Source organism: Primulina eburnea, chromosome 1, assembly GCF_022965805.1.
Source record: "Primulina eburnea isolate SZY01 chromosome 1, ASM2296580v1, whole genome shotgun sequence".
Classification (NCBI taxonomy): domain Eukaryota; kingdom Viridiplantae; phylum Streptophyta; class Magnoliopsida; order Lamiales; family Gesneriaceae; genus Primulina; species Primulina eburnea.
In genome coordinates this window covers 3,774,754-3,846,612 of record NC_133101.1, presented here as the reverse complement: position 1 = coordinate 3,846,612, position 71,859 = coordinate 3,774,754, and the positions used below count along the sequence as shown (strand labels likewise).

At 34.1% G+C, this 71,859-nt stretch overlaps 8 protein-coding genes and 2 non-coding genes across 12 annotated transcripts; 7 read left to right on the top strand and 3 right to left on the bottom strand.

Moving 5' to 3' along the window:
- The first annotated feature begins 2,283 nt into the window (after positions 1–2,283).
- LOC140822678 (protein LIKE COV 2-like) lies at positions 2,284–8,885 on the top strand. Its single transcript, XM_073183537.1, has 7 exons — positions 2,284–2,608; positions 5,275–5,327; positions 5,423–5,532; positions 5,946–6,113; positions 7,057–7,154; positions 7,524–7,650; positions 8,505–8,885. The coding sequence occupies exons 1-7, from the start codon at positions 2,492–2,494 to the stop codon at positions 8,606–8,608; spliced, it is 777 nt and encodes a 258-aa protein (XP_073039638.1). The 5' UTR covers positions 2,284–2,491; the 3' UTR covers positions 8,609–8,885.
- Positions 8,886–17,939: 9,054 nt separating this feature from the next.
- Positions 17,940–18,344, top strand: LOC140805719 (egg cell-secreted protein 1.1-like). The gene has a single exon (XM_073162345.1). It carries the CDS (start codon positions 17,940–17,942, stop codon positions 18,342–18,344), a length of 405 nt encoding a protein of 134 aa, XP_073018446.1.
- A 385-nt stretch (positions 18,345–18,729) lies between these two features.
- On the bottom strand, positions 18,730–24,066 carry LOC140822611 (uncharacterized). The gene is given in 4 exon segments (XM_073183437.1): positions 18,730–20,267; positions 21,295–21,367; positions 21,370–22,770; positions 23,580–24,066. Coding segments are annotated over 4 exon segments (3,033 nt in total). The 5' UTR covers positions 23,962–24,066; the 3' UTR covers positions 18,730–19,090.
- A 2,659-nt stretch (positions 24,067–26,725) lies between these two features.
- LOC140810409 (uncharacterized) lies at positions 26,726–27,423 on the top strand. Its single transcript, XM_073168274.1, has 2 exons — positions 26,726–26,952; positions 27,082–27,423. Exons 1-2 carry the CDS (start codon positions 26,824–26,826, stop codon positions 27,421–27,423), a joined length of 471 nt encoding a protein of 156 aa, XP_073024375.1. The 5' UTR covers positions 26,726–26,823.
- A 221-nt stretch (positions 27,424–27,644) lies between these two features.
- LOC140805039 (WAT1-related protein At1g25270-like) lies at positions 27,645–29,636 on the bottom strand. Its single transcript, XM_073161576.1, has 7 exons — positions 29,298–29,636; positions 29,081–29,140; positions 28,794–28,910; positions 28,425–28,692; positions 28,199–28,353; positions 27,925–28,095; positions 27,645–27,846 (listed from the first exon to the last, which is right to left on the bottom strand). The coding sequence occupies exons 1-7, from the start codon at positions 29,495–29,497 to the stop codon at positions 27,645–27,647; spliced, it is 1,173 nt and encodes a 390-aa protein (XP_073017677.1). The 5' UTR covers positions 29,498–29,636.
- A 10,615-nt stretch (positions 29,637–40,251) lies between these two features.
- Positions 40,252–40,324, top strand: TRNAE-CUC (transfer RNA glutamic acid (anticodon CUC)). The gene has a single exon. It is a non-coding gene; the product is annotated as a tRNA-Glu (tRNA).
- Positions 40,325–45,062: 4,738 nt separating this feature from the next.
- LOC140822546 (zinc finger CCCH domain-containing protein 44-like) lies at positions 45,063–53,174 on the top strand. The gene is given in 12 exon segments (XM_073183341.1): positions 45,063–45,791; positions 45,983–46,062; positions 46,281–46,468; positions 47,019–48,174; positions 48,295–48,422; positions 49,009–49,068; positions 49,152–49,202; positions 49,380–49,450; positions 50,182–50,336; positions 50,586–50,660; positions 50,751–50,857; positions 50,859–53,174. Coding segments are annotated over 12 exon segments (4,608 nt in total). The 5' UTR covers positions 45,063–45,381; the 3' UTR covers positions 52,986–53,174.
- A 1,147-nt stretch (positions 53,175–54,321) lies between these two features.
- Positions 54,322–54,394, top strand: TRNAK-CUU (transfer RNA lysine (anticodon CUU)). Its single transcript has one exon. It is a non-coding gene; the product is annotated as a tRNA-Lys (tRNA).
- Positions 54,395–54,555: 161 nt separating this feature from the next.
- On the top strand, positions 54,556–58,905 carry LOC140822367 (protein FMP32, mitochondrial-like). 3 transcript variants are annotated; one of them, XM_073183263.1, is made up of 8 exons: positions 54,556–54,714; positions 54,855–54,990; positions 55,114–55,245; positions 55,376–55,435; positions 58,007–58,083; positions 58,155–58,211; positions 58,334–58,400; positions 58,504–58,905. In XM_073183263.1, exons 2-8 carry the CDS (start codon positions 54,931–54,933, stop codon positions 58,621–58,623), a joined length of 573 nt encoding a protein of 190 aa, XP_073039364.1. In that variant the 5' UTR covers positions 54,556–54,714; positions 54,855–54,930; the 3' UTR covers positions 58,624–58,905. The 3 variants fall into 3 exon arrangements, with proteins under 3 accessions (XP_073039364.1, XP_073039322.1, XP_073039252.1); XM_073183221.1 differs by having other exon boundaries at positions 54,812–54,990; XM_073183151.1 differs by having other exon boundaries at positions 54,795–54,990.
- A 997-nt stretch (positions 58,906–59,902) lies between these two features.
- Positions 59,903–63,055, bottom strand: LOC140822299 (cytochrome P450 84A1-like). The gene is made up of 2 exons (XM_073183053.1): positions 61,953–63,055; positions 59,903–60,733 (listed from the first exon to the last, which is right to left on the bottom strand). Exons 1-2 carry the CDS (start codon positions 62,877–62,879, stop codon positions 60,110–60,112), a joined length of 1,551 nt encoding a protein of 516 aa, XP_073039154.1. The 5' UTR covers positions 62,880–63,055; the 3' UTR covers positions 59,903–60,109.
- Between the last annotated feature and the right edge of the window lie 8,804 nt (positions 63,056–71,859).

Below are 71,859 nucleotides of genomic sequence, written 5' to 3'. Positions count from 1 at the left end.
CTGCATGTGATGCAGAGAAAGCATGGCTTTAGTCGAAGGGGCAACCAGTCATAACTAAAATAGAGTATTTTTTTTAGCAATGCGGTGCAATTGTGGGTTCTGTCAAGCTTATGTTTTTCGAAATAGTTTCCCACAACTTTTCTTCTGTCACGTTGCCCGAAGGAAGGAGAAGTCTTTCGACCTAGTATCCAAGAATGCTAAGGACCTAACTCTGTATATTTCAACAAGTCCCCTACAATTTCCTGCGATCTTCTTCCCAACGTCCACCAGTTGGAGAGGGCAAGAATATTTCCCAAAAACCATTTCTCGGACTCCCAACTTTGATCTTCGTTTAGAAACTTCGATTCATTTGGTGAAACGAAGCACAAGTGTGGAAAGAAACATATGCATGTGTTAGCCTCGTAGTTAACAAGATCCAACTTCCACTGCCATCATCAGGAAATGTCATCTTCAAATCGTCCCAAGCTTCGCAACTCCATATATCATCGATCACAATTAAACATCGCCTACCGAAAATATATTGGTAAACTAGTTTTGCCAATTGGGCTTCGCTCTCTTCGTGTGGTTGAAAACATTGTCCATCGAAAACATTCTCCTCTTTCTCCACTAGAAATGAATCTATTCGATCAATTAAACCCGTTACGAAGAACCACTCCAGCTGCAGCAAACACTTGCAAGCTGGGACTTCTAGGCAACTCTGATGACTTAACCAAAGTCTACTGGTCAGATGAAACTGACTATTTACAGTGCATTTAGAGCAATTCTAAGCTCAAAAACTTCTAAAATGACTGAAAAACTAGGACAGATTGATCTTCACAGGATTTGATAAAAACAAAGAGTGTGCGGTATATGATTGAGAATTTGGGCAGGCTTTCTCTCCGAGTTCTAGAAGACAATAAACCTTCGCGTGTCATCTAAAATGTGATGTCAAAAGTTCGATTGGGTTCGATGGACGATCGATTTTAGTTTTTATTCAAATAAATCTTTGACTATTTTTAAGCATAATTCAAAATTTTAATTTTGCTATTATAAATAGATAAATATCAATACACATGCAAATATTAAACAATTTAATATTATAATATATGATAGTAACATAATAAATTTTCTTTCAAAAAATATAAATTTTAAAATGAACTAGTTATCTTTTAAAAAAAATCACTTCATCCATCATCAGGCTTAAAAAATGGTGATATATTTATTTATTTTTTTGTGTATTTTCAACTTCAATTTAAATAACTGAAAAGTTTAAACGGTAAATTGTCTTTAAATCTCGTATTTTATGTTAGAGAGAATATGATAATGTATTCTTTGATCTACAAGAATTTTTTTTTATTATACATGTTTGGGTGTATTAATTTAAGAAATTTAGGTGCATAAATATTAAATCAAAGTATTGATTTATATTTTACCCACAATTGATGGTTTATATTTTTATATTGCACACACATCACATCAATAATTTCATGATGAAACTAAATAAAATTTAAAAAAATAAATAAAAAATAATTAAAAATCCGCATATCATCAGCTGCGTCTAAAAAAATAGAGAAAAAAATAAAATACAAAATCATATTAATTTTTATTAAAACATAAATTATCAGATAAATACATAATCTATAATTTAAAATTTTATAAAATATTTAGTTATTAATAGCTGGACACATGATTTTGAAAACTATTGCTACAAATATCATTTTAGATACCAAATTGTCATCAATATTAGTTTAGGGTATTTTTGTCTCAACAACAAAAAATGTAAAATTTATCATACTCATTAAAATCTTATCAAACAAAACATTCTTCATCACTACAACATTGACAAAAACTTGTGTGAGACGGTCTCACGGGTCGTATTTGTGAGACGGATCTCTTATTTGGGTCACCCATGAAAAAGTATTACTTTTTATGCTAAGAGTATTACTTTTTATTATGAATATGAGGGTTGACCCGTCTCACGATTTCGACCCGTGAGACGATCTCACATGAGACTCACTCCTACACATTATATATCCTTACCTTAAGTTTTGTTATCAATCCAAGTTATCCTATCCTACACACCAAACATAGGCATAAAAAATAATATATTTTCATGAATGACCCAAATAAAATATTCGTATAATAAAATACGACCCATAAAACCATATCATTCAAATTTTTTCTTCAATCCAACCCATGTTATAGTTCATTTTGATTTGATTTTGGTCGCTTGTGATAATATAAATATAAAAATAAACATAAAATAATTAAAATATATAATGGTTGACCAATTTAAAAGCGATTTTCAAATCTGAATATTTTCCGGAGTTTGGACTCTCTTCTCTCTCGGACTTCCTTGTCAAACCCTTTGTACAATGTTCATCTTTGGAAGTTTTCAATGAAGGATCTGTAAAATCTATATAATCTCTAATCATCCCATTTTCTTCTGAATTCCCAAATATTTCTATCGGGAATTTGTTCGAATTGGAGAAAAGCTATTATCAGGAAAAAAATGGCGGATGAGAAGGATACCACATCAGTGCCATTGAGTCAAGGTGACCCCGAAAGAGCAGATCCCGAAGATCCAGTTAAATCTCCGCCCACTTCTCCCGATTCTTCCACTCGTAAGGTCAGCTTTTTTTTCTGAATTTTTGTATAGCTTTTTACGGTAATTTTTTTCCCCATTTGAATTGTAAAATAAGATTCGTTTTTTTAAATTTGCAATTTGAAATGGTGGCTTATTTACTAAATATAACATATGATATAATTAATGGTTCTGCTACTATGTATGAAGTAACAGAATTGAATTGAGCACGTTGGGTAGTGATCAGTGCTGAAGATTTCGTTATTTTTTTTGTTGGTTGGCTGAATTTGGTCCGGGGAAATTAAATGAAAAACATGATGAATTGGATGACCGTTTATTGAATTTTGTAGGAATTTGAATCTAAATTGTGGTTGGAACATGGATCTGTAATAACAATCCAAGTACTATCTCTCTCATTGGATTGCCATCTATTGATAATGTTGGATATCAAATGGTATCTGGTTGTTCCATCTGAAAGAAGAAGTAAACTTGTTCCTACCCATCTTTCTTCTGAAGTATCAATTGAAATGCTAGTTTCCTTCAAAACAGTCATTTTTTCATTATTTTTGGATACCAGCCAATATTTTCATTATTTTGGTCATGGGTACTGATTGGCCTAGGTCGTTGTCATGCATTTTTGTTCTCTTTTGTTTTGAAAATCTGCAATGCATTGGTCGATATAAGATGATTTATAGCAGTATTCTAAACCTTCGGCTAGGCGACCGCCTAGGCACTAGGCGCCGCCCGACCTCACCGAAAAGTTGCCAGGCTTGGCGCCGAGGCGGGCCTAGGGTTCTTAGGCGTTTAGAGGTTGGGCTTTTATTTTTTGAAAGCCCGATTAAAATAAAACATGACATAAGAAATAATTCCAAGTTTATGCTTTTAATTTTTTGGGATTAAAAGTCCAATTAAAACCATATTTTGTTGGTTTGCGCTTGTCACACCATTCTGATCTTCTTTGTCTGCTTACTTCTGCACACATAAGAAAATCGAACCAAGTCCTAAAGGTAGTTTTTTTTCTTTATTTTGATTTCTCTTGTATTGTCTATTATCCTGACCCGCATTAAGCAGAAGAGGCAGGATAAATGAACCAGGTGTCCATCGGATTTTAACAAAGTTTTGGCTGAAATTTATTATAAGAACCATTACAAGTTTCTTGATACCGTAGAATCCGTCTAACAGCTCCTAGTCCCCTGCTTAGGCGGTCTAGGATCTAGGCGCTGGAATTGGCGCCCGACTAGCGCCTAGCGAATTTTAGAACCTTGGTTTATATTGCTAATTTCCTCCACATTGGCTTCAAGTAGAGAGAAGTTCAAGGAGAGAGAACTTCTGGTCTCTACCAATATATTGTAATTTTCCAAGGGCGTTTTTTCATGGCAAGATCAGTAGCGCTGGAGGGAGAGAAGACCTTTGCCAACCTTTAAAAATTACGTACATAATCAATCAAAAGAAACTACTGCCAACCACATCCTACTAAAAAATAATAGAACCTAAAGTTTACTAGATATTGTAAAGAAAGAAAAGATTATGATAATCTTAACACTCTCATCATCAATCGTTTATTGAAATGTGAAAAAGACCTGTATAGTTCTTTCCAACAGCCAAAATTTGAATTTTATCATTCCTGTCTCAAACAATCCATGCACTACTCTTTGATGGATAGATGGTATGTCAATTGTCAACCGGAAATAAAGGGACCAAGTGAACACGTGTACCAAAATTTAATGTTATTTGAGTTGAAGAAAAGGATTTGTCAGCTTTCAGGAACCTTGTCTATTGTTCTACAAAGAATAAACATCTCCTAGGAAAGGATATTTTAGAGATCACCCTCCTTCCAAAAGTAAAAAGATTGTAACTGGATAAATCCATCACAACAATGCCTGAGCTTTTACTTTTATTTGAGCATTTGAAGAGTATGAAATTATGAATCAAAATAAGGAATATATGGCAAGGTATTGAAGTTCCAATAGTCATGTTTTATTGTGAGGGTGCTGACATCTGATTGCCCTTCCCTATCCTTGTCTAGAAATACCAAACATATTGTATGCTCATGCAGGATCTAAAAGTTGGATATCTGTGTTAAGTTTTACTGCTCATGACTGGCCAAGTCCAACTCTTCTGCTTCTGTAGCATTGGCAACACTTCAATAACGAAGAAACAAAGTAAATTGTGCTATCTGTGTTAGCTGAAACATACTGTTTACTATCGGTCCGAGTACGCTAACTATGAAATATTTTTTAAACAAATTGATTCATCATATCTGACCAATTTCACTTCAACTTGGTATTGTCATTTCTTGCTTTTATAATTTGTCATTGACTGAGCATCTACAATGCAGCACAATGTTTAGTGTCATGCTTTGACCTTCAAGTATTTCCGTTGTCATAAATTTCTGTTCGCATACCATTATTGATTGGTTGAATTGTTTGCTGTTTTAGTGAAATTATTGAAATAAAAAATATTTGCACCGACAACATTTTCTTTCATGCATGTTGTAAAACTGTTATTTATACTCATAAATATTCAAGTACAATAGTACATGTTTGGATGCAAATGTTTGTGATTGGACATAGATATTGCACCCCTCCGGGGTCCCTGTTAGATTTAGTCTTGTTTTTGTGTGCTTGACTGTTTAGAAGTTTGTGTTTCTGTGGAAGTTGCATTTTTTTTTTTCCTGTTTTCTAAGGTTCACTGCTTTTTCATTTGTCCAGGCTTGCTGTTTTGTTCTCCAAAGTTGGGTTTCAAAAAAGTTCATGACTGGATGGTACTTATTTGCCTTTTTATCTTGTTAAAGTGCATATTTTTATCTACACTTGTCTGGATTAAGTATAACATTGCATTAAAAAACTGAAATTGCAGTGTAGTTCTATTTCCAGTTGCTGTTACTTTTTTTGTAACTTGGTGGTTCATTCAGTTTGTCGATGGTTTCTTCAGTCCGTTATATGATCAACTGGGCATTGACATATTTGGTAAGTTTTCAGATTCATGCATTGCTCTTCATTGATGTTAGCCGTCTATTTTCTTGAATTTTAGCCGTCACCATGCAATAGGAAAACATAAATCAAATCAGTTAATTTTTTTGGTTATAGTTAAGGTGGTTGTTTTGGATATGTATGCACTGGGTCCTCTTTTCTTAAAGTAATATCATCTTTCTTTTTCCTGTCAATTTTCTCAAGATGGCATTCTTTCTAATAGCTATGACATTATAGCACTTCTTTTTCATGGGACTCATTGAATTTCTGTGGCTTATTCCTCGATTCAGTTTTTAAAAGGTTATCTAATATTTTAGCACCTGTTATTGTTAAAATCCTTGCATTTTTATGCTTGTATTTCTTGTCGAAGTACTTGGATATGCTTTTTGAATCGATTTTTTTGGTTGCAGGACTTGGATTCGTAACATCATTAATTTTCGTATTCCTCGTTGGTGTATTTGTTTCATCATGGTTGGGTTCTACAGTTTTCTGGATTGGTGAATGGTTTATTAAGAGAATGCCGTTTGTGAAACATATTTACTCAGCCTCCAAGCAAGTTAGTGCTGCAATTTCGCCAGGTAAAGAATAGACATGTTTGCTTTGTAGAAATCTAATAGTTTTGTGAAGTTATAATGCAATTCTTTTATATGTGACGGCAAACGTGATTTTTTTTTTGCTTTTTAAAACCCTAGCATGTCTTCCTAAATACCTTTATATTTATTTTGGCATCTTCCACTGCCCCTCCCTCTTTCTGTGGTGGGAAAAAGTTTTGTAATGAAATGATATGTGTGCCATGGATGAGAAATGTTGGCCATCCTTTGTACTATTTGAACTTTCTAGTTCTTTTTTTTACTCACGTAGACTAAGCTAATCATTTTTTATGAATTACCTGTCTATAATGGTTGTGGTCCTTGTGGATAATAAAATCCTTTATATTATATAGTGCTTTGAAGTTTATCAGCGAAATAGACATAGAATTTTGTTCCTAAATGCATCCAATTAGTTTTGGCTTCCTTAAAGTTTTAAATGGCGTGACTGACTAGAACTATCTTTATTTTGGGCATAAAATATTTGCTATCTATTTTAGATTTTTCATGAAAACTACATGTAACCAATAGAAGGTTGCAACTTGCATAGAAGCTTCAAGATGATAACTAGACCACCTTTCTAAGTTCTTGTTTGAGATGCAGATTGTCGTACATTTTCCAAAACTTTTGTCTAAAGCCTGGGTATCCACCTTAAAATTACATTCCATTTGTATAGGATTAGAACTATAAGATATAAAAACCTCTTCCCACCATTCGGTCCTATTCATACGTGCAACATCCACGAAACAACTAATGTTCCTCAACAGCAATGTTGGCAGTTGTAAAAATGGTAATTGAATTTTGGCACATGTAAATGGCTTAACGTAATAAATTTATCCTATTTATCCTCCTCCTGAGATGTTTTTTTCCTTCGATGTGTTTTTTTTTACATCAGGGTCTACTTCTTGATTATTTTGCTTTATTTTCGTCGCAGACCAAAATACTACTGCATTTAAGGAAGTTGCAATTATACGTCACCCACGTGTGGGTGAATATGCATTTGGCTTTATCACTTCGTCGGTTCTCCTTCAGGTGAACATATGGTTAATAATGACCTATGTTTGTATAGAACTTTCTGCTTGTATTTTTTCCTTAATCCAAAAATTACTGTTTTGCTTGTTAATCCTCCACCTCTTAGTTCTTCTGTCCTCGACGCTCTGCATTTGAGTTGTAAGATGCTTGATTCATGATTGAGTTAGATTTAGGTTACATCTTCTAATGTAAGCCCTGCCAATAAACAAAATGAACACAAAGGAATTGTGTTAAAAGAGTCTCTAGCCCATGCGATGGATGTCTGTCTCCACGAATTTGGTGTGATAAATCAAACATTCTTGTCTCACATTCTTGTGCATTATTTTATTATTTTCGTACTTAATTGTCTTCTTTTCCCTTACTTTGCAGAGAGACGAGGGCGATGAACAGCTATATAGTGTTTTTGTACCTACAAACCACTTGTATATTGGTGATATATTCTTGGTTAATTCCAAGGATATAATAAGGCCCAATCTGTCTATCCGTGAAGGGATAGGTATACTATTCTATTTGTGGAACATTCTTTATTTACCCTTGAAATAATATGATTTACCTGTGACGAATTTTTGTCATTGCACATATTAGGACCATGTGTTGAAATCTTGATCCTGCTATAGAATACCAAACTTGCTATTGCCACTACTAAGGTCATGTCAATTGTAAGATCAGATGAATACGAGTACTAGGTGTCGTAGGTGCATGTAATCAACAAGTAATGCTGGCACTGATGCAGGTTTCATTAACTAGGATGAATTTAGATAAATATTTCCTTGTTAGAGTACTATCATTTTAAGCTAGAGATAGTGAGCAGTTATGTTACAAGTGTACTTGATTTCATGAACTTGTGATAAACTGAACATTTGTAAGTTGGAAAATTTACTCCAATGTCGGACTAAGGCCTAATTTCTTCACGGGATACGACCAAGTTCATAGTTTTCATGTAACATGAGAATTTTATATCATCTCGTCAAACCTGGGATATTCCTAAACTTTTATATGTCATCAAGACAAAGAACGAACATTAATTGTAAAGCCCTTTTTACTTTCTCCCTTTCCTATACTTAGTGTTGGAACACTTACAATATCAATAGAAGTTCTTTGAAAGTGGGAAAAGGACACAATGGCGAAGTTGCATTTCTTATTAGCCCCACGCATAACAAGTTCGTTGGCTCCTATTAGAATTTAGTGGCCGAACGGGTTGGATAGAATTCTTTAATACCACCATTTGGATTCATGCCTTTGCTTACATATATACTACCTGACTTTTAGTTATTTATTGCCGTTGACTGTATGCCTGTTGTGAGTATCGAGTTTTATTTCTATTTTAATGAAATTTGAGTGGAAATGCAGAAATAATCGTCTCTGGTGGTATGACAATGCCCCAAACAATATCTCCCATGGAAAGTGTTGCTCGAGTGGGTGGAAGAATCCCGCTCAACAGGCTAGGAATATAGAGGTTCAATCTCAGTGATATTCAGTTTCTTATTTTGCCATGGGTGGCCTCAAAAGATTTTGGAGTTGGACGTATGAAGACAACAATTGCATGCCGGAAAACAACGTGACGGTTTAAAGCATAAAGGGGAGGTAGGAATATAGTTTGCACCAACTCTTCATGTTGGACAAGATTTGCGTTGACGGCATTGTATTTTATTAAGATCGTATTTCATTTCTGGCCTTTTTTTTTGTTTCTAATTCTAATCTTATTATCTTGTGTTTTATGCGTAATTTTCTTTTAAAAAATGTTCAAATAATTAATAGTTTTATGCGTAATTTTTATGACTTGTTTAAATTGACGTGTGCTATAAGGAGGGAATATCGTATTATCGACGCTACAACAGAGTCAATTCCCTTAATCAGATTTGAAATTATTAAATGTATCAGTGTATTTGAAATTGGATATTTACACAAATATAAATATATGGATACGGAGACAATTGTGAGCTCAGATCATATATATTTCCATTTTCCGAGTGATAATTAGATCGACATAAAAAAGACCAAAATTGAAAAAAAAAAAAATTTACAAATTTGGTGACCAACAACAATACCAAAAATAAAAACGAGCAAATTACATAATAAAAAAATAATTTAAAATATTTGTGATTCTTTTTCCATGTTGTTTTTTAAGAAAAATAATGATATATTAAATATATTTAAAACTTGTACAAACAATATGAGAATTTTTTTAGCATGAAAAACAGATAAAATATGATAGTTATGAGGAAATTATATATTTACTAAAATAGGTTTCTATGATTTTTTTATAAAATAAAATAAAATATCATCTAAAAATTTTAAGCTGATAAAGACATTTTTGTGAATTTCAATTTGTCTCATAAGATTGAACCACAGAAAACCTCAAGCTTTTATATATAAGATAAATATATATTTTTAAAAATAAAAATACTGATTAAAATATGTAAATTTATATTGTAGCACGTATCAATAGAGTAATTATTTTGTGAGTCGATCTCACGAATTTTTATCTGTGAGACGAGTCAATCCTACCGATATTCACAAATAAAAAGTAATATTCTTAGCATAAAAAGTACTATACTTTCATTGATGACTCAAATAAAAGATCCGTCTCACAATATACGACTCGTGAGACCGCACAAGTTTTTGCTTTACCAATATTAGGTAGTAACATATAAGTTTCACCATTCTAAACTTTTCTGCCAGACATATCGGTTATGGTCTCTGAGAATACATGCGCCTGAAACATCCGGCCATTACCGTAAAAGAAGGAACTTCAAGTATATATATAGCAAAACATTTGCATCAGTATTCCCTTAAAACATATATATATCCAATTTCCAGCATTGAGTCTCTGATCATGGCAATGATCTGACATATTACAGATAATATATTCCATAGAATTCAGTCTACTGGCTTTGTAACCATGTAGAGACTCTGAATAGTTCTATACCTTCTTTTCTTGATGATCTTGATCTCTCCGAATATATCGACGAAACCATTCCCAAGATCGGCAGCAGCAGATGCTCCTTTTTTATTCCTTTTCATGGAGGTCCGGGAGAACCGATCAGTATTTCTAGTATTGTCATTATCATCTTCATAGTCTCCGAAGATCATTATGAGCTGCCTTGAAACAGTCGGCGACATCTTCGACTCCGGCAATCCATTTCGACTCTCGTCTTTGGGGTAAGCTTCTGTTGAAGATGATGATGGCGAATCATGTTGAGCCATTGAAATTATATGAACAGATTACAGGAAATTTGAGAGAGAGAGAGTTGCACCTCTGAGTGCGTGTTTCTGTGTGCATTTATGTGTTCAGAGCCTCGTCAAATCTTATGATTATTTTTATTTATTTATTTTTTGAACAAAGAGACTAATTAATTTTGGAAATTAAAGGTTTACAAAATGGTGATGTTTGGAGGTTGACGACAGAGTCAACTTATTTGTTTTAAAATTCTAAATATTGGATATAAATAACATGTTACCGGTTAATTGCAAACATGATACATGTGAAATCCGATGTTGTTAGAAACCTCAGATAAAAAAAAAATTAACTCTCATTTTTCAAAATTTTGAACATACCTTTATCTCTACGTGTTTTCAAGGGTGTATGTGCTCAAAATTCGAAAATACTAAAGTTGATAGATCATTTTTTATGAAAGATTTTCAAAAATCTCGAGATTTCACACTAATATTGTATGCAATTTTCGTTATTTAAACATAAAATCAATTTTTAAATATATGGAGTATGTACCAACACCTTTTTTGTCGTCAATGAAATAGATGAATCTTCGTACCTACCATTTCACCAATTTCAATATAATCGTTATAGAATAATAACAATTTGCTATGGTTCCTATTAACTTTTCAAATGTCTTCATAATTTATTATGTCAATAATATAATAATAGTAGAGAGTTTTTATTAAATAAAATAAATAAACATTTGGCTCAGTGTTAATATGTCATTGAACATTATCGATTTTCGACCAAAATTTGATTGAATGTGTAGAATGGTAAAATAGTTATTTTATTCATTAACTTGTTAAATTTCGAGTTTTTGTCTACTAAGTTTTCAAAGCTTAATTTTGTACATTATATTTAATTTTCCATTATTTTGGTCCAATTATTGATGTGATATAGGACAATGTTGACATGACATCGAAAAAATACTAGCTTTGAATTGAAATATTACGCGTTAGATGTCATATCAACAACTGAATTAGAATAGCTGAAAAAAAAAGTTCGTGTATCAAAACAAAACCTTGAAAACCTTATTGGACCAAATTCAAAAAATTAGTGGACCAAAAAAAATTATTTATACTTGTCACAACTCAAAATAAGATCAAAAATTGACGATTAAAGAACAAAAATATTACACAGGCAACTTACATGACATTTTTTTTAAATGTCGTCTATACATACATGTATAGTATACAAGCAACAGAGCAATGCATGCAATTTCCTCCTATACAAAAAATAATTTCGAAATTTTACCTTTTAATATATTAAAGAGGATGTCTCTTGTGATACGATCTTTCAATATATCTATTTCCGTGAGACGGGTCAAACTGATTCATACTAAAGTGAATATTTTTAGCATAAAAATAATATTTTTTAATGAATCGAATCGTGTTGCAGTTCTATCTCACAAAATTGACATGTGTATAAATTAGTTGTGACAATGCTTGACCGTAAATTAAATAATGTTTTTGGAGTCGAAGCTTAGCTGATGTCTTCTTTCTGAAGTCGTTGTTGACTCGGCCAACATTTAGTTTAATATTTTGGGCCTGACATTATATATCTTTCTAAATTTCGATAAGAAATATATATAATTAAGAATAAAAATCTCAGATCCTAGGAAATATAATATTCATAATTTAATGGTCATCTTATTTACACTATATTATTAAAAAAAATATTTAGTCCAATAAATGTTATAAGGGCATCCGCATTGGTGGGTGTTATAACACCCACCACCTCATCAAAAATAGTAGGGTCCACATGTCACACACATTACAATAACACATCTATTCTCCCACATTCATTTTAACATTCACACTCATTATTTGTAGGTTCTGCTGTCCACTCATTTATCTTACTATTAATTTAAATTAAATATATTCACTTTCAAATTTTTTAAGAAATTTGAATTATTATTATTTTATATTAATAATAATATATTTTTAATTTAACAGTATTTTTTAATTTCCGAATTTTTTTTTAAAACATACAAATTTGAAATTTAAACCAATACATTAAATAAGAAAAATTCATCACGTGTATGGGGTCCGCGTGCCGCGACGGATTTAATAAATCCGTCGCTAATTAGCGAATTTTTTTTAAAAAAAAACTGACACAGGGGCGTTCATACATATGAACGCCCCACACTCTCTCTCATGTGAGTGGGCGTTATAACGCCCACTCACATTGGAGAGAGGGTGTTAAAGGGGTGTTATAACACCCCTTTTAACACCAGTGCAGATGCTCTAACCAGCGACAAAAAGTAGCAATATTCGATATTATGTCAGTAATATTCGGAGAATGATAGCAATTTTCGACACTCAAGCAGCACTTCGACAAAAAAAAAAAGACTAAAAGCGAGAGGAGAAAAAAATAGAGGCAACATGTTATATTGCTAATTAGATGAAGCTAAAATTCTATCTAGGTAGGTCAATTTACATGATTATTTTTGGAATTTTCATTTACCCTTTAAATTTAATTTATTGTATACTTACAATCAATCATCAATCATTGAGTTTGTATTTTCAAAACGCGCGATGAAATTGATGAAAAAAATTATTCGTAAGCATATAATAATTAATGATTTTCCAATTGAAAGAGAACAAATAAAATTAAATATAAGTTGGAAATGTTCTTGAAGATTAGTGTCAGTGGGCTTGAATTTCATTGAATTTTGGACATGACGTATATATTAATATGATTATTTCTCAAGCCAGTTTTTGCGAGACCGAGTTTGTAGCCCATTTGGTCTCATCCCTTCCACATTAGTTGGCATCCCTAGTTCGATTTCCCCTCCCCTCGTGTGTAATAAAAAAAAGTCAGTTTTTGTGGATTTTCAATGCAAGATCAAGACTAAGACTAAGTCAAGATAAATATAATATATTTTTCATTCATAAGAATAATATCCAAGAACTTTCTCTTACATAGGATACACCAATTCGAAATTGTGTGGCAGTTTAATACTTCCTATAATTAATTATATAGCCAGTGACGGATTTATTCAAGGGAGCGACGGTTTTTAAGAAACCGTCGCTAATATTTGCGACGGTTTTAATTCAAACCGTCGCTATTAGCGATTGTTTTTGAAAAACCGTTGCTAATAGCGACGGTTGTTTCAAAAACCGTCGTACATCAATGTCTTAGTCCAATCAAGTCCCGTCTATTTACAAGGATGAGACCAAATTCAACCCATATCCTCTGATCCACCCCACCTCAATTCTACAAAATTTCTCTCCCAAGTCCCAAGCCCTTTAGCGACAGAATAGAATTGCGGACTTCCGAAGAAATCGAATTGCTCATTGGCAAGACAACAATCCAGGTAAGAATCGACTATACATTTTTTATTTTGTTTTTTATAGCTTCTCTGTGCGTGATTTGTGGTTTCTTGATTGTTTGTTGTTGAGTTGTTGATTGACTATTACTTGTTTATTTGTTTAATAATTATTTTATTCTTGTTTAAGATTATAACTTGAACTATTTCAAAATGGAACATCAATCTGCTGCAAAGAAAGGAAAAACATTGATATCCTCTTTCTTTAAGAAGAGAGATCGTCAAGCTAGTGAAGATACTTCAATTCCTACGATCCTTACAATGCAACATCAATCAAGTGAAAGTCTTCTATTTCCCAATATCCAAATTTCTTCATGTTCCTCTCCTAGAGACGGTCATCAGTCTTCGTCTACTTTTATTGAACGAGATCCGGGAAAAAGAAAACAGATATGTGAATATCATGTTAATGTACGAGATGAGATAAGACGTTCATATCTAAATATGGGGCCTTATCAACCAGATATGTTGGAGTATCCAGGTACAAAATTTGGAAGCCAGAGAATCGTCGTTTTCAGAAAAAATAGTTTCAGAAATTTTATTGGTTGGAGTATTCGCCTTCAACAAATAAGGCATATTGTTTCTATTGTTTTCTTTTCTTGAATGATGTTAATTCATCTAATGTAATTTTTTTTAATAATATATAACTTATAATATTGAGTTCAAGTCCCCCCAACTTTTATTCCTGGATCCGTCCCTGTATATAGCAATAGAAATAGTAGCAATTGTCTCTACAGTTTTTAAAACCAAAGGGGCGCGACGATACCATTGATATAATAATTTGTAGCCGATCGTGGAGTCGACCAACTAATCAATTCTTTGGGGAGGACTGTCTTTGGGACATGCTCGATAGTTTGATCAAGGCTCCATGTGTGATGTAGGAGGACACTTAAAGACTTTTTCCAACTAAATCTTTTCTAGGATGAAGTTTACCTTCAATATACCTGAGTATTTTGTAGATGATCAAAAGAAATCAATTGTTTTAGTATATAAAATCGATGATAACCTTTAACTATAAATTATTCCTTCCTATATCAGAAAATTTTGGAACTTGGAGAGTAGCTTCTGATTCGATGGAATTAATTAACTTTTGACTATTACAATCCCAGCCCATTGCTCTCTTCATACAAAAAAATATGCAAATTCTTGGTTTTCCGAACATTCATCCCCATTAATTAATATACATTCAAAAGCGAAACTTTCCAAAATAATATAATATGTTTTGCATGGAAATTCAAGAAATTAATGCCTCAATCTTGAGTCATCATGTGTGATGTTCTGTTATTTGTGTCGATTTCCATTGGCATTCCCATTCCCTAGCTAGCTAGCTATTTCTTGTCAACGATCCCACGTTTTGTAGAGGAACGTACCGGGGTGTTCAAACTTTTGTTTAAATTGAAAAAATGGAAATCCAAACAAAAAATAAATAGGAATAGGAACCGAACTAAAAAACGAATTTTTTATTTTGGATAAAAATGATGAAATCGAAGTTTAATTAGATCGATAATTTTATTTAGATTGTGAAATAATTTTTTTAAAAAGAAATTAGTTGATGATTATCTTTTTAATTCATTTAGACTTTATATTTAAAGGTTTTTATAAAAAAAAATTAACTAAAAGTATAAAATGTTATATTTTAATTACTAATTATTAATATTTCTCCAAACTAGATAAACCGAACTGTTTTAGTAGAAAACTGCATCGAACCAATGTAAAACGGTTTGAATATTAGATTTTATATTTTTAAAATCGAAAATAAAAAATCTAAACAAAATTGTATAAAACCAAACCGAATAGAGAACAACTTTTGATAGACGTCTGCCCAATCCTTTATTTCGAGATTGGTGGATTAATAATTAACTCAATTTTTTCATTCAATTTCCCTATATTTATTATAGTGGACATTTACATATTTTATGAATTACAATTACAAAAATTATAATATGCAAGTGATAGGGAGAGTGAATGCAAAAAAACCCATTAGTTAACTTGCGTGTTTATAATATTATATATATATATATATATATATATATATATATATATATATATATATATATATATATATATATATATATATAAGTTATGGAATATGAACCATTTCACTTTTGACATGCATCTTGAATTCTGAAATAATATTCAAATTAAATTCATGCCATTAAATCTCCATTCCCTTGTCCTTTCTTCTACCTCATTGCCCTCTATAAATACACGCTTCCCCTCAACTCATTTTCACATCTCAAAATCATAAATTGATAAATTTCCTATCAATTAATGAAATAATATTGAATACTACGTATAATAAGATCTTCAGCATACACGATATGTCTTCCAAGGGCTTATTTCTCTTCCTTACAATGGCTTGTTTGGTGTACAAGGGCGTATCGGCTAGGAACCATCTGCATCCGATGCCGAGTTTTGGTTTCCCCGAAGGACTTGAAGTTGCAGGCAACACGATGGATTGTTTGAACGCCCTCTACAAAATCAGGTCGTGTTCCGATGATATCTTCGCGTATTTCGCCAACGGATCCATCGATATAAGCAGACCGTGTTGCCAAGCCATAACTTTGATCACACATCAGTGCTGGCCTGCTTTACTGAGCACCCTTGGAATCACACTGGATCAGGCTTACATCCTGCGAGGCTACTGCGATGCATTTGCCTCTGCTTCAACTACTGCAAGCTTCGCACCATTTTCGAGCCCGGTAGGGCAGCCTATGCCGGCGGTGCAAGGTGGAGATGACTATTAGTTGAGAAGATATGAGAGTGCTGTAGTGTAGTACGCACTTGGTTTAATAATATCGTAATTTGCATGAATTTTTTCACGCAAATCTTTCTTGTTTTAGGGTTTTCTAAGGAATTATGTATCACGTCCAAGTACGTAGAAGCAGTATTGGTATTTTATTTTGGCTTAGTTTCAACTTTCTATGGGTTCTAGCATTGTAGTAATGATGATGTTTTAATGCCAACTCTTATAACATTCTATGAAAATATAGTTTTTTTATGTAAGTGTATGATAAATCTTGGACGTATGAAACTGTAATTTTATTTGCCCACGCGATGAAAATAAGTTTAAAACATGTTTATAATGTTATAAACTATTTAGATATAAAAAAAATATCTACATTATTATGCATGAAACTGTATTTTTTGAGGAAAAAGTATGGACCTTTTGGTCCATGAAAACATACCCATTTTTTTTCACAACAGACGATCTCGATAATATCCTTATTTTTATGAGACAAAAAATATAAAGAAATACATTTTATACAAAAATTTGGTATACTCAAAAGTTAAAAATGTTACTCTATAATCTATAACATTTCAACTACCTTTAATTCTTTAGTTTAACTTACCTCAACGTAATATTCTCGAGTAAATCTATTAATCATCATTGATCCATAATTTACTTTTATGTGAGTTAATTAAGCATGAACCTCATATATTTGCACAAGTGACGATGATGCTAAAGTATGATAACCTACACTGTTTGATTTTTTTTAGGCTCGTTTGAGTTTTTTTCGTCTTTAAATGTTAAATGTTAGATTAAAAAAAATAAACTGCATTAATATTTTAATTTTCTAGCAATAATTTCTCAAATTTTCTTTATCCAGAAACGACATGTGAGGAGAATTCAAGTATCAATTACAACAACGTACGAGATTTATAATGTATAATCAATACAGCTTCAATAAAAGAAAATTGTACAAAATTTCTATAATTAAGAGATTTGGAAACAATGTGTCGAATCAGATATTTTTAACTCACTTCTTTATTTTATTTGCATGTTATTTTATGTTATTTTCCCGAGTCCTTTAAACAAAATCAACCGTAATTAGTTGTATATTTTACACAATATATTACTAAAATATTATTTTAAATCCACTTGAAACTTTCCTAGCGGCCGCCTCTTCATTCCTCTTGCATTAACGTTATTTAAAGGAGCGATTATATCTTTTAATCAGCACTAATAAGGGGCAATTAACATAATTATTAATATGTTAATTATGTATTATATATAAACAAGACGAGTATTTAATTTAATAGCAATAACACAAAAGTAACTTATTGATTTTCCACATTCCTTCATCATTACATAATAATTGATAAACCATCTTTTAGCTTTCTCGCCATTAATTATTGTCCCTTCATCTCCCCAAGCGCGCAAAATTATATACTATAAATACAACGAAGATAACACAAACATCCAACTCATATCCCACGCAGAAACACACTAGAAGCCATGGATTCCACCCTCAACGTAGTCTTAACTTCAATGCTACTATGCTTCTTAGCAACAAGCGCAGTTGAGGGCCGTATACTCGTTGCAAAGCCACTCCACGGGTTAGACGAGGCGGGAGAGTCATCGGGTTGTTTCGACTCTTTGTTCCAACTACAATCATGCACTAGCGAGGTCGTGATGTTTTTCCTGAATGGTGAGACCTACCTGGGGCCAGGATGTTGCGCGGCCATAAAGACCATCCAGCACGACTGTTGGCCGAATATGCTCGGTTCCCTTGGCTACACAACTGAAGAAGGTGACATTTTGCGTGGCTACTGTGATGCAAGCGATAACTCAGGATCCACCGGTGATGACTCAGGTTCCGCCGAGACTCTGCCTCGTTCACCACCAAAGGGTCGTCATTGAAGCTATGCAATAACATGAACGGGCGTGTTTTATGATTTCGTTTAATAAATAATAATGAGTTCGATGTATAAGCCATATGTTCATGTTTACTTGGATATATAATATAAGGATCAAAATTTGCAAGGTTTGAGTTGCAATCATTGCTTGTTGGGATTCTGGGAATTAATGAAAATTAAAGGTTAAAACACAGGGCACGCCATCTTAGAATTCGGTTTATTTCTATAGATAATAGCTCGATAAGCTTTATAATTTGATCTCAAACATGCTATGAATGGCATCATTGTCATTCTGTTTCCGCGCGACGAATTCCCCACATCGATCACAAATCCATGTCGATGTAGTCAAGTATGTCCACATCGATGACAAATCCATGTCGATGTAGTCAAATATGTATCATGCATGCAGAAGTGGTCGTGATTGTATAACATCCTGAGTTCGATACAATCATGTTTACATAGGTCACGTATCCCCTTTGAGGTGAACAAGGCCACCTCAACTGAAACCAGACTATTACTTGTGCTCTGGCGTTCCAAAAATTACCAGTTTTTATTAACGTAACATGGAATCACAAAGAACGCTCTGGAAAAACCAAGTAATCAAACATGCACGAAATGAACCGATAAGAAATGACTAAGTCTAGTAAAGACACGTTCCTCGTAACATATATGTGACCATCCAAAATTGTTGGCATGGCTAGCGTACAGTCAAAAAATTCAAGCTCCTATGATGAAATCCGAGTTCCAAGATCAGCAGGGCTCACGAGCAGCCTTCTTCAAACTACCTAACAAATCATCAACTAGTCTGTCCTTGCTATCGACTGGTTGTTCCAAGACGAATGAATAGTTTTTGCTCGGCTTTGGTTTTCTAGATTGTTTTGCTAGTGCAGGATCCGTGCTCCTGCTGAGGCTAACTAGTGTACCCGGATCTAAAATATTTTTCGAACTATCTGATGCATTGCTGATGTTTACAGATTCATTGTTCTCACTATCGCCCTCTTTTTCACTGTTCACCAATTCGTCTTTCCTGCTATCACCTTCTTTGCCACTGTACCATGACTCGAGAATTTGCAATAAAGAGCTCTCCTCCTGACTCACTTTATGCTTGCCTTCACTTTCTGATTTGGTGCGCGTCTCATCATCTGAGTCAGAAAAATCATCATCTTTTAAAGGTTCGTAGTGAGGACGACTCGGCTCCCTTTGTTTCATTGGGTCTTTCCTAGTAAACAGAGAATCCATTGCTTCTTTCTTGGAGCTGGTATGATTGATGGGACCAAGCTCGTCCCAAGAATCACTATCATTGGATTCACCATCTGAATCAGCCACTGGATCAATTTTGCTATCTTGAAAAGGTAGATCTGTAATTCGATGACCATGATTATTATCTGATTTAACAGGAATTATTAAATAAGACTCAATTATCACACCAGGCATAGTCTCAAAAAGATTAGCAATCTTTTTATAGCCAAGCTTCTTTAAGTCAAGACCATAGCCATATTTTTCAAGAAACAGTTTCCTGAAGGATCCCATGTTAAACCCTTCAGGATTTTCCTTCATGAGTTGATCCACAAGCTTTCGACAGTCAACCAATATCTCGTTCCTGGGCTTGCTAGAGAAGCCTTGGTGACCTGAAGTTTGAGTAACTCCAGTATGAGGAGGCTTTTGGTGCTTTCCGTCCCCAAGTTCTCGTAAACTTGGCTGTTTGACGGCGAACATTAGGCTCAACCCATTGGAACTCAAAGGATGATTACCGTGCATATCTTTTCCCACCGGCCGAGTGAGTTTGAATGGAAAAATCGGAGAGTCGCTTTCCTCAACCCATTTCTTATCAGAAATCAGCAAGTGGACAAGGTGAATAAGATTGCCTTCAGTAAGGGATCTCAGAACTGAAGGTCCATGCTCTTGTAAATTTTGTGCCAGATGCTCCCTGATCCGAAACAGAGTTGCATGAAAGCGAGACATGAGTTTACAGGAGAACCATTAAATTGAAAATATGTGTTCTATAAACATTCAACACGTCAATAAAAATAAAAAAATAAAAAACACGTCAATATCAAATTGTCCAATAAACCTTACATAATCAGGTCATTATTTGAAAATAATGAAAGTTAACATACAAAGAAGCTTCAACAGCTCGAGTCATAAATTTAGCAGACAAACAAATAAAAACTTCCTTTAATACAAAGATTAACACGAGGAAGTAACCCGGAACATTATGAATGAACTTCCAGCAATTTAAACACTTTCTTGGAATAAACTTCTTTCTACTTCAGGATGCTTGCATTTGATATTAAGAGACAAATTTCCTGGACTAGCCGGAGGCATATGTATTTTTTAACGATCAGAACATCAGAAGTCCAGGACAAGGCAGAGGCACTATAAATTTTTTTTTCGAACCAGAACAACTTCACTCGTATGGTTGAAAATGCAGATTTTTTAATTTTTATTTTTTTGGATAGGAAACGAAAAATGCAGAATTTTGTTCATTTGTACAAGATAGCAAACACAAAACCTTTTCAAATAGGAGAATTTCTTCTTCAAATAGGAAGTACCAACAGAACCAAATAGTTTCCAGAACAAGCTCTGCGGCTAGATGTTTGTTAGATGTGTGCGTTAGATTGAAACACACTGAATTTGAATTGAAGGATTTGATTTATGGAGAGATTTGTTTTGTGAAAAGATTTGAAGCTTAAATTTAAAATGATACCAATGCTGGTGAATTTAAAATCTAGTACAATTGTTCAGGCAAATATATCCATCATTTGTACATGGGTTTGTGGTATCTGTTAGGCAAACAGTCACACACTGTTATAATAACATAAGGTCCAGATGAAATACCAACCATATTGTATTTCTTTTACAGCTCTATTTGACACATGATACAAGGAAAGCTCTACTGAATAACAAACAGTAAATAACTGGAAATAGGAATGATAAAACGAGAAAACATGCACCTGGTCCTAGACTGAGAGATAAGAGTTGAACCCTCCGATGTATCAACAAATGACTCTATTTCACTCCAAAAGATTCTTTCGCAAAAATATCAGGCTGCACAAAAATAGTTTTTGTTCGATCCACTTTTTCACAATTAAGTTCAGTTACATCACCAGACTTTTGGGAACCCCAAAATTTACACCAGCTCGCAATATGATAAAAAAGGCCGACTTCTTGGCTGGATCGATAAGTGGCAACAGCTGAACTTCTCAGGGCTTTACCATTAATAAGAGCCTCGTGACTTGAAGGAGAAAACAAAGCTGGACTTGCTGTTACAGCGGATTTGCTTGCCACCGGGTCCTTTTCAGTCGGTGTTTCATCCACCTTATTGCAATTCTTCTCATTTTGAATTGTTTCACTATGCACAAACCATCTCTTCCATACCTTTCTGGAGATCCCAGATTCAGCAGAGGAGCTATGCTCACTGATCTCATGCAGCTGATCCTCGTTTCTTCCCCTACAATCTTTTAGAGAAGTTACCTCGATATTTTTTGGTAGCTTCTGCAATTTCACCTTTTTATCTTGCTCTCGTGTCCCTTGAACGTATGTTGGGGGAGTGGACTCCATTGGTTTATCATCTTTTTTGGGAATGTGCAAGTGTGTTGCATGAACTTTAGCTACTTCTTTCTTCTCAGACTTTTGCAAGTTTGTCGGGTCTAACACTCTTGATTCTAAAAGAGATACAGGAGACTTTTCAGCTTTGTGCTCACTAGAGTTTCTCTCAGCATTAAGATTAGGATCACTGTTGATCTCAGACTCTACAACACTAGTTGCTGGTTCAATATCTATGGTTGGAGCTGATTCATCTTCACTTTTATGATTAACAATACGAAAAACAAACAGGCCATCATTTCCAGACTGAAGCTTTAAAACATGTGGCATGGCTAAAAGAAAATGAGAGAACTTTTTATATCCGTAAAGACCCTTGTCTATTATCAAATTACTCTTTACTAATTCCTTGCGAAGTTGAGAGATATGAATTCCTTCAGGATATGAAGTCAAAACATGACGAATATACTTCGTAACTGCTTTTGGGATTGGACGAACCTTCTCCGGACTCGACTCAGGCAATTCAACAGATTTCAAACAAGTATTTTGCTCGGTGACCGCAAATGGATCCTCAAGAGGAGCCTTGTAATGTCCATACCAAGAACCATAAGGGCCATCCGGAGGCTGGTTAAAGTGCTTCCCTGTAAGATTCTCTCCCCTCAACAAATCACTCCACTGCCACATGATGGTTGCTGCACCGCACAGAACACTTGGAGCACTATCTGGACTTGCTAATAAGATATTGTAATTGCTCATTCTCAGTCGATGTAAGATTCCAGCAAAATCTCTGTCACCAGATATTAGAAAGAGGTGTGCTGGTGGTGGATTCTGGGAAACCCAGCACATAAGATCCACAAGAAGAGATCTATCAGCACTATTTTTGCCACCTAGTAGAATGAGGAAAAACTACATAAGAACGAATCTTTAAGAATCATGAACAATCAAATATTCTATAACTATAAATTAAAGCTCCTACAGTCCTACTGTATAAGAGAAAGCTATCTGTTATGTTTTCTCCACCCCTCCACCACCCATAGAAAAAACTCATAAAAAAAATCAATAGTCATCATAGCACAAGAAGGCTCAACAAATTCACTTTTGCAAAATTAATAACTACAAAAACTACAATTTCTGAAAATTCAAGCTTCAATGTTCTATAAACAGCAAAAATCATACCATGTTCTCAAGTGATTCCATCTTGGATTATCACCAAACAACCATTCAAAGCAATAATTTTTACCCGCGAAAGAAATTCATAAACACAAGAGAACAGAGACAAAACTGCAATCAAGAATCCACCAAAAAAAAAAATTGAGATAGTTAGACCTCAGGTGAAAAACTACCGTTACCAGCACCAAAGATTTTGAGGGGAAAAAACAAATGAATGCTGATACTAGCTATAAGCACAAATTCAACATTTCTAAATCTTTCAAGGAAAAAACAAATGAATACCAATACCAACTATAAGAACAAGTTCACCACACCCTATCTCCGAAAATCATTGATAATCCCGCCACAAAGAACAAGATTCAATCCTTCATTTATGCATTACGTATGAAAATCCTAAAACTTTCTCAATTCATCAGTCCATTCGTTTCACCAAGATCACCCCACCACTACTCAAAGCAGCAATCTTTATGCACGAGCAAACATAAGCAAAACACACACAAAATTGAAAATGGAAACTAGTGTTTACCTGAAGGAACGTGAGTAAGATTGATCCCAGTAGACGAGAGGGCTTCTTGATTAGTCCTGGATATCTGCATTACATCTCCAAAGGCCGTAATATGTAGACAACCCTTAATCCCATTAGCCCTGACAGCGTTGGTAATACACTGCGCCACCTTGAAGACATTAGTGTTGCAGGGTAAATTGCAGTTCTCGAAATCCCACCACACAGATATTCGAACATTCCTGCTCTCCTCGTCATGGCGGCGTTGCGGGTAGCTAAAGACGGGATTTTGTGGGGTCAGCGAGGAAAACAAGAATTTCTGAGAAATCCCAAAATTGGCAGCGGTAGATTTCGGTATCCAGAGCAAGCAAAGATTGAGTATGGGTATTGGGGAAATGGGTTTCATTTTGAGAATAAGCCACCGATGGGAAGTGGAAATAGGTCTTCCTCCTTCCGGAGGTGGAAGGTAAGCCGGGGTTTTAGTGGGTTCTCCTTCCGACTGATGTAAAACCCTATACTCCACAATTAATCCCAAATATATTTTAATAATTATTTAAAAAAAGTAATTTCATTTACAAATAATTGAGTTTATTAAAAAAGAAAGTAATTTCATTTACAAATTATTGAGTTTCGCGTTTATTTAGTTGAAAATATATGTTGGTTTTTTATATTCTATAATTTTTAACTACTTTAATATTTACGTATTTTGTACATAGATAATTAAGATATTAACACAATTGTACTATGTTTGTGAATTTCTTACAACATTTTTACTTATTTTATAAGTCATACTACTATACTAGCTAGTTTTTCATAGAGATTATCTAATTTATGCGTGTTAGTTGTTAGATCGATTCTTCTTACTAACACTTTCTCGCGCGAGCTTGTGCTCATTATGATTGGCACGCTATTATATGGATTTATCCAATCAATACCAAAGAGTAGTGATTACATATCCTCACTTATTAAATAATAATCTTTTACTAACTTATTAAGTTTATGCAACGTATACAAATTATTTTTGGTATAATGTGATTTTCCACCAATTTTTTTCTTTTTATACTTCCAACTTCCCCACCACTTCTTACTATTTCCAGCATTTTCAAAACTCTCTCAAAGCAATAAACTAAATGAACATCCAATAAAAAATCAACACACTCAAATGTGAAACGGAAATGAACCAAATAAATCTTAAATATATTTTTTTCTTTCATTTTCTATTTATTTTTTAATTCATATATCAAAATTGCAGTGTAATAACTCAATATTTCTTTTGATTATATTTTGATCTTTATTTGAATATAAATCAAATAAATTATAAAAAATTTTTGTAAAAACACGTCGTGCGTGCATCGGTACACTAATATTAATAATATATACACGTTGGAGCACAGTAGGCTAATAACAATAAATTAAAAATTTAATTTTCGTTTTATTCTTATAATTTCACAAGTAAGATTGTCCATGTGTGTTGTCACACAATTACTTGTTTACCGTTTTGATTTTACCTAATTTTTTAAGAAATTTATATAGGTTATTGATTAAAATGTCAAGTGGAGATATTCCTAAACGGGTAAAATCAAAGTTAATTCTTCATTGGTTTTATATGACAAAACGAATAATGGTCGCATACATGGTTCATCTTAACAATTGTTTAGTCTGAGTCTGACTTTTAAAAAAAAAAAGTGTATAAATCATACGTATATTCATGTTCTTTTATTTCTATAACAACATTTTGAATTAAATCAATATATTAATGGTAATAAAAAAAATCAAACAATATACAATAGTCCAAAGTAATGACAAGAAAACAAACAGTTTTAGAGCAAAATATTGATCCATTCTATATTATCAAATTGTTCAATAATTTCTTATATATATAATCAAACGCGTCTCAATTGCCACCACATTAACTAAACTAATAAATTACGGTTTGAAGTTCATTTATATTAAATAAACCTAATATAAATCCATCTGAAAAAGCAAATAGATTTAAATTGAAATTAACCAAAATTACAAATAAAAAAAAATGAATTATTGAATCAATTCGATTTCATCGATTGTTTTTTACTTTTGATGGTGTTAAAACTTGGAAGTGAAATCTGCAAAAATTATTCTGAATAAATAGAACAAGCAAAGATCAAAATAAATAGGCTATGAACTAAAGAACAAAAAAAAATTACGTGGTTATGTCGAACTTCCGGCTTACATCCAAAGGAAGAAAACAACGTCCTTTATTGATAGAGAATTTTACAATTATAAGTCGATCACAATGAAAGAATTACAGTCGAGTCTATGAGCTCAAGATTCCAACTAACTTCATGCTTATGCTTTCCGATTTCATACAAAAATACAACATTTTAACAAATGAAAAACAAAAACAAAAAGGCTATTTACATCATAACTCGAGCATCCTTGAAATCTTGCCAAAATGCAAGAAACCCAAGTTTTATTCTACCAAAACTATATTAGCCATTAATTTCAGTCTCTCTAAAAAATAATGTCACTGCCATAAATGTGATTGTGCCGTTGCATGTTTTAGTACTATTTTTGATAATTTTTTATTGACTGTGCTATCGCGATAACACACACGCCGTCATCATATATCACCACCACATAGATGAACTTTTTAGAAAAACAAAAATAACGAAATAATGTTAGACTAGATCATAAATAGTCAAATATACCTGACCAAAATTGTAATTTGAGCGGGGACGGGATAAAGATTATGGGTGAACTCACACAAGGTTAAACAATACGGACAGCTCACACATGTTTTGCTGTCTTTCGTGGATCACACAATATATATAGATTGACATATATACATTATTCGGTAATACTAAAACACATCGTGCGAGCACGAAAATGGAGAAACTTGCAGTTTACATTTGTTTCAGAATATTAAACAGTAAGCAACATATTCTATAAACCGACTGGATTTTGGACTGTGATTCTACATAGTTTATGTTCTTATACCGCAACATCTAATACTATAGTTTACTATATTATAAAGATTCCGGGGACTATTTTCTTGTTTAAATTTTATCTAATATGTTGTGACATGCACTTATTTGAATTAATTATGTTACTATTATAAAATTTTGAATAATAAAATGAAATATAATTTCAAAAGTATAATAAATTATGCATTAAATAAATGAATATGGAAATGAAGGGTTGAACGTGCATAGACATTTCCCTCTATAAATTTCACCTATCCGACTTTCCGACTTTCAGGAACATTTTTGCTGTACTATACTCATAGAATATGGGAGCTTGTGCCAGCAGGTTTCAGGTGTTGAAAGATGGCGCTAACCCTCCGACGCAGCAGATGGTCCCGCCTGCCGGGGATGATTCTTCCAATCGCCTTTCCTTTGACCATTTACTCGAGGTGAAGGTAAAAATCTTATACACATGTATGTATGTATGTATGTATGTATGTATGTATGTATGTATGTATGTGTGTATGTATCGCACTGAATCTGATTACATAGCTGCGTTGAAGTGATTTTGAAAACTTGTTTAGAATGAAGGAGATAAAGTCTCGTCCGAAAGAGAAAGCAAAGCATCCAAACTAGTCAAAAGTCAGGATCAAGTAGAGGGAAACTGCCAAGAAAATGGAAGCCCAAAATCTTTTCAACCAGTTGATGATCCAATGTCGAAGAAAGAAGTCGGGAAAACACCGATTACAGAAGGCCTTATGTGCAAGACTTCGGAGGAAGTGAAAACAGATGATGCAAGAGGAGATAACCAAAGTGAAGAATCCAAAGCGGTTCCGATTAATATAGAACAGAAACCGGTTGAGATAACTGGAAAAGATCTAAATCCCTTAAAGACAGAAAATGTATCCGTCCAAGAAAGAATTTAGGCCATATGCTGTTAGTCTTTTGAGGAACAACTGCATCTTGGTGTGTAATGAGTGTCATTTTTACTTATTTTTCCATTTTGTTTGTATTCTGTTTTGATCACAGATGAAAAACAGTGTACTATTATCGTAATGAAATTCATGTTTATTCGGGATCCGAATGAAATCCCATGATTTGGTGAAAAAATACAATATTGCATTTGATTTATATTTGATTATGAAGATCATACTTTTTCAACAGGTGAAGATGATACTTCTTCCCCTGTGTCACCAGAACTGGATATTCGATTTCTATCAGCTGGCGAAGCGAATTCCAGCGTATGTTCCCCTTTCGTTTTCGGGCAAAATGGAGCCTCGTTCATTTCCTTGGCTTTTCCCCATAGAAGTGAGTACAATCCCACAACAATGAGCACCGATCCTATAATACTAAACAAACAGATTAAGTTACAACCAACACGAAAAAGGTAGCAATTTGTGAATAATTTGGTGGGCTAAATGTAAAACCTTCCCAAATGCAGCTTCTCGTTGAGAACCAGAGATCCTGCAAGCACGACAAATACCAGAGCCAGAGGCTGGAATGAAGATACAAATAGAGGGCCGGCGACAGAGGTCGCCCAAGCTGCTGCAGCGATCATCATCCCCGAGCCAATAATACCCTGTAACCGAATTTGGTTCCTTTAAGCACTAAATAAACGCAATCTAACAGTAGAGATGCATTCAGATGGATTTAGGTAATATAATGCGACAAGAAAACCTGTCCTGGTCTTATAATAGTTACCATATAAGCAGCAGCCAGAAGTCTGAAGTTCCAGCCAAGTTTCCAGTTCGTCCAATTTCTTTCGGTGCACAAGGAATAAATCCAGATATGAAAGCTCCAGTGAGACACGTTATAGCAGTACTTGAATAACACGGGTATATTTTGCTCATTTTTGCCTGCTCATAATAATAATAAATAACAATCCGAGACCAGATTCTATCTTGTCAACACAAATAAACGTCGTTACATGATGAAAGTGAAATGTTGCCTGAATTATCAACCAGGATGCATAAGAAATGCAACTGCACAGAGCCAACAAAGAGCCCAAAACATGATTCTGCCCCAACTTATGATCTGTTGCAGATTCAATATTATGAAGAAAATGAACGTGAGACGACCAAAATGCGATGTCCTTTCCCTTGCAAAGAGTTAAAATCATTGCTCCTCCAATGCCTAATGCAGTTCCTATAATCTTTGCTTTTCCTGCTGATCTTCGAATATCTAACCTCTCTAACCTGTGTAAAATAATAAAAAAAAATTGTTGATTAGGACTTTGTTGGTTGTTCTTTTATGAAAAATATTGGAGTTTTCAGAACATTGTTTAAAGTAAAGGTACCTGAAAATAACAGCCATGACTAATGTTAGAGCCGGAATTAAATTAGACATAGCTACTGCATAGGTTGCAGATGTTAAGACCAAGCTTTCAGCATATAAATTGCTCCCTAATGCTGCACTGTAAATACAAACAAAAAATATATATACAAGAAAAAAAACATTATCTGATTACATTTTTGCATGGTTATTATCATGCATAGGCAAACTCAGCACAGTCAAAAGCAGCTAAATTAGATGATCAAAAAGCCGAAGTATACTCGATTTTTTCAGGAGATTTACCATTCTTACCCAATTGTTCCACAAGCAAAACCTTGGAAAGCTACATTCCAAGTTAATTTAGGTCTTTTCCTGCAGAAGCAAATTAGCAAGAAGATTCAAGACCACACTCAACTTGAACTAAAACAATGGTTCTGACAGGCAATATAAGAAACATTTTTATTATTATTTCACTTCCATGGATTCAATTAAGGCCGATTTCGGGTACATAAACATTGAAGATATTCACCTTTCAAAGATTAAAGCAACCGGAACAATGAAAATGGTGGCGAAAACCAGCCGATAAACGACCAGAATCTTTATCTTCATCCCATCATAAACCGCTAGTTTGTAGAATATACTGACACCCCCGGAAGCTACTTGGCTCAGTATCATTACCATTATGGGCTTTAAAACTTGTACTGCAACACAGCCATTTGATTGATCCATGATCACTTCAAGTTGTCATTCAAGAAAACGAAAAAGGATCGAGCTACTTTAAAAAAACTCGATGTTACAAAGCTTTGTTTCCACCTCCAAACTGGTTCTTGTTAGAGTACATGTTTTAAAATTTCCAAATAATACAAGATAAATAGAGTCTGAGAAGATAAAAGAAATTACCAATTAATGGAAACTTTAGACGTTTAGATGACCATTTACTTGTCCTAGACTTATGTATACATTACTTAAAATGTGCATCAACTTCAAATCACATTCATTTCAAACAATTGTATAGCTACCTGGTGATGTATAATATTCGTCTTCGATGATTGAATCGTGTGCGTAAGTAAATTCCGCTGATGCGTAGATGAAGCAACAAATGGTGTTTCCAGATTTGGATTCAACTTATAAATTATGATTCCTAGAACTGATCAAAAGAACTACAAATGTCTATATAAATGGATGGTTGTGTGATTTCTAGAAAGGCAGCCTACATCTATATATACATATGTAGTATTAAGGACCATATATAAATATTGGAGAAAGAGTGGAAGACAGACTGGATCTTGAAATCATATTTCTTTGGAGATTATTGTAGAAATTTGATAAGAAACATTGGTGAAATTCTACAAAATTGGCTTATAAATTAGAAGTTTGTTAACTTGTCATGTCACCTTAATGCTGTAAATATGGGATAATTATTTTTTTTCTTCCTTATTGTTTATAGCTGTCAAATCCATCTACTTATGAATTTCAGAGATTTTTTTTTTATCTCGGTATTATTTTATTTTTTGTTAAAAACTACCGAGAAAGGGCACGTGTCACTTCCCTAAACGATTGGGTAATTCTCAAAACATTATAATTATATATTTTTTCATCTGTATTATTACGTAGATGCAAGAACTGTAATGCCCGGAAATTTAATCCTAGTAATCTATAATTATTAAAATATAAGTTGATATGATTACGAAAGGATTAATCGGGACACGAAATAAAATTATATTTGAAGGGTGAAATTGTTGGACAGAACTCTCGGCGCCCGAGTGGTAGAAAACAACCGCCCGAGCGCCAATGTTTCTGTAATTCTCGTCGCGGGCAGAAGGTTCGGCGCCCGGACGGTAGAGTTTGACCGCCCGAGCGCCAAGGGTGCATTTGGAAATACCGGGACAGAAAACGCCGCGCCCGAGCGGTAGTTTATCACCGCTCGAGCGCGAGCCATGCAGAAAGAAAAATTGACATTTGGCTTATTGTACGCCGTGAGTATATATATATATATATATATATACAAAACGAATTTATCCTTCAGAATCGTAAGAAAATCGAGAAAAGGTTCTGTGAAGTTGTTGAAAATCCTTACGCCTTTATATTTCAATCCGTCCGTCTGAATTGTAATCCGACTTCGGTACTGTAATCCTATCGACGTAGGCTACACTTTGACGTAAGTTTTGCTACGTTTTGACATGCTTTGAAATTATGCTATTGTCAGAATTTAATAGGATTCATATATGATGTTCTTGACATGTTAGACATCGTAGAATCGAAGTCAGATTAAGAAATAGACTGATTATGGAATTGTTATGAATTTCTGATTATAATCGGTTGATACCGGACAGATTGGAATTGTGGCGGGATTACAGATTGTATGGGATATGAGTTATAGATTGTAACTGTTATCTGGTGAATTGGTATTAACGGGAATACTGAAATTGTACCGTTCACTATGTGAAAAATGACATTTTACTTCGCCAGGCGTTACTTCGGCAAAAATAAATTACGAAGTAATATAGTACCAATAACTTCATTAATAACACAAGCGAAGTAAAATAATATATTTTACTTCGGATGTTTAAAAACACGGGCTTCACTGTATTTTTTTTATATATTTTACTTCGGCATATCAATTTTGATGAAGTAAAAAATAATGAAAATACGACTGAAGTAAAAAGATTAAAACATGCGACGGATTTTTTAAACCGTCGCCAAAATTTAAATCGGCGACGGTTTAATTTAACCCGTCGCTAGTTTTAGCGACGGTCAAATAAAATCCGTCGCATATTTAAAACTAGCGACTGTTTTTTAAAAACGGTCGCTATATTTAGCGACGGTTGTTATTTGACTGTCGCTAAAAGTAGCGACAGGTTAAAGTCAACCGTCGCCGATTAAAAATTTGGCGACGGTTAAAAGAACACCGTCGTCATTTTCAAAAAAATTCCACCCCGGATATATTTCCCTCCATTTTAACCGTCGCCAATTTAAAATGTTGCGACGGTTTTTACTAAAACCGTCGATATTTTCAAAAAAATTCAATCCCGCCTATTTTTCCCTCTATTTTCTTCCACCACTCTCTATAAATACATACAAATTCTCTCCAATTTCTTCCACTTCACTTCACAACAATTAAAATTTTTTCTCACTTACACAATTTTACAACTTCACAACACTTAAAATTTTTATCACTTACACGATTTTACAATTTCACAACACTTAAAATTTTTATTTCTTACACGATTTTACCACTTTACGATACTTAAAATTTTTATCTTTTACACGATTGTACCAATTCATAACACAGATTTATGAAATTTTTTATATTTTACCGCACCAATTCATAACACAGATTTATTAAATTTTTTTTTAATTTACCTAACATATTAGCGACGGAACTCATATGAACCCCGTCGCTACGTAGCGACGGTTTTTGATATAAATTCCGTCGCACACTAGCGACGGTATTTAACATTACTTCTATCTCACAATAGCGACGGTTTTGAACATGAATTCCGTCGCACAATAGCGACGGTTTTGAACATGAATTCCGTCGCTAAATAATAATTAAGAAGAAGTTATATGATATACTACTTCATTATTCACTATAATCGATGAAGTAAAACACATTTATTACTTCGACACCGGTCCAATTCTGGACCGGTTTTTCTCCCAAAACCGGCCAAAAGACTTCGGTATTTTCAATAATACAACTTCGGGTATTATGCGAAGTAAAAGGTATATCTATTACTTCACGTCCATATACTTCGGCACTTAAATACCCTATTAATTCAGATATTATCTGAAGTAAAAAGTCATTTTTGGCATAGTGGTTATACCGTTGATTTTGAATTAAAGCCAGATTGATCAGATTGTTATGATATTGACTGGTATATTGATATGAGATTATTGATATTGTCAGTACCAGACAGATTGTGAGTTCAGGACTTCGACTGAGCCAGAAATCGACGAAGGAAAGGTATAAGTCAATGTGGTATTGGGAGATGGACTTAAGTCGGTTTAGACTTGGGTTTCCCTAAATCACATACTTTACTTTATTGCATTGATATTTGCATTGATTGATGATATACTTGTTTTCTGGAGTTATAGATTACAGGTATTAGACGAGTAGTCTTATGACAGAAGTGCCGTTAGTGGTGGGATCACCACGGGCATATTGCACGATGTCATAAGATGGTTTATTGGCGGATGTGCCAAAGTCTGTCACTGGATGTTTGGCTATCGATGTGGATAGGATGGTGGCTTTTTCTATTACTGTTAATCAGTATTGTATCGATGTGGATAGATTAGTAACTCTTCTATTACTGTTAATCGATGTCATATCGATGTGGATAGAATTAGAGGTGCTTCTATTACTATTAATCGGTACTATATTGATGTGGATAGAATAACAGCTTCCTCTATTACTGGTAATCGATACCGTATCGATGTGAATAGAACTGGAGTCTTTTCTAGCTTCCTCTATTACTGGTAATCGATACCGTATCGATGTGAATAGAACTGGAGTCTTTTCTATTACTGTTGATCGATACCATATCGGCGTGGATAGAACTGGAGTCTTTTCTATCACTGTTAGTCGATATATGCATGCCAACTTCTGGAACCGGGATCCCTAGACTAGGATTGAGTCTAGTCTGAATGATGTAGCTACGAGAATGATTGATAGTTTGATGTTACTTATGTTTCAGAATTTGATACATATATCTGTTACCTGATTACATGCTTTATATTGTTTATATGATTGCATGTTTCATTGATTTATACTGGGATTATATTCTCACCAGAATTATCCGGCTGTTGTCTTGTCTGTATGTGTACTTGACAACAGGTGGGACAGGTTCAGGGTCGAGGAGATGAGAAGAGATCGAGTTAGAGTGAAGACTTCGGACTTTGATCTGAGATAGGGTTTGGACACTTGATATTAGTTGTGAAACCCTAGTTTGAATAAATGTGTTGTAATACAGGACTTGTAATTTATATATTGATATGTATATATGTTTTAATTTCACTACGTTCCGCATTTTTTAAAAAAAAAAAAAATTAGACCCTGGTTATAATTGATTAATTAGTCCCAAAGATGATTAAGAACTTGATTAGCGTCCGGGTCCCCACAAGAACCATTTTGGTACCCTTTCCATTACTTTTCAACGATAAATTAAAATTATGGACCAAAAGCTTCAATAATTTATAAATCGATGAATTTTTTTTTTCACATGACAAATACAAAGGATCGTAACAATTTGGACCTCAGACAACATGGACGAATGAAATATTAAAAAAGTGCGAGGGTTGTCACATAATTAGAAGAAAATAGTTTTCCATTTTATAAATAACGTTATTTTTCGAATTTTAAAATTTATATTAGCTTTTTTCCGGGGATGATTAATTTTTTCGTTCATATTATTTGGATGTAAAGCTATTTTAAGTCCTCCTTATTTTGAAAATGTCAAAAACATCCCTCAATTTATTGATAATTAGCAATTAAAAGCACATACAAGGCTACAACTATTTCCCGAAATCAGTTACTTCTTTCAACATAATAATTAACACAATATCCAATAGTAATGGAAATTAGAAAATAAGCAATTTATTGATGCTGCCAAGTCTGTAAGCGTAATTCAGGTTATAATTCTCACATCATAAGCTACAATCAAACATCCATAGATATTTTTAGTTCTTTTCTGGCAACTTAGTAACTGTAACCAGTGATGGAGTCAGAAATATGATTCTATCTGAGTTATAATTTTAAACTCTAAAATCTTTTTATATTTTAAATTGTTCTACCCGAACTAATATCATATTATTCTAAAATTATACAAAATTTACATATAATTTTTTTTAAATAAGAAATTGGGTCACCCGGACTTTGTGTATGTGGCTCCGCCACTGACTGTAACCCTTAACAAACATTCCTGTCTTGGCTTCCTCCGAGTCTCCTTCGGCGATGTATTTGCCAAGCTGAGCCAGAGAATTAGCTTTTGCTCTAACAAGTAACGTGTCCTGCGCCGCCTTGACATTATCAGGCCTTCCTCCCCATGTGTTCAGGCATGTCTTTTGAAGGGCTCGTGCATATGACAACGATACGTGCCACGGGTTAGGACCTTGGTTGCGTTCAAGTTAAGTGTCGCCTCCACTTCTGATTGCCCACCAGACAAAAACTGTCCACGAGAATACACATTTCATTCAGTGAACTACATTCCTCTACATTAGTCCATGCAACGGGATTTCATACTATTTCATATTCAACTTACTTTACGAGAACAGTTAACACAAATTGATAGAAGGGTCTATTCTTATGTCTCCCACAATCCGAGATGAGATTGTATGTCTCAAGGATCTTACTAATAATACTAGATAGATACAGAATTTTAGAGTTCTTGCCATGATTCCTGGGACAGCAGGAGGGACTCTTCTTTTCAAGAGTTTTAGAGTGTAATCGGCGACCTCTTGCGGTGTGGCTTTATCCTTACTTTCGGCTCCGGGAGTAACCATACTAGGCTTCAAAAGAATGCCTTCAAACAAGACATTGTTCTCGGCGAGGTAGAAGTACACCTCGGCCCACACTTTTAAGGCAACTTCAAATTAAGGTTCTTTCGATCCCGTGATCTCCATCAAGTTGTATCTCGGGCTTGACTATAGGAACCAAACTGGCATCCTGAAAGGTTGAAATCAGGTAAATATGCCATATGGGACTCAGGAATAGTTCAAGAATCCGATTGAATAAAGTCGAATGTGGAACAGGTGTAGAAACATAATTTTGGTTTGAGAAAAAGCTTTAATATTTGGTATAAGAGGTAATGTACATCTGTCTTGAATATATTTGTTCTTCATTTTTCAGAAACGATCATATCGTGAACTCTTCAAAAAAGTTTATTTTTTAAAGTTTGTGTAAAAAGCTTGAAGATCGGATATTATAATATTAAAAAATTTACCTGAGATTTTTTTTTCAGTATATCTCGTGGGAAATCTTGAAAATGATAATTTGTTTTTGAATTTTGATATGAAATAAGAAAAAATGGAAGCATGAATTGAGGGTCGAATGTGGACAGAGAATTCCGCTAAAAATAAGAAATTGATTGCAGAAAATTTTGGGAAAGAAGCTTGAATTTTAAAACTATCGGCTAAAGGTAGAAGATGATGAATCTTTGTATATGTATTTGATTTAGAGACCACGCGAAGCCTTCAATCTCATTTATTGAGATGAAGAATTGGTTTAAAAAATGACATTCAACCAACTTAATTTAATTGGCAGCATGTATGGAAAATAGTACGATATTTCGAAACATTATAGTTGCTCTGTATAAAATTTAGGTATTTAAATGGTTGCTTATCTTTTTTGGAAAGTACTGATTGTGTCATTAAATAATCTAAAGTATTAAGTAAAGCCAAAATTTTGCCCACTCAACCGTATAATTTTAAATAATTAAGGTTTAATCACAATACTCTTAATTATGCAAATTATACAATAAGTAGAGTTGGATCACATGAATGATATTTATTATGTAACAACAAAATGTATTTCTAGTAAACTGTGTAATTTTAAATAATTAAGGTTTAGTCACAGCTTCTTAGCAATATTATGCATTTAGTGGGTTGGGAATAAACGTGATAAACATTTATTAAGTGCTTAAATATTTAATATTTGTGATTTAATGTCTTAGTGGTTTTTATAATTTAAATTTATGAAAGAATAGCCACAACATCTTTAATTGAATTAAAATTATACATTAATTTTTTAATCACATTTAGTTGTAACAAACATAAATAATATAAAATTATTCATCATTTTGGTAATACTTGGAGATGAATAATTATGAAGAATAAATATTTATGCAAAAAGAAATCAAGATCTTAGTGATTCGTATGATTTTAATTAATTGAAAAGTATTTGTAACATCTTTGATTAAATTAAAAGTACAAATAAATTATGAGGATCACATATGGATAAGATATATAAATTGTAATTAATTATGTTTGGATAGTGAAATTTATCCACGTGAAATTTTGTTATGTTATAGGATACAATATTGAATTATTTTCTTCGTTTACCCACCATGATGAAGAATGAAATATAATTTAATAGTTATAGCATTAAGTTTATGATTCTAGTTGAATTAAAAATTTAGCTCACAGAAAATTTTTATGTCAATGATTCATATTACATCATGATTTATAATATTAAAACATGATATATATGATTGATTGCTACATTTGATAGCATTAGCATGTATTAAATAATTTTGCAATATATTGTTATGTAAATTACTCTGATATTAGATTCAAAGCTATAACTGTAAGGTGTGGAAATAGAAGATTATTCTCATACATGCTTAATGAACATTAATTTACTATCAATAAAGATGAACCACTTTTCATTAATAAAACCAATTATTAGTGTGATGATCTTTATGAAAAGTGGGAGAGATTTAATAGTTTCTCATATAGTTTCATAAAAAGATCAATATTTCTGCTGAGATTGGGGGTTCAACCGAATAATATGATAGTGTTCATACAATCACAAACACATTAATTATATATTGTAGCAAGCCTCACATTAGTGTTATTTAAAGTTTGATAATGTTATCTCCATTTAGTTTTGTCGAGAACATTATGAGCCATTGTGAATGCCAGAAAGTTAGTGGAAGAAGAATTTTTAGGGAAATTATTAGAGTAATATAAATATTGACCACTAGAAAGCCGCAAAATTTTATGAGGTATCTTCATGGTACTAAAGTTTTATATGCTTATGTATAGACGAATTGACAATTTGAAAGTGATTCGCCACTTCCACCATAGAGTCTAAATGCATCATTTATTTTGAAGCACTATTATATGTTGTATTTTAAGGAGTTTCATTTGGGCTTAGAATTCTGAATTTTACGTCCAAACCATTAAGATTATATTGCGTCAATTCAGTTGTAGTCCTTGTGACTAACACGACAGTCAAATTAAGTATGTCGACATAAAATATATTAGTCATTGAAGAACGTGTTAAGCAAAATAAAGTAGTCATTGAACATGTTATCACTTAATTGATGATCCTTGACCTAAACGCATGTAAATTAAGATGTTTAAGGATCATATAGTAATTAATGATATATTTGATTCATAAAAGATTTCATGGTATATACATTTAGTTTTGATTTTTGAAATTCATTGATATTTCTCATATTCAGTTACATACATATTCAGTTATCTTGAGAAAATATCAATAAAGTTAGACATCGAATAAAAATATGGTTTATTCATTAAGTTATATAGTTTTGAGAGATATAGTGCATTGTGGTACATGAGAGATAATACTCGCTTCTAGAAAACTTATCTTCATTATTTATGTATTTTATTTTCTCCTACTTGAATGTCGAATTATATATGGGTCAAACGAGAGAATGGAACAAAGATTTGAAGTCGACAAATCAAATCGTATAATGACCCATACAAAACTAATAAAGAAGAGGAAACAAAATTGAGCATCCGTCAGTAGCTTCAATTTTGGATGGAATATGCATGTGTTGTATCAACTTTAGACTTTTGAGACATATATACACATTTCTTTTTGACATCCCAGCTTTCAATCTCACTCATCCGGAAGAATTTTGAGTCATGCATACGTATTTCTTTTTGACATTTTTTCGCTCTCAATCTCCACAAAAAGTCATACAAGAACCAAAAGGACATTAGTGGACATTGATATGTTTATGTCGATTTCAACCACAATTTTTATATATTAGGCTATATATATATATATAATAACAATCTTGTGACATCTATTTGACAAGGTATGTGTATCTACCGAGCAGTAAGAAAGCAGTTGAGGTTATTATATTACAATATTTCTGGACAGAAGATCCAATAAATTGAAAATGATATTGGTCAAACATTCATTTCAAATGGTGTCCCAAACACTACAAAAAAAAAAACGGGAACCGTCGCTAAAACCGTCGCTAATCCCTAAGGCGACGGTTGTAACAACGGTCAGTCTACCCGTGACCTGATGCTGCGTCGCCAAAAAAAAGTCACGGTTTAAAACTCCCGTCGTTATATAGCAACGGTTTTTATGAAGAACACCGTCTCTATATTTGCGACGGTTTTGAGAACCGTCGCGAATATAGCGACGGTGTTTATATAAACACCGTCGCTACTTTAAGCGTCGGTTTTTTAATAAACCGTCGCTATATTAAGCCACGGTCCTAAAAAATCCGTCGCTATATTAATCGGCGGTTTTTTAAAAAAACCGCTGCTTAATTAGCGACGGTGTTTATCGATAAAATTCGTATACAAAAACTACTGAATAGTTTGGGAACGAAATATCGTACCGAAAAATTTCTGTAAAAAAACTACTAAAAAATTTTCTGTTAAACAAAAACTTTAATACCTAATTTGAGCGAAGACATGTAGTTTTACGTAACGGAATATTGCACCGACGAAGAAATCTACAAAATAAATACGAGAAAATGTTAGTACAAAACAAAAAAATCGAAACTTTGAAAAAATAGATAAAGTTTCGCTACTACCGTGAACAATCGTTAAGAAAATTTTCGCGAACCTTCGTATATATAGAATTATAGCGACGGTTTTTGGAAAAAACCGTCGCTATATAGCCACGGTTACATTAAAACCGTTGCTATATAGCGACGGTTTTAGAAATACCGTCGCCGATCCAGATCGGCGACGGATTTTGCATAACCTCTGCTGATCTAGATTGGCGACGGGTTTTGTGGTCCCGTCGCTAGTATAGCGAGGGTTTTTCTTTAACGTCGCTATATAGCGACGACTGTGGCAAAACAGTCGCTTATTAAATTAAGCGACGGTTTTTACACGGTCGCTATATAGCGACGGGTTTTAATAAAACCGTCGTCTGTTTAATTGAGCGACGGTTTATGAAAATTTGTCGCTATATTAGCGACGGTTTGATACAAGACCGTCGCTTTTGTTTTACCCGTTGAACAAAATAGCGACGGGTGTGTGGAACAGTCGCAATAATAGCGACCGTTTTTTAGAAACCGTGGCTATATAGCGACGGGTTTTATAAAACCGTGGCTATTATAGCGACGGTATTATAAAACCGTTGCTATAATTTAAAAGGCGACGGTTTATATAAAAACCGTCGCTATATAGCAACGGAAAATAAAAACCGTCGCGAAATTAGCGACGGTTTTTATAAAATCGTCGCTAATCTTTCCGTTTTTTTGTAGTGAAAACTATTTTGCGTAATTGCCCGAGTTGGAAGAGATTTTCCAATAAGAAGTGAATTCGCAAGCGATGCGAATCCTAGTACATAACAAAATTCTGGAAAATTTGAGGCAGCTAACAAAATTCTAGAGAAGTAGCTGCATTTTTCACCGGTGCTGCACATTGAAATTGAAGAGATCGAGATTATTTTAAAAACATAGACTCGAAACTCCTCACCATTTTAACTTGGCCTGTTTAAATTTTACACATATCTAAAGCAAGTTAGTGTAAGTCATAATCACAACTCCGTTGTAGTCTAGTTGGTTAGGATACTCGGCTCTCACCCGAGAGACCCGGGTTCAAGTCCCGGCAACGGAAGTTAAATTTTTCCGACAGTAAGTACTTCGGGCCCGGCAATTGTTAAGGCCCAGAAATCTTTGCCTCTTTTATTATAGAGTCCAGAATTATAATTGACCCATTACTTTTACCTATATTTCTGACAAATTATATTGTGTGGTCCAAATGATGGAGCCCACAAAATAAGGGCCCATCTTCCGACCCACATTTATACCTTGTGAGAATTTTTTTTTAAAAATACTTACTCTGTGTATTTAAAAAAAAGTACCTCAATTTTGAAAAATATTTGCATTTTAGCAAAAGAATATCGTTTTTAAAAAATAAATTTAGCGCGAATTTCAGAAATTAAAATGTCCACTCTATTTATTCAGACGTGTCTTTTGAAATTTTTAAAAGAAAACAAACAAACTTCAGTGTTGAAACAAATAAAGAAAAAGCATATTTTGTTGTAAAAGTGGTAAAGATAGAGGAACGCGTGTTGGATTATGGAGGATCTATAAAAGCAAACTCAATAGTCAATACTAAACGTCCTAACTAATATCCACGGTTGCATTGGTCAGCTGAGGTAATAAATATCCGAGAACGATTGAAACGTGATATTTTAAGATAATATATTATTTAAAATTTTGAATTGCATTATCAATTTGTCATAGATTGTTAGGTTTTTTGGTAAATCGGCAAAACTTTAATAAGTTGACTCTGTTTTTATTTAATGCAGTTATGCACGCTTTTCACTTTTATGATATTGAATAGGTTTCTTGTGAGACGATCTCACGAATCTTTATATGTGAGACAGATCAACCCTATTGATATTCATAATAAAAAGTAATACTCTTAGCATAAAAAGTAATAATTTTTCATGGATAACCCAAATAAGAGATCTATCTCACAAAATACGACCATAAAACCATCTTACACAAGTTCTTGAATATAATATTTCACTATATTAAAACAGGAGCACTCTATATTAAATAGAAATGATATAATTATTAATTTTATTATGTATTGTCACACAATTTGTGGTAAAAAAATGTAGTGTTCTGGTAATTTTTCTTTAATATTTTACCACATTTAGTGTTCACGGGTTGTATTTGTGAGACGGATCTCTTATTTAGGTCATCCATGAAAAAATATTATTTTTTATGCTATGAATATTACTTTTTATTGTGAATATGAATAGGGCTGACCTATATCACAGATTAAGATCTGTAAAATGGTCGGTCACTCAATTATTTAAGATCCAAATACATATCCGTAGACCATTTTTCTTTGGTCGATTTCGTTGACCTTAGCCTCAACAATTTATTGTTAAATGTATATTAATTAAAGTACAATAATGTCCTTTTAGCCATATTTTACTATTTCTTATTGGGTTTCATTAACGTATTTTTAATAATATATATATATTAATGTCTATTTGTTAGCTTGACAAAGGGACATCTTTTTTTAGTCCACCAAAGCCAAAAACTCAACATCAGAGTTTGAAAATTAAATATATATTTTTTCTTTTTAAAAAATAAGCTATTATCATCCATTTTCTATTTTATTTTAGTATATAATAGATGTTCTAATAATATATCATCTGTCTTAAATTTACAAGATTCTTTTCAATTTTCTTTGTTCCAAGTATATAGTACAGTTTTTACGTTTAATATTTTTTTTTTTGTCACGGATTTTTTTTTGTTAGACGGGTCAACCACATCCATGTTCACAATAAAAAATAATATTTTTGAGATTAAAAATGAATTTTCATATGTAGCTCAAATAAGATATTAGTCTCACGAAATTAACTCGTTAGACAATCTCATGTGATTTTTGTATTCTTTCACTTGTACTTAACCATGAAGATAGTATTGAAAAAAATTAGTGAAAGCATTTTAAATGACCAAGACATAAATTACACTTTGAAAAATATGATTATCTGGTCACAAATTATATATTACAAAAGAGTAGAACGACAAAATGATTTTAAATTAATTATCAAGATTTCCGAAACTTCATTACTTTGGTCAAAACTATCGATTTCAAATTATATATGTTAGCTTAGTTTCCAAGTATTAACAAGTGAATTACTATATGAATTGTGTCAATAATCAAATTGACCATCCCTTAATTAATTCGATAATATAAACAATATCTCCGCTTAATTAATCTATTTTACTTTACCCGTACATTCAACACTTTGACCAAAAATTTCCACTTTTCTTCTTAGTATTTCCATCGTGTGGGACTAATAATTGTTTTAGTGCGCCGAACTTTACGTCGAGCGAAACTAGTAATTTTGCATGAGATAAGATTTTTACGCAAAGTTTTTAAAATTCAAAATTTTACAAAAGATAAAGAATTTCGACTTTGTGATAAAGTAGCGAGAAGCTAGAGAAAAAATGGAAGAAGATGATGAGATGTACGAAAATTATCAATACGCGCACCATAATAAAATTTACGTAACAAATATTTTGTAAAAGTAAAACTGTAAAAAAAAAAAAATCGTGTGAGTGACCAACAAAAGAGTTTAATGAAACACTAATTTTTATCAATGTGAGCATCAGACATCTTTATAGTGTTTACTTATCATGTGATTATGTTTAAATTAAAGTAAACAACAAAAAAGTGTAAAAATTAATGTTTAGATTTTGGTCCTATAAAAATTTTGACATAACCAAGACGTATGAGAAACGAATATATAATACGGTAGCACCCAATACATGATGTTATAACATATGATATTGTAATAAGTAATATCATAGCATGATATAATGTCATACATAATACCACATATAGCAACTTAAAAACATGTTTATTCAGTTTTACAGTGCAACAAATCATCGCGACAAAATGAAACATGCAAAACTTTCTAAGTTGACTACAAATACACGAGACATTTCCCAACAAAATGTTCAAGTCGGCTACAAATACACGAAACATAACAAACTCAAAAACGACTCCTCTACAGGGGTGGAGCCAAAGGCTCTTGTACTCGGGTTAAGCCCGGATGGCCTAATTTTTTTTAAAAAAAATTATGTGTAAATTTTATATAATTTTGGAATAATATAATATTAGGCTCGGATAGATCAATTTAATATATTAAAAAATTATAAAATTTAAAATTTTAGTCTGAGCGGAACCATATTTCTGACTCCGCTCTTGCTGCTCTTCTAGTTGATGCATCACCTCGTACATCTGAGCCTCCTGCATGTATATATCACCTGCAATGGTCACACACAAAACCACAATAGTTTTCAAAACAAGAATGATTATTCTAGTACGATAAGCCATATATTTTTACGATTTGTACATAAATATTTCATGTACTAGAATATCGTACTAGTTTATCTCCATTTATTAAAACCCTAGGCTAGATTTGAAAATCCTCCACATACTTCGACTAAACTAGTTACTACATGAAAATGTGTGAAATAAAAGCTCAAATTTGACAAATTTTCCGTTTTATATATAAAAGAAATGTTATATTAGAGTGACATGTGTCTGTTTTTTCTCCCTAAATCCCATAAACATCATTCTACTTTTTGTTTAACACGTTGCAACAATAGAAAAAAAAAATACATAATGATTTCGCCATAAATATATGTTCATCCGGATTTATTAAAACCCTATGCTAGGTTTAAAAACTCTACACCATGCTTCGACTAAACTAGCTAGCTAGTTACTACATGAAAAAGTTTTAAATAAAAGCTGGAATTTGATAAATTTTCCATATAAATAAAAGGTTACACCAGAGTGATATGTATCTATTTCATATATATCATAAATATCATGTTATTTTCTGTTTAATCCGTCGCGATCGTTATTTAAAATCTAATACGACAAAATATTAATACATAATGATTTCACAACAAACATATATTTATCCGGATTATTAAAACCATAGACTACGTTTAAAAATCTACTCCTTGCCTTGACTATACTAGTTACTCCGATCGATTGATCAGCATTAGTCACTACTTATATTGACACATCTGGTTGATTCGAATTGTAGTTAGAATCTCAAATATAAATAATTGATATCATATTATAAAAATGAAAAGGTTTACTGTATATGAATGCTTGAATTTTGATATATATATTTTTAAAATAAATGGTTACACTAGATTTATGCGCATAAAATTTTCTTGGTAAATCCCAGAATTATCATTCTATGTTGAGTAGCTCTCTCGTGAGACGGTCTAATGAATATTTATCTGTGAGACAGGTCAATCCCATCGATATTCACAATAAAAATTTATAATATTCTTAGCATAAAAAGTACTTTTTCATGGATGACCCTAATAAAAGATCTGTCTCATAAAATACGACATCTGAGACTGTGTCACACAAGTTTTTACCTTCTATGTTATGTATTGTCTGTTACCATAACTATTTCAAAAACCTCCGATCGATTCGACGTCATCTATTACTCATGTCAACACATCTGGTTAATTCAAATCATGTTATAGTTTGAAACTTTAATATGGTTCGTTTATATCAAATCATATAGTAGTAACATGAAAAGGGATTTAGCTCTCGTTGTAGCCCATAAATGGCTGGAGAGGTCCAAGTTCCCACTTCTCCGCATGGTGGCTGGCTGCTACAGCAGCCTTCTAAGAGTGCTAAAAAGTAAAGAAAAGGCAACACAACGCAATTTCAGGGACCCCACAGCCCCGATTCACGTGTTCCCCAATTCTTTACCGCGTTTCGGTGTTTGACTCCTGCAACTCATTCGCCCCACATGTATGTAATGTTATTGCATCCGACACTTGATGGGCTGCGAGTGGGAGCCCCCCATTTTTACACTAAAATCCACTCGTCGCCGAAATTATTTGTTTATTGTTTTTTTTATTTGACAGCAAAATTAATTTTTTTTTCTTCGTTACAGATTATTGCAGATGAAAAAGGACTGAGCACATCCCTAACCCTTCTGGCCTTTTGCCAATCTTATATCTCTACCGTCTTTTTTTCTTTGTTTCTCGAGTTGGGTATCTCGATTCTGGCCAAAAAGAGGTGCCGTGATCGATGATCTTTTGTGGGTTCAGCTGGAGGTGGATTTCTTGGTGGTGATTTCTGGGTTTTGTTAGGTTTTTATGGAGAACATAGAGACCCTGTTAGCTGCGGTAGCTCAGACTCAAGGATTCAGCGATGATGAAGATGATGTTTCCCTTGGACGTAAGGTAGGGGTGGAGGTTTCGGTGTCTTTGCCGGAGATTCGGCGAGATTCCGGCGCGTCTCAGTTGACTGATGTCCCGACGGCGGTGGGTGGATGTTCGGATCCGCCCACGGTGGTGAATCATGTACCTACGTCGGAAATTCCGGTTGTGCCGACGAACGTGGTGGTGATCGGTGCCGCGGATAAGAGGAAGAAAAGAGGGCGACCACCGAAGGGGCAACTGGCGGAGAGGCCTCCTCCTCCTAAGCGGAAGAAACAGGAGGATGAGGAGGAAGATGTTTGCTTTATCTGTTTCGATGGGGGTTCTCTGGTGCTTTGCGATCGCAAGTGAGTTTCATTCGTATTTGAACAATTCTAGCAATTTTTCAAATAATACTTTTTAGTCGTTTTATATTATTTTTTCTTGATTGAAGAAAATGTCTTTCCTGTCATCTTTATATCATGTGAAAAAGTTCTTTGAGAATGTTAAGTTGGGACCTTTGCTGTCTATTGCATTGAGTCTCTATTTTACTGCACAGGGGCTGTCCGAAAGCATATCATCCAGCGTGCATTAAGAGGGATGAAGCCTTTTTCCGCTCGAAAGCCAAGTGGAATTGTGGTATGTCTCTTTTTCTTTGTTCTCGTATGTCATCGCTTGTTGATGTCACATTTCTGTTGAATTCTCAATTTTGGAGTTTATTCTGTATTTTTGGCTTGTTTTGTGGCTTTATATTTGGATTAATTGTACTTGACACAGTTTTTGATTGTCTGTGATTATGCATTTCATTGATTTCTTTCTCTGCCCTTGCTAAGTTCTTATGGTGCTCATATTTTCAGGTTGGCACATATGTAGCACATGTCAGAAGCCTTCTCACTACATGTGCTACACTTGCACCTATTCATTGTGCAAGGGATGTGCTAGAGACACAGACTACTTGTCTGTGAGAGGCAACAAAGGATTTTGCACAATTTGCCTGAAGACAATCATGCTGATTGAGAATAAAGACCAGGCAAATGAAGATGCGGTATGCACACTTTTCATTTGAAACATTATCAAGTTTCAACAATTGCTTCTCCTAATTCACGTGCTTTTATTGTGCATCCCAATTCCCCGTGCTGCTATTGTGCAAGTTTATAGTCATTTCTGTTATATTTAATATTTATAAATCATAGATATACCGTTGGCGCCATATTTGCCATCATTCACATTTATTGTAGATTTAAGAGAGCGTATCTTTGAATAACTTTTTTTCTTTAAAGATATTCATACTTTTTAAAGTATTCGCCACATACTAATTGTTGTAATAGGATCTGTTGTGTTATTTTATTTTTCGATATCTAGAATATAGAGATCGAGCTGGTTTTGGAGTTGTATAACTTTAACCTTGTTAGATTCAAAACACCCTATAATTAATGAGAGAATGGATTTTTAGCATACTGTCAAGATTACGTGTTCTGTTACAGTTGCAACGATTTGGGACTACTGACTATGACATTAAATATAAATAGCATACCTATGGACACATTTGAAGTTATAGCTTATGCTAACTACCCTTCTGAAATTAATATATACAGGTTCAAGTGGATTTTGATGACAAAACGAGCTGGGAGTATCTCTTCAAGGTGTACTGGACGTGCTTGAAAGACAAGTTATCATTAACACTGGGCGAACTCACACAAGCTAAAAGCCCTTGGAATGGTGCACATGCAGTGGCTTCCAAGCCTCGATTAATTAACGCGCATCATTCTTCCCATGATGGAAATGCTATATCTTACATGAGTTCCGCACATTCGGAATTGCGTAAACCCCGTGAAGAGATGAGTTTGTTGCAAAATAATCAGCTAAGCTTGGTCGCATCAAGTATCCAGAACCAAGTGGAGAAACTAAACGGTGACGAAGGGGAAAGTGTTGTAGGTACTGGTAAGCTTAACATGAGCAAAGATACAAACAAGACAGGATTTGACAAGAACACTGACAGACCAAGTACTGGTGAAGTTTCTGGCTCTGAGAACGCCTTTGACCAGGTGGTGATGGAGAAAAATAAAAACAATCAAGGCAATGGCGGAGATACAGATAACCCAGACATTGGAAAAGAAGCAGACAAGCAAAGACACAAAGATATTGAGTTACCGGAAATTGTGAAAAACACTGAATGGGCATCTAGAGAGCTCTTGGAGTTTGTGGGGCACATGAAAAACGGTGATATAACTCTTCTGTCGCAGTTCGATGTGCAGACGCTATTGCTTGACTATGTAAAGAAAAACAATCTTCGGGATCCTCGTCAGAAAGGCCAAATTATTTGCGATCATATGCTAAAAAATCTGTTTGGAAAGCCTCGTGTTGGTCACATCGAAATGCTACAGCTTCTTGAATATCACTTTCTTACAAAGGAGGATTGTCCAAGTTCTTTTATTCCAGCCGGATTTGTTGGTTCGACTGCAAGCGAATTAGAGGTTGATGGAAACACTTATAGTTCGTTGATAACAACTAACAATAAAAAGCGAAAAACCCGTGAAAAAAGTGAGGATGGAACACCGCTAAATAAGTTAAATGAATATGCTGCAATTGACGTTCACAACATTAACTTGATCTGTTTACGACGTAATTTACTGGAGAATCTAATTGAAGATAGGGACAACTTCCATGATAAGGTCGTTGGCTCAATTGTGAGAATCAGAATATCGGCTTGTGATCAGAAGCAAGATATTTATAGGCTTGTTCAAGTTGTAGGTATGAATGAATCTATAATTTCATGCTTTAGCCTGTCTGTTTTCTGTTTGAGCGTATTTTACCTGCTTAGATGCACATTAAAATTTCCTGAATCTGTTTGTATTTATCTTTGGAGTTCAGGTACTAGTAAGGTGGCTGAACCATATAAAATCGGTGATAAAACAACAGATACCATGCTTGAAGTTTTAAACTTAAACAAGAAAGAGGTTGTATCATTGGATGCTATTTCAAATGCAGCTGTCACTGAGGTAAATCGAGACACTGTATTCAGGAACTTCTCAAATATATCTTAGGTTACTTTTTTACGTAGCTGCTTCTTAAATCTGACAAATCTTATTTGCCATATCTTTTTTAATATATAAATGATAAATCAGAGAGTATAATGTTTCTGGATTCCTATTTCTGATTTATCTCTAAAAGGACTTGGTGTCGTCCATTGTTAATGATGCGGATACAAAATTGCTTTAGTTTGTTATCATTCATAATGAATCAGTCCAGTAGATATCTCTTAATCTTGCTGTGAAGACTGAAATCTGAATCAATCTTTTATTCAAGATCACAGTGTTGGTGAAAATGTCAATATTTCTACTGCAGTACTCATGTCTCAATTAGCATACTGTGTAAAGTCACCAGTATGAGTATATTCCATATTTAAATTGGGTTTGCAATGATTATATTGATGACACTTATATTTTCTGATTAATCCTGTATGCCTCTAGGCAATGCCAAATAGACTTATTTCTTGAGCCATCGAGACTTTTGAACTGTCCTTCCATGTTTGTCTTTTTTAAACATTTACGTTTCAATTTCATAGTTTATTTTTTTGGATTTCAGGATGAATGCAGACGGTTACGCCAAAGCATTAGATGTGGGCTTGTGAAACAGTTCACTGTCGTAAGTGTAGTTCCTGATGTTCTTTAGAGTTCGTCCTAAAACAATTTATATCTTTGGTTTCCAATAATTTTAATTAACTGTAGGGTGAGGTGCAAAAGAAAGCAATGGAACTCCAACAAGTCAGGCTCAATGACGTGAGTCTGTTGATATATTTTGCCCAACTTGAAGTTGGTGCACGACCTTTGCGTGATTTTCCTGAAATACTTGAGTTCTTGCGTTTAAAAAAAGAAAAGAACTTCCTTTTTTTTATTTCCATTTTCCGGAGTTTCTTGGTTTCATTAGTTATGATTCTGGTTTTTATCAAAATGTAGTTGCTGGAGGCTGAAATATTGCGGCTAAATCATCTTCGAGATCGAGCTAGCGAGAAGGGACATAAGAAGGAATATCCTTTTTTTAGTATTTCGTCATTAGACTTTGTGGTTAACCTAAAGTAGTGAGTGCCATCATACAGGTTGAGTCATTAGAGAGTCTTTCTTTTCACAATCTGGACCAATTATTGAATTCTCTATTTAACCTTAATTGTGAAAATGAATCGGCATTGAAAAAGTGTAGAATATGCCTAGTGTTTTTTTTTTTTGAAACTAGCTGATATGGTAGCCCTAGAGAATGTAATTTCAAGAATTAAGAAAAATAAAGACTGTTTAAGCCACATGTCTTTTAATCGTTTCTATATTTTCACCGATAAGTATTCTATATTCCAACTATGAACCAACTATTTAAAATTTTTAAGATGGTTTATCTGAGAAACATTCTGTCAGTCTATTGTTCAGCTGAGCTGGATACGTTGGCTTATTGCATTGTTGAAGATTGTGTGTCGGTGATGACAATGTTATTTATGATAGTCCCTGTTGGCCATTACTTATGATAAAGATATTTTGATTGGGAACTCGGGGTTTTCAGCAGCATGATCTCCCTTTTTTTGTGTGTGTTTATTAACATAGTTTTATAACATATTTGTCCATCTCATATTTGGTTTCCTGGTTCAAGTTCTTTCAATACCTATATAACAAAATTAGATTGGAATTTGTTCATTTTCTTTATTTTTCTCTATATATCTTGCATGACTATGATGACAACTAGTGCATTTTCGTGGAGTCCCTTGACTAATTTCACTCTCAGAGAATATGTTCACAAATTACAGCTGCTAAAGTCACCTGAGGAGCGACAGCGCAGAATTGCTGAAATTCCAGTTGTACACGATGATCCAAAAATGAGTCCAGCATATGAATCAGAGGAAGATGTCAGAAGTGCTGATAACTCTAGAAAAGGTAAATTCTCTATGTTGCTGCTTCTTTCCAACAGTTATTTTATTTCGATGAAAACATTTTTCTCGAAATATGCTATTTCGAGCGCTGGAGATCTTGAAGTTTTGACCCTTCCTTCGCTTGCCATGCCAGAAACCATTTTATTTTTAACTCTTGAATACAAGGGAGGTGGGCCAACAATAGTTTTACTTCAGAAAATTTTATCTCGTTAGAAAAGGTTCAGTACTCCATTACACTGATCATATCATGCAGATGCAGATGAATTGAGGCCAAAATCCTCTAAATTTACAGGAAATGGACGGAATCCTATTTCTCCTGATAAAAAAGGTGAGAGTAAAGATGACATATTGATAGGTTACTGAAAACTCTCATTCCTGGTAAATTTAATCTGAAATCTTTTTGGTACGTCTTTTCCAGGGAAAAGAGAGGGGTCTATCCAGATGCAGGATAAAGTGATAGAAAGAGTAGATACAAATGGATCACATAGTTCAGATATACGTATGAATCAAGTCAACGTTGCTAATTCAGGCAACTATCGGTATGGATGTTCAAGCCATGCTTAGGTCCATTGGATTGGATACTTCTACTACCAGCCACTCCGTGGGAAACTCGCCACCTGCTAGTAATATTGAAACAGAGAAATTGTGGCATTATCGTGATCCTAATGGTAAAATTCAAGGACCATTTGCCATGTTGCAGCTGCGGAAGTGGAATACAACTGGTCTATTTCCACATGATATGAGGATATGGACAAATCACGAGCAATACGACTCGTTACTTCTTACCGATGCTTTGAACAGGCAATTCCATGGCGCATCAGACCTTCCGTACAACCTTTCGACAGAGTCGCCGGATCTGGGGGCTACTGGGGGTGACCGAGTTGTAAATGGGACCGTTAGTGATAGTAACCAAACTGGGATGGCTTTGTATGATAATTCAAATGTTTTGTCTGGAAACACCATCGGATCTGTAAGGGAAGATGCCTCTGGTACTTCCCATCCACAAGCCTGGGATTTTCTCAAGGATAATAATTCTAGTGCAGATATTGTCCAAGTACGCAGTTCCCATCCCTCATGTGCAGCTCTTCCAGATCGAAGCCAAGATCCACGCAATGGGGAAAATACTTCAAGTGGGATAAATAAAAAACAGATAACTAGTGGTCTCGAGTTTGAAAATCAGTATAACAATAGGTGCCAAGCAGGTCAGTCTTCTGAAGAAAACACGGGGACTCTACCTGGTGATTTGAGCTCAATGGAATTAGAATCCACTTCTGCACCTGTATCCAAGTCAATGGAGTCGATCAAACAGGATCGGAGTACAAATGTACCAAATCTGCCTTGTGTCGCACCAAAGACCATTGACAAGCTTGGGGTAGTTGAGACTGCTGAAGTGCAGCAATCTGTATATTTAGATGTTCCCATGCAAAACCATAGTATCCTTGAGCTATTAAGTCCTACGCCAAGGTCTAACAATGAAGATCAGGCCACCGGAACCAAGCAATATGATTTTATAAATTTTATTGTGCCAAATGCAGGCCCTAGCTGGAGCAGTTCTTCTGGTCCAGTTGGGGGTAATTTGCAGCTTCCTGAAGCAGCTGATGATTGGTGTGGATATTCCCCTGCATCGGCAAAACCATCTGGGCAAGAATGGCACTCTGGTCTCCTCTCTCCATCTTCATTGAAACCGCTGGAGGTCACAAGTGATAATGTTACTGCCACCACTTCAAATAATGGCCAAATTACTCATGCTTCTCCGCCAAATGTACCTAATTGGCTTGCAATGTTTAACGAACCTATTGAGTTTGATGCTTTGGGTGAGGAATCAGTATCAGATTTATTGGCTGAAGTTGATGCTATGGAATCACAAGGTGGTTTCCCTTCTCCTACTTCAGCCATGAAGTTTGCAAAAGAGTTGATTCAAGATTGTAAAGATGATTGCTTTAGCTCGATCGAGTTCAGTCATTTACATGATCCCGGAAAAAATGATGCCTTGAGCTCCACAGGAGATAGACAATTGGCTTGCCAGCCTTCTCTCCCATGCAAACCAGCTGTAGAATCATCTTTTATCGATGGTCTAGATTCTTTTCGGAGGTCAAGTGTTCATTCATCAGCAAGCAGTGAGGGAGAAACTAATGCCCCGGTTTACCCCGGTGAAGGTGGATCAGAATTCCACCCTCCTGCTTCAGTCAACACTAGTCAAGATATGGTTGGTGCAACTATGGTTCTTGGTACAGGATCAGAGTCCAACGAACCTGGTTGGGGAACGGTGCAGGGTAACATTAATCTAGTAACAGTGCAGGGTAATGTGAATCTTGTCTTGGGAGGACCAACTCAGGGGATGACAAACCTCAGTTGGGGGACCAACCCAGGGTCAGGTTGGGGAAATCCAGGCGTAAATCTGAGTCCAGTTAATGGGAACCTACCGTGGGATGGTCAGCGCATGTACAGTAGCCCCCGAGAGTGGGGATATCAAGGTGGTGAACCAGGTGGATTTGGTAGAGGCAGGCCTCAGTGGGGAAGGCAACAGTATGGTGGTAGTAGTGGCGGAGGAGGAGGATATTCCAGGCCACCACCAAAAGGGCAGCGGGTATGTAAATTTTATGAGAGCGGTCGTTGCAAGAAAGGAGCATTCTGCGACTATCTACACCCCTGATGATGGTTTGGTTCTCCCAACATTTTGTACTGTATTGTTAACAGTCTAGAGTTAATCATGTATGAGTAGTGTACTACAATTCAACTGAATTTATTGGATACATATATATATTTATGATTAATAATCGGATGTTAAATTGGATGTGTTTTTTTGTTCGTGGAAGAACTTGAAGCTGTGAATTTTTTGGTCTCTAATCCTGAGCAACTTGTATTACATTCAATGTATTGGCATTGATGTGAATCTTATTCAATCTTGTAATAATAAAAATAAGTTTCAGTCCTTTTTAGGTTTTGGTTTTGTTTTTGTTTTTGTTTTTTTTAGGGCACGCTTCTTCAAAAGACTGGAGAGTTCCTCTTCTAAAAAAAACTCTTTGTTAGAATGTTAATTATAGATCCTAATCACTATAAAATTACTCAATATTTATAGAGAATTGTCTTGTTTCGGAATTGAAATCGAGATGAAAAAGTAACCTATCAAGGTGAGTTTTTTTATTTGTGTTTTTTTTCAATAATAGAATTTGACATATGACTTAGAATTTGAAGTAAAGTTTCATAAATATTGATTATTCATATAATATGCATTACTTAATTTATTAGTCATATTGTATTTTATATTGAATTTATAGATATATTGGTTCTTTAGTGGTTATCGGATTGCTAGTCTATTGGACAAGGGGACTTGGGCCGAAAATATGAATCCAATTAAACATGTTTAAAACATGATATATGATTCATCTGACAACGCGACGCGACTTTTGTCCGGAAATATAAGTGCACATCAGCTCGTAAATGATTGATTGTTGTACGGATCTTAGTTGATATGTGGAGAAAAGTGTTACAATGAATGTGAGTGAGAATCATATCTTTAGTCCACGATATTCAATTCTAAGTGTTGAACAATTACTATATTTAACTTGATAAGATATTTTCATAATGATAATGCTGAATTGATCAATGTTCTTTTGACTTATTATAAATTTATAAGCTCAATTTTATTCTCACTAAGTCCCTACAAACTAATCTCTATTTTTTTTATTATTGTAAATTACATATAAATATTTCAGGACTCTAAATAGGATGAAAATTGAGGAAAATGGAAATATTAGTTTGACAAGATCATGAATTTTCCGTTGAATTCGTATTTTTATATTTCATAAAGTCAAAGATTATACACACATTCCAAACTTAAAAGAAAGATAATGATATTGCAATTACAGGACAACATGACTGGACTGTAAATTTTAGTTTATGTCGTTAGGTTTAAATAGTTTTTCGTCGAATTTGATTCAACATATATATTACGTTAAATACAAATAAAATATTAATTGTTCTAACAAGCCCGTCTAGCTCAGTTGGTAGAGCGCAAGGCTCTTAACCTTGTGGTCGTGGGTTCGAGCCCCACGGTGGGCGTTGCTATTTTGCCACTTTATTTTCTCTTACTAATTTTGTCTTAAAAGCGCTATTCCATGTCAACAACAAACAATCGACATTTCTAAAAGGCGCTTTAGTTTTTTTTTTAATAAAAAAAATTAAATAATTCTTTTTATCCATGGAAAGCATAAATAAATAAATAAGCCTCCAATATCCGACAGTGGAACCAACGTTTGAATCATCAATCGATCGATCCCCACGTTCTCCTAGGAATCAGCAACTCCTCCATTTCTCCCCTGCTTCTCCTTCAAGTTTTCTCCTCTTTCTCCATAGCTTAGCTTGTGCAGCAAATTTGAGCGGTAATAAACTCTTTGCTGCGATTCATAGCTGTTTAAGCCTTATTTTTTGGCCTCATTGCGCGGACCCATTTTGGAAATAGATTCGTTTTTGCCTCAGATTTTGGCTTTGTTGTTTATTTGATGGCGGCGGCGGCTTGTAGGCGTGCCGTGCAGTTGGGGGCCGGAACCAGCAGAATTCAGTTGTTCTGCTCGAGCCGCCGGTTTGAATCAAGGCAGATGTCCGAGCTTCTTAAATCCAATGGGAAACGTCTTTTCCTCGTGGATACTTTGGCTCTTGTAATTTGCATACTTTTTTCTTTTTTTTTTACGTTTTTCTATATGTTGCCTGTGAGGTGTGATTTTTGTTCCATTTTGGATGTATTTGACCTAATTAATTGATTGGTTGCTTGATTCGATCAGGTGAGGAGATTGGAGGCGCAAGGCTTGCCGTCCAAGCAAGCCGAGGCTATAACCGCGGCTATGACGGAAGTCCTGAACGACAGCTTGGAGAATGTTTCTCATTCCTTTGTCTCCAAAGGTCAAATGCAGCAAGTGAGCCCACACTTTGTTATTTTGGTGTTCCTCTTAAATTTCACTGTTTCCTTTTATTGCTTTTGTGGATGAATAACTATTTATTATCTGCGTATGTGTTTGTAAGGAGTGCAATAATTTCTTTTTGTAGAATGAGATGACTCAGGAATCCAATTTGTCCAAATTCAAGACTGAAGTTAAAAGTTCTCAGGTATGGCTTCGTTTATGTTTGACTTGTTTGATTGAAATTCTCGTTATTTTTTAGTAATTTAGTTGCTATTCTCTTAGTTACAAGATATACAGATTTGGCAGGGAGAAAGTTGGATTATAGATACTAATTCCTTGCCTCAGGCCCTCAAGGCAGAATATTTTCCTTGTTACACTAAAAAAGAACTCCATAATGACCTCTTTTTGTGCATTATGTAAATGGGCAGGGTTCGATCATCTTATCAGCCAACACTACCACAGTTTTTTGTGGTCCTTGCTTTGCTTTGTTCACCAAGACTATATATATTCTCCTAGAACTTCTTTGAATTTTCTTTTTGATGTCCGAAGGACCAAAGGAGAGAGAGAGTAGCTGGTTCTATTGATTACTGTGTTAAGTTGGCAACTTCCCAAATTTTCTGGTTTTTCAGCCATTTTACTAAAAAATATTATAGCAGGTTGGCAGATAAATAGCAACTTCGTGTTAGGAGTTGGGAAGATCCAAAGCTGCCTTTCTTTTCTCAATGTAAGAAAAAGTGATACAACAGGATCAAATTAACCCATAACAGATAGCCAATCCAAAAAATTTGCATTGATTAGGATATTTATTATCCTTTCTGCTATACGATACTTCTGGTGACCGACTTACTTTGGTCTTAGACTTTAGTTACATTCATAATTGCATAACAATAACCAACCTTTCATGTTCTAGTTACTTGTTCTTCATGCCTTCTAGACATAATGGTTGGGAGTAAAGTTTCAGATGTTTTGTGAAGAATGAGTAATGGCAGAAACTGGTTGCATTTTGGTCAAATATTTTCACTCCTTTTGCTTTGAAGTCTCTTTAGCGTGGGCTTATAATCCTTAAGGATGCAGGGCCCACCAAGGCATTCAAGGGCCTTGGAGCCCGAGGCACATGCTTTCCAAATATGAGACTTATGGAAGGACATAAATTTTATATTGAAAGATTATGAATCATATTCAAACATAGTGCATTAACATTTAAATTCAGCAATGAACTAATAATTGGTTATAAACAAGGATTTGAAAACCCCAAATAAAGAACCATGCCACTAAATTAACATTAATAGCTATGAATTTACCCGAAAATCATAATTCAAGTCAATAAAACACAAATAATTTGCAAAAAAGTGAAGTTAAATGATAAATGAATGAATTTCGGTGAACACAATAGTTAGAAATTTACCTATGAATATGAAATAAATGAAAAAAGAGCTATAATCATCCTTCAAAGCCTAAAACTCATTGGAGTCGCTAGTAGCCATCGCCATTGCCAAAGTGTCCGGATGATGGATTTTGGTTGCAGGGTCGTGGTCAAGGGAGGGCTGCTATGAGAAGTAGTTTACTATTCAAATCCTGAACATTGAAAAAAAAGAAAATAATGAACAGGAAATTTATGCAGCTTCTCACGCCTGACCTGAGCAGCACCTCTCTTCAATATCATTGAGCCTGGGGTGTCTCCAGGCCTGGCTGAACCTCGCACGTTAGGGGCACCGGGCACCTTTAACAGCATCGTGTGTGCTTTACTTAAATGATGTGCTTATTTGAAAAAGGAAAACGTAGTATTGTTTCCTTCTTTATTTTTGAAGAAATTTTCTTGACCCAAAAAATATTTTATGGATCCAAATGAATTGAGACCCATTAAAGAAAAGCCCAGGCATCAAACTGGTTTACACTAGAAAAAATAGGAAAGGCCCAGGTGAGGAGAGGAAATAAAATGCGTAGAGGGGGACACCTGTTTTGTGTTCTTGATCTGTTCTCGTGTTTCTTTCTGTGTTAAATTGTGGGAATATAACAAAATACAACTTACGCGTGCACAACAATATATTAAAGCTTTTCATATGTTTTCTTAAATATTGCCCAAAAAAAAGGCCTACTTGGGCTATATGATGCCTCGGTACTTTCTGTTTTACTCATAAAACGAAGGATTCATGCTAACATTATAGAGTTACTGGCACAAGTTTTAAAGGATACACTTATATCATAGGAACTGAATGTGCAATGAACTTGATATGATTATATCACTTGACGTTGAAAGTTATGTTTTGGGTTTATTTTGATCAATAACAGAAAACTTTATGATGTTTAACTTTGATAATTACTAAGAAATATTTTTAGATGACTGACTAGTTTTTGAATGTTTTAGAAAGACAAAGATGATCAGAATTTGTGAGGCGAAATGTATGAAAGAAAATTAGCTGACATTTAATTAGGCTACTGATTTACCTTAATTCTTACACTTGGCAATCCTTGGAGAACACGGGGAAATGGACTGGAGTGGGATTATGGAGTGTTGAAATCAGATCTCTTTAATTAGAAGCAGCAAAAAAATGATAGTAGTTATATAATTCTCTCTTTATTGAGCATGAATATTGCTTGTGCTTGTACCACAAAGAGTAAATGATTACGTATGTTTGGAAAACTGCAAAGGAATGATGGTGTTTCTTTCTTCCTCTGCTGTATTTGATTTCTAATGTATGTTATGTTTATCTACTTGGGCCTCGTTCTTGTAATAATGTTTGGATTTTATACTTGGTTCGTCTGACACCGAATGCAGGACCACCATTTTTCTCTATTGCAACACGAGACGGAAAAACTAAAGAGTGATATAGAGAAGATGCGTAGCGAGCTAAGGTCTGTTGGAAAATGTCCGTCACCTTTCTGTTATATTTGTGATTGTTTATTCTGAGAATGATTTGTTTCAGGTATGAAGTCGACAAAGTTACTGCTGGGCAGCGATTGGATCTGAATCTAGAGAGGGGGTGAGTTATCCTTAACGCTATGCACGAAGTAGTTACCGGCACATGATGAAGAATATACCACCTACATACAGGTGTCTTTTTTCCATTTGTTTATGCTTTGTTCAATCTTTTCTATTATGCAGGAGAATTCGGGATGAGCTGAACAATCAAAATCAAGAAACGACTAACCTCACTAACAAACTTGATCGAGTGAGTACATATAACTGGTGAAGCAATTCAGCAGTTAACTAGTCGTTTGTTTAACCTCAAGAGTTTCCATTTGATCACAATCTGTTATATTGTTTCATCTCAGGAAATTCATGCATTGCGGGCTCAATTAGAAGCAGCAAAATATGATGTGATTAAGTACTGCATAGGTACGCTTGCCTCCGTATCTGCGGTTGGCCTAGCTGTGATCCGCATTCTGATGTAAGCTTGCATTGCAACTTAGTTCAACTTTTCAAGAAGAAAGGATTTTATTCTGATTTTTTTTATAAAATCCTTGACTACCCCTGCTTCAATCTTGCCTAAAAGATTGAAAGAAAGACAGACATTTTACCCTGATCAAACATAGATGTAATTCATGTTTCAATGATCCAAGATTTCAATTTATATAGGCTGCAATAGTTTGCGTTCTTTCACCATCACGCATAGAATGGCATGTGAGCCTTTTTATTTTATTTTTGTATGCTTGAATATGAAAGAACAATTCTTAGTTCTAGAGTGGTAAATACTACTTCGACACAATGATGTTTATTTGTGTAAAATATAATGATGCAGAAACATAATATTTTTATTTAAGTTTTTATCAATTTTTTTTTTCGTTTTCTTATAAAAATGTTAGGCATTTTTTGGGATAATGTCAGACAACAAATTAATTATTATAGCATTTCAACTTTTGATACGCAATATATGGCTCTTCTGATAATATTCAGCAATTTTTCTTTAGCCCTCCTTTTTTTTGACATGTGTTGCGTGAGACATTGTTTCTACCAAATTACCTACCACAAATGATTGGTATACTTGGTGGGAAGTATTAAATCACTTAATATTTTGTGGTAGTACTGTAGCCAGCAAATCCTTTAACTTTGATCATTCCTTTCTTTCCAACTTCCATCCAAGATTATTTTATGTCCTAAAATGTAAGTTGATTCTCTCGTTATCCAAATTGGTTGATGATTCATCCCTATTTTCATCACATACATGTAAATAAGTTAATTTGTTACGTGTATCTATACTATATTATTAATAAGTTTAATCTGATAATAATTACATATATCAATAAAGTATTAAAATTAGAATTCAAGTCATATATAGATTAGTAGATAGAGTATTATTTTTTAATCATCAAGTTGCAAGTTTAGTTCTTGCTTGATCTTTTTTTTTTATTCGTTTGTTAATTCATATCTCAAAATTGTAATGTAGTTTTTCATGGTTTTTTTATAATTATATTTTGTTCATCATTTAAATATAAATTAAATAAATTATAAAGTACGTGGATGCATTAGTATATTATAAAGTCTAGATATTTAAGTGTTGTACATACTATTTTTTTTGCCATCGAAAACACCGATTTTATGTCCCAAAATATTTTTTTGTACTATTATTTTTGGGAGAAAACACAATACAATAATATAAAAAATTAAACAATAATCATGAATAAAGAAATTCATCATAATTTGCGTGATATAAAAATAAATTCAGCACTCAAATTTCAAAAGAAAACATAGAAAAACAATAATTTTCAAATTTTGCATGCATCTTTACATTCATGAAATTATAGATAGCTGAAAACATTTTGGTGGGAATAATTTGCTTCCAAAGAAAAAAAACGTAATAATAACATTTCATATCTGCTCGGCGCGGATCCCCTGGCACCGGCAGGAGCACCGGCAGGCTGTGCCCAACGGATTCCTTGGTCAGTAAAGAGGGCAGAGCAGCCGCGGCGTCGGCACCGCCACGAGCCGAGTCGCGCGAGGCGCAGTGAGCCCGAACACATCGTCCATGTCCATCTCGCTCGGCTTCATCCCGTCGGGCAGCTCCCACGTGAAGCAGTGGAGGAGGTGCACCACCGCCATCTCCAGCGCGTACAGGCCGAGCTGCATCCCAGGGCACGACCTCCGGCCTGACCCGAACGGGATGAACTCGAAGTTTGCCCCTTTGAAATCGGGGACACCCTCCCTGAGGAAGCGCGAGGGCCTGAACTCGTCCGCGTCCTCCCACGCGCCCTCGTCGCGGCCGATGGCCCACGCGTTGATTATGACTCGGGACTTGGCCGGGATGTGGTAGCCGGAGACGACGGCGTCCTCGGCGGTCTCGTGGAGGAGGAGGGGGATGGGCGGGTGTAGGCGGAGGACCTCTTTGAGGCAGCAGCGGAGGTGGTTAAGCTTCTCGAAATCGGGCTCCTCCACTTTGCGGGCCACGCCCACCACATTGGTGAGTTCTTGTTGGACCTTTTTTAGGTCGTCTGGGCTTCTCATTAGCTCCGCCATGGCCCACTCGATTGCGGATGCTACTGTCTCGGTCCCACCGAACATGACGTCCTGACATCATTCACACGTCATTCATCAATCAGCAGTTCACATAATTTTTAAAACTGCATAAATAAAATTTGATTTTGTTGTTGCTATAAATATTGATTTCTATTGGGTGATACTGCTATTTGTAAACGACAGCTATTCAGCCGATGGTTTATATTCATCTTATATTAATGTTTTAAATTTGAGACGGAGTTTCGTGTTCGAGACTCGTTAATAATAAACTTTTTTCTCAGCTAAAAAAAAACACAGTTATTCATGAAACATTGTAATTACGATTAGAAGTTAATTATTCAACAGAAAAAGTCGTAGGACGAGGCTTCAAGATGATAAAAATCCACTCAATTTGAGAGTTAAAAATAGGAGCATATTTTACCCTATGTTAATATCATTATTGGAATAAAAACAACACGTGCATCATTAAAATATTAGGTTTTGGTACCCCAAAATAAAGTGAAATGTAAGGAAAGAGACACCCTTGGATAGACGAGACAAGAAGGTTTCTTGTTTTGGTTTCTAACACCAACCACAATTAAAATAGTCGTTATTTTATTTTAAAATGAAGCAAGTAATCCTACTAATATCAAGTGATAATTGTCTTTCTATTTCAACATTTTCAACTAGTCATTGTCACTAAGTGAGAAATGAAGAGGAATTAAATAATTTTGAGAAATAAAACAACCCTAAACTTTTCTTATCCACAAAATACGGTGAGAACCCAAGATTTAATCCAACTTGTATGAGTTATCTAGTTCAATAAAAAATCCCCCACCTTCATTGAATCGAAATACAAAATTGAATTTGAGTGGGTTTCATGTGAGACCGTCTCACACAAGTAACAATTTACATTCGTGAAAACCAAGGGTATGAAATCAATAGAGTTTTTTAAACTTTGTGTGTGTTAAATAACAAACACCTCTGCCACCTTTAGAGGATTTATTCGTAAAGCACGCGATAGCAACGAAACATAAGAATGTATCGTAAGGAACTCGAACAACTGTTTCAAATAATTTACTAATTCAAAAAACTAAGTTTTGATGGCGACGATTGATATAATAAAAAAACCCTGAAAAGAATACAGTGGGATTGGTGTTTTTTTCCCAACGTTTTCAATTGACGGTGTTTAAAATTTATCAAAAAATATAGGGGATCAAAATTTTTCTGGACCTGAACACCAAACCAAGGTAGTAATAATGAAGAAATATCCTAAATGAAGGAAAATTACCATAATGATTGCTTTGATATTATTCCTTGAAAGTTTGATTCCACCCTGCAAATCTTCAGACTCTGCAACTAATTTGACATCTTCATCGCTGTAAAAAGCTAACAGTTCATCCACCATATCCTTTTCATCATCACCGGAACAGTTCTTTTTATTCAGGTGATCATCGATAATGGAGTCGATGAATCCATCAAGAGAATCCCGGGCCTTTGTCAGCCTGCCGTTCAAACCCTGCGGATCAATCCACCCCAGATAAGGAATAAAATCCGCAAGATTGAAAGCTCCGAAAAGCTTGGAGAACTCCTGCAGAATCTTGATGAACTCATCCTGGCCGTCATGCGAGCTCGACCCGAATGCAGCCCGGTAGATTATGTTCTTGGTGAGACCAAACACCATCTCCCCAACGTTCACCTCGCTGCCGCTGTTGACCGCCACAGTCCGGATCATGTCATCCACCTCATCCCGGACCGAGTCCCACGACTCGGCCCGCTTACGGCTGAACAGCTTTATCACACACAGCTTGCGCATTTGGCGCCAGAAGGGCCCGTAGTGCGCGAAGGCCATGTCAGCCCTGTCGTAGGTTAAGTAACTAATGGCGATAGTAGCGGGCCGATTGGAGAATATGTTATCTTGTACTTGGAGGACTTGCCGGGCAGCGTCCGGGCTCGATATAGCGACCATGTGGAGAATACCCATGCGGAGGTGGAGGATTCCGCCATATTTTTTGGCTAGTTTGGCCAGCCCACGATGTGTTAACTGGTCCGTTAATCCCATGTTTCCGATCACCGGCCATCCCTTAGGTCCCGGAGGATAGGGTTTACGTCGAAATCTCGATAAGAACAGGAACAGGAAAAGGAGAGGGATCATGAAGAAGATGAACAGAGGCTTAGCCTCTAAAGCTGGGAGTATAGTAATCATTTTCTTTTCCATTCTTGAATTATCAAATATTTTTTGGGAGTTTGGGATAAAAAGATTGAAGTGCAATTTTAATGGAGCTACTTAGTATGAGGGCTTTATATAATAGATAATAGATAGTGGAAGCATGGGTGCAGCAGCCTACACTACTGGTACTCTCAACTACGAAAGCGGGCCGGGTCAACTCGGATCTCTGGAGATGGGAGGAATGAACATATGAAACAGACCTATGAATCTAAAAGTCTCTTTCCACGACAAAAACTTATGTGAGACGGTCTCACGAGTCGTATTTGTGAGACAGATATCTTATTTGGGTCATCCATGAAAAAATATTATTTTTTATGCTAAAAATATTATTTTTTAGTGTGAATATGAGTAGGGTTGACCCGTCTCATATATTAAGATCCGTGAGATGGTCTCACATGAGATCCACTCCTCTTTCCACTGTGGTTTACACTTTACTGGGATGAAGATTGATTTTTCAATATGACATAATTAAAATATGGATCGTTAATTGCATGTAGTGTTGCGTGTGAAATAATATTTTAAATATTATGAAATGTATATTTGTGGCAAATAATTATTTTTAAATAATTTAGTTTAATTAAGTTAATTTACAAAATCATACTGAAATTGATATAAATTTAAGGGATATTTATGGAGAAATATTTTTTCCAAACCGAAATATAAAAAAGTTACGAGATATTTTGATATTTTGAAAAGAGTTTCACCAACATACCATAATTAACATAGAAGGTTTAACTCACATGTAATAATAATAATAATAATAATAATAATAATAATAATAAATAATCATACTTATAATCGTTGAATTGGTCTCATGAGAGACTAATTTTGATTGATTTGGAATAGTTGAACGTTCGATCATCTTCCAGATATATTTATTATGAGTGGGTCTCATGTGAGACTATATCACGGATCATAATCTGTGAGACAGATCAATCATACTCATATTCACATTAAATTTTTTAATGTAATCGATTTCTATCATTGTCAAATTCTTCAACCAATGAGTTGTCCTTTCTTGTTTGGTGTAAGCAAGCTAAGTAGTGTTGATTACCTGTTGAACAACAAATCAAAATTAATTTTTTTAAATATCGTTTGGTTAATTTTTTATAATACATATTATTATATTAGTGTAGCAAATGCATATAAGACGACCATATATTATCTCATCCCGAAGATGTAGTAAACATTCAAACAGAATAATTTTTCGAATTCTAGTGTTTATATATATATATATATATTATTATATATATATATAATATTTAATTACTATCATTTTATTAGTAATTTGGGAAAAAAATTCTTTGGATTTGTTTATGTTTTGAGACCAGTAATTCCATCAACTCAAACTAAAATAGCTAATTTTTTTTTTTTAAAAAAATTATTTAGAAATAAGGTAGGAGGTAAGTATCGCCATACAAAAAAATGGATTAAAATTGGACAGTCTTGTTGTCCCCTTTCTTACTTAATCTGCACATTATTTAACCAATTTTTCTAGTAGTTAAGTAGTATATATCTTTATAAAATTAATACTTAATATATTTGAGACGGATCGAGTAAGAGACTGAGTGATTGAGTTTAGTTATTCTTATGGTGACAGTTGTGATGTTTCAAGATTAAACAACTGTAAACTACAGTTGATCTAGTTCAAAAAAAAATACAAGTAAGCGCATCATATTTCTACTACACAAAAAATACCGTGAGACGGTCTCACATATCAATTTTGTGAAACAGATATTCTATATGGTCATGACCCACGAAAAAGTATTACTTTTTATGTCAAATATATTAATTTTTATTGTAAATATAAACATGATTGATCCGTCTCACGAATAAAGATCCGTGAGACCGTCTTATGAAAGACATATTATTTCTATTATGTATCAAATGTTATATCCCATTCTAACAACAACAAAAAACTATCTGATAGGTTATAAGTTTTGGTGTGGACAAACAATCAATGAATTAAATTAAATGATCAACCTTGCATAGACACCTGTTTCGAAACTAAAATATCAAACACAATATTTCGATTGCTCTACTCAGCAGAGACAATTATTGTATCCAAGAAAGTAAGTTCATTTATGAGACGAGGCTTTGAGGCGACCACCTTAAGATTCATACTGTTATAGGGCAACAACACATTTTTATATTTAGTGCAATACTTATATGCAACAAGTTTCAAATAAAAGTTCAGCACAAACTTTATTCTACTATACGAGCCCAGCAATTTCAAAGATAAAAGAGTATCACTTTTCTCTAAGCCTGTTTATATTGGCTTCCAGCTATGCAAATAATGTTTATTGTTCTATAGTCTTCTTCAATTTGATCTTACAGTAATCAAGCGATTAGGTACTCGAATTTCAGCATTGTGTTTAATTTTAATTATTAAATTTTGATATTGAAAATTCAAGAAGAATTTTTTGTTTGAAAATTTCAATGTATCTATATATGTTGTGTTCTGTATGACTGTTTTTTCACAATTTTTTTTTCTCTGTTTGTATCTGATGAGATAATCAATAGTTGCTAGAAGAAATGTCAAGCCTCCGGTATTGTTAAAGGTAGGATTCATAAATTACTTACTTCTGATATAAATTTGTCTAGCTTTTTAAATTAATTATTTTAATGAATTAAATACTACAATCATACTACTGCAATAGACATCTACGTAGATATTAATTTATTTTCAATTTAAAAGATTTTTTCGATTTAAAATGGAAGTTTTGTTTAGATTTTTTTCTATGTAAAATATGGAGTGTCTTGAGAAGGTTTTAGTAGGGTAAGAAGAGTAATATGGAATTAAATATTTTAGTGTCCTCTAAGACATGAGTTACTTTAAGGGTCTCACACTTTATAATAATAATAATAATAATAATAATAATAATAATAATAATAATAATAATAATAAGTTAAACATTTTAGTTAGATATCATCAGTAATTATTGAGACAATTAAGATGTGTTTGGTTGAGTAGATTAAATAAAGATAGATTAATAGTCAAATATTTATCGTTAAAATTTTAAGATGTTTTAATAATCATTTTGACCCGGTTTAAGATCCAATTTTATGGATAATTATTTTGACCCGGTTTAAAGTATTTGTAGCGCTTTAGAAAAAAAAAAAAGAAATCATTAACGACACAAAACATAATGAGAATGAGCTATCCTGATTTCGGGCTCCCTCTAGGATTTCTCCCGTAAATGAATCCTTATGGGGGCATTATCCCTCACAAGTTTTTCCATGCGTCATTACTCATAGTATATCCATATCCCTAGAAAATTGAGTTTCTTTCGCATTCTCGGACACTTGAACATAGGCCCTGTAGAATAAATACTTAGATTTTTAGAGTATTGGTGCCAATTGAGTTTTAGAGTAGACGAAAACACCCATTTTCAAGAGATGTAAATTTGCTATCAATAATGGTACATGTGAGATAGAATGCCTCAGAGAAAGTCCGTTTACGAGAGAAGATCCCAGAAGAAGCCCAAGATCGAGATATCATATGATTTTTATACAAAACATCAACTCGGAGTAGAATGAAGATATTGATAAATATTCGAGTCGCAACAATAAAATAACAAACATGTTCTATCCGTAACATTCCCCCCTCAAAAAAAAAAACAAAAAAACAAAGAAACAAAGAGACAACTTTTCTCCCAGAGCATTGTTAAGAATGATATTTAAATTTGCTATAAACATATTCTAACCATAATTAACATTCAAAAGTACAATTGATGTAAAGTTTGAAGTTCAATAGAACCTAGAAATGAATTATTTTGATGTTCGAGAATTATATTCGTGGCTCCAGTATATTAATGGGATTAGTAATGGATAAATGACTATGACAATTGAATATTTCAAATTTATCAAGTTGAGTATCGCATTTCCTATTTATGGTGATGTTAGCATGATTGTAGAAGTTGATTTTATTGTCGATGTTGGATTAGAATGATGACTTGTGGAGTTTTGTGTTCACAAATACATTGTTGGGTAAATCCCTAAGTATTTCACTATATTGTAGACTATTCGAGGTATGTATGATTTCGATATATCTCTAGGACATATGCACCTAATTTTATTGTAGTTTGGATATTATGCATGTTATTGAGTGCTAGGTCGACGATGATTGATGATGGGACTATGGATCTACTATTATCACGTTCGTATTCTGGTGATTATATATCGACCTTGGCGTATCTCGGCCTACCTCTTAGATGGGTGCAATGATTGGTCATACTGGGCTTTCTGACTATTTACCTGGTAAATATGTCATCAAAGATGTCGATTTAGTACTTCAGTCCACAAGATTGGATGTGTTTCATGTAAGGCTACGTTTGGTTGGAAAGATAGGATAAACTAATGAGTAGTATGTAAATGACAAAAACAAATGATTGTGATAGAAATATAATATAAGACGTAAAATAGTATTATGTTTGATATGATTTTAAAGTATGGGATAATTTTGAATTTTTTGATGAAATGACGAAATTGTCCTTTTTTATATATTTTTTTCTTTACTCCGGCAACGGAGGTGCTCCGACGACCGGCTGCGCTCCGACGGCTGGCGGCATCCGGCGGTGGCCGGAGGTGACTGGCCGGAATTGGCGGAATCGCGGCAGTTGGCGGTCGGCGGCGGCGGCGGTCGGCGGTGGCCGGTGGGCGGTCGGTGGAGGGAAGTGGTGGTGAGTTTGAATTTAGGATAAGGGTAAAATTGGAAAAATAGGATGAATTAAGAGTAGGATAAATAATCCTAGGGGGTGAGGATGTATTATTTTAACCTATCTAATATAACCTAATCATTCATAGGAGGGATTGACTTGGTTAAAAATAATCACGCGTACCAAACGAGGGATAAGGTGGGTTAAAAAAAATAAACCCACCTTATCACCCAAACCAAACGCCCCCTAAGTGTTTATTTACTCCATTAGGTGGACCTCATATTTGGATCGTCTGCAGTGCACTTTTTACATAAGATGATCATGTGATCATCTTATTTAATCTGACAACTTGTTAAATTTATCTCATATGGTGTGATATCCACAAGATGATCACTTGATCATCTCATGTAAAAAGTGCACACCACCGAATGCTGTGTTTTCAACACTGTAGAAGATCCAAATCCGTGGACCTCAGATGGTTTAGGACTTGAGTCCGCAAGATATGTATGGGCGAGTTATGACTGATACTAGAAAATTCATTAATATAGTAAGGGTGGTTATATGATTAGGCCCTAAAATTAATCACTAACCTAATTGAAACTTTAAAATTTATGTTCTCTATTCCCAGCATTTCGAATTCGAGCTATTCATTGTGCCATTATATATTTCATTTGATTCAAATTTGATTATAAAAAAACAAAAAGAAAAATAATTACATATATAATTGAACTTTTTTTTAAATTTTGGTATTTTTTTCATCGGATTGCTGACGTCTTCGATTTCGTGGCACTAACATTCAACAAGTAATTAAACTCCATGTTGCCGAAAATATTATATATCGTAAATAATCATCAAGAGTGAGATTTAATTTTATTTAGTTCCCATCATTCTTAAAAGTTATTAAAAGTTTTTGTAACATAGCAAGAAATTGATCCATCGAAAAATAGGAAAGATTTTGATGCTAAACCTCATCGATAATTTCGAGTCTCTTTCTTCCTTTAGACTAACCAACCAACCATTGATAGTATCATTTTACCTTTGAAGATTTTGGCTCTTTTCACACAGAAATAATAAAATATATAAAATAACAATTTTGAATAGTGGGATATATGTTATTTTAATCCAAATATAAATGATTACTTATTATCAAAGAAAAGAATATAAATGAATTTACGTGTGATTTCATCATAGACACGTCATCCATTTTTTTAATGATTAACGCAGGCCGATATATTATTTATGAAACACCAGAAAAATCACAATAATCATGATATATATTTTATTGTTAATTTATAACATGGTCCCGGTATTATTTTTAAAAAATAATAAAAATAATATAAGATTGTTAGAAAATTAATTTCGAATTGATTAATAAAAAAAGTGTTTAGATGGCGATCGAGAGGAATTTTGGTTTGTTAGTTTAAGAATATTTTATTTTCTAACTTTTAGAAACAAAAAACAACAATAAATCAAATTTTCGTCGGAGTAGGTCTCTGGTGAAACGGTATCACGAATCTTTATCTGTGAGATGAGTCAACCTTACCGATATTCACAATAAAAAGTAATACTATTAGCACAAAAAGTAATATTTTTTTCATGTATGACCCAAATAAGAAATCCGTCTCACAAAATACGACTCGTTAAAACGTCTCACATAATTTTTTGCCTTTTCATCCATCTAAAATACATATATATTTTAATTCAACAATACATTTAAAATTTTAAAACACCCACATAATAATAAATTAAAAGATATATAATTAGCAAACAAAAACTTACCATATGTTATGACTCACACAATTTTTTTTTAAAAAATAACTTTTGTGTATGACCTCTGTTAACCGAATATTTTAATTAAATTTCCTATTTTGCGTCGATGCCGTGACTTTCTATTTGCCACAGTTTCAAAGAAATTGAAATATAGTCCATGAAAATATAATATGATGAACCAAGCAGTGACCACATACCAAATTTTTATAATTTTTCAATTCATTTGGCGAATTTTCGTGCACGAGAGAATACATGACATACAAATTAAATATGTAAGTCTATTTTTTTATTGACAAATTTGTCTTCTTATCAATTTATTATTGCCAAACTAGTCCTCTGAATTGACTTTAAATTTTGTTTTGCTCATCCAGATAGTCAAAACTGGGTATGGATAATTTAAGTTGGTATTTTTTTGGCTTATGATCTTATTTCAGCAAAGTACACATAATCATTTTTCAGTTCCAAGTCATATTTCTCGATGTCGCACTAACGATTTTTAGTGTCTCGTCAATATTCCGGTGAAATATTTATATGACCAGAGAAAATGGAATCTGAATAATAATAATAATAATAATAATAATAATAATATATTTTAAAAACATGAATATTATTTATTTGCAATAGTGACGGTCTTATTATTATTTTTTTCCAATCTGAAACTGTTGAAACAATGGATTTAAAAGGAAAAAAGCTCTAGAACATTTTTTTGCATCTCATGTATTAATTTTTAAAATGATATATTTTCTATTCAAATTAATTTTGATTTTTCATTAAAAAAAATTAATTTTTGAATTTAAGACTTAAATTAGAGTGTATTTAAATTCCAAAAAAACATTACTTCAGCGCCAAGCTTTAATCTTCGAGAAACCTACTGGTCTAATATTAAATTTAACATAATTTATGAAATCCAACAGTTTCCACCGCTGAATTAAGAGTACTTACCGGAATGAGCTAGAAAAAGATTGGAGTAGGTCTCTTGTGAGACCGTCTCACAAATCTTTATTTGTAAGACGAGTCAACCATATCAATAAGAAGTAATACTCTTAGCATAAAAAGTAATACTTTTTATGAATGACCTAATAAGAGATCTGTCTCACAAAATACGACTCGTGAGGCCGTCTCACACAAGTTTTTGACAACAAATTGTGGTTCAAATCTTTGAACTCCATGGATGTTTGATTGTGGTTTTAAAAAATTTAATTTTCAAAATAAATCGGAAATATGAAAAGTGTGTAGTTATATTTCATAAAAAAATAACTTTAACGTTGTGTCAATGATATCATTAATTAGTATTAAAAATCATAAAAATTGTATTGTTGGTCCAATATGTTTGTCTCTTTATGATTTTAGTTCGTACGTTGTCAAATTTCAATATTAATTCATTATCTTTATCATTTTTGGAAATTTTAATCATGTTCTGACGTGGTAGTGATGTGGCATAAATTCAGTAATATTAAAGACTAATTTATATATATAATATATATATATATATATATAGACACACACAGGACAAAAGATACAATTGGATTTGTGTCCCATTGTGCTCGTTGCCGTCCGATTGGCATTATCCAACAATTAATCATAAGGACCACCCAATCATATAATTTGGGACGTAAACCCTCAAGATAATGATACATCTTAGTGTCTTTCCTTTTCCCTGATGTGTGGAACATACGAGAAAAAAGTGCGATAAATTTGGTCATAGTCATCTACTGAAGATGTGTCCTTTCTGTGTTTAGTTTCTTTCTACGAATTAAACCACCCAATTTAGTAGGATTTGAAGTGTCAACATTTCCTAGGAGTTCCTCTACCCACGATATGGCGCTTTTGGTGCCATCATTTGAGTAGCTAGCCTCATCCAAAAAATGGACGACAAGAAGCAGAATGGAATAACTGCTCGGTGACGCCTCGGCTTAATCGTCGTGCTCCTCGTCCTGTAATAAAGGTGGGTTCAGTTTATATCTGTCAAATACATCTAAAACACATGATTATCCATGTCTTGGAAGAGCTAGCACCATAGGTGAAGGAAGTCTATGCGGCACCAACTACTTCTTCATTTACGTCAATGTGAATGTCTTCTCGAACACGTGCCATATTGTACCACACCACCAGTCCAGCAATCAAACAATATTAATATTACTTGCTCCATGCAATCTTCATGAACTGATGAAAAGAACTCTTCAGGATCTGTCTCATACACAAAACCATCAAACCCCGGCTCCTCGAGCACACGAATCATGGGTGGATATGGAGCAGGTAAATCAAGCTCTAAGTCATCACATCCTTGTATGGGGTCCTCCCATAGAGTGTTAGGGAGGAATTCTATTTCTGGTGAATCCTAACAGGTAACCCTCGATCACATTTATGTCTATCTGTATGTCAGTCATATCAGAAGAGTAATCCACATGGTTGTGTTCTACAATTAAAGAGAGCATGTGTATACTGTGGAATGTACTCGGCTATATATGGCCATGCTACTCTCACCTGTTTCAAACTTACTAATGACATGAGGTGTTATGGTATATATGGCTTCCCCTATG

Excerpts from the sequence above, each read along its gene's own strand:
- LOC140822678 (XM_073183537.1), top strand. The coding sequence starts at position 2,492 with ATGGCGGATGAGAAGGATACCACATCAGTGCCATTGAGTCAAGGTGAC. Across the intron at positions 7,155-7,523 it reads CTTCGTCGGTTCTCCTTCAG|AGAGACGAGGGCGATGAACA; the intron begins GTGAACATATGG and ends CTTACTTTGCAG. Across the intron at positions 7,651-8,504 it reads GTCTATCCGTGAAGGGATAG|AAATAATCGTCTCTGGTGGT; the intron begins GTATACTATTCT and ends GTGGAAATGCAG.
- LOC140805719 (XM_073162345.1), top strand. The coding sequence starts at position 17,940 with ATGGATTCCACCCTCAACGTAGTCTTAACTTCAATGCTACTATGCTTC.
- LOC140810409 (XM_073168274.1), top strand. The coding sequence starts at position 26,824 with ATGGGAGCTTGTGCCAGCAGGTTTCAGGTGTTGAAAGATGGCGCTAAC. Across the intron at positions 26,953-27,081 it reads ACCATTTACTCGAGGTGAAG|AATGAAGGAGATAAAGTCTC; the intron begins GTAAAAATCTTA and ends AAACTTGTTTAG.
- LOC140805039 (XM_073161576.1), bottom strand. The coding sequence starts at position 29,497 with ATGGATCAATCAAATGGCTGTGTTGCAGTACAAGTTTTAAAGCCCATA. Across the intron at positions 28,096-28,198 it reads TTCTGGCTGCTGCTTATATG|GAACCAAATTCGGTTACAGG; the intron begins GTAACTATTATA and ends TAGTGCTTAAAG. Across the intron at positions 27,847-27,924 it reads GAGAAGCTGCATTTGGGAAG|TATTATAGGATCGGTGCTCA; the intron begins GTTTTACATTTA and ends CTGTTTGTTTAG.
- LOC140822367 (XM_073183221.1), top strand. The coding sequence starts at position 54,835 with ATGGCGGCGGCGGCTTGTAGGCGTGCCGTGCAGTTGGGGGCCGGAACC. Across the intron at positions 55,246-55,375 it reads CCAAAGGTCAAATGCAGCAA|AATGAGATGACTCAGGAATC; the intron begins GTGAGCCCACAC and ends TTCTTTTTGTAG. Across the intron at positions 58,212-58,333 it reads GATCTGAATCTAGAGAGGGG|GAGAATTCGGGATGAGCTGA; the intron begins GTGAGTTATCCT and ends TCTATTATGCAG.
- LOC140822299 (XM_073183053.1), bottom strand. The coding sequence starts at position 62,879 with ATGGAAAAGAAAATGATTACTATACTCCCAGCTTTAGAGGCTAAGCCT. Across the intron at positions 60,734-61,952 it reads ATATCAAAGCAATCATTATG|GACGTCATGTTCGGTGGGAC; the intron begins GTAATTTTCCTT and ends GAATGATGTCAG.